Consider the following 72,089-nt stretch of genomic DNA (forward strand, 5'->3'; position numbering starts at 1 on the left):
TTAAATAATAAAAGGTGAAGACAAAAGATAGATTCGACGAACTGAAGACGCAAACGACCAAAAAGCTCAAAAGTACAAAGTACAATCAAAGTAAACGTCTCAAAATTACAAGAGTACAAAAAGCAAAACGCAAAGTACAAGATATTAAATTTTACGCAAGGACGTTCGAAAATCCGGAACCGAGACCAAAGTCAACTCTCAACGCTCGACGCAACGGACCGAAAGTTACAAATTAATTATGTATATAAATATAATATAATATATAATTAATTATATAAATTATATATATATATATATATTATATTTATATAATTAAAACCGTCGGCAGTCAAAAGGATCCAAGAATGTTAGCTGAAACTGGAGGCTCCGCACTCGCGGAGTTTGAAGGCATAAAAACTCCACACTCGCGGAGTTTGTGGGCCTATAAAATGCCATGCACTCTGCTCGAATTCTGAACCTTTTTCTAATTCATTCTCTCTATCTCAACGTATATATATATATATATATATATATATATATATATATATATATATATATATATTTATATTATAATTTTAATTTAATTTTAAATAATAATAATAAGGGTATGTTAGCGAATGTTGTAAGGGTGTAAGTCGAAATTCTGTCCGTGTAACGCTACGCTATTATTAATCATTGTAAGTTATGTTCAACCTTTTTAAATTAATGTCTCGTAGCTAAGTTATTATTATGCTTATTTAAGACGAAGTAATCATGATGTTGGGCTAAAATATTAAAACGGGGTAATTGGGCTTTGTACCATAATTGGGGTTTGGATAAAAGAACGACACTTGTGGAAATTAGACTATGGGCTATTAATGGGCTTTATATGTGTTTAATTAAATGATAGTATGTTAATTTAATATAAAGATTTACAATTAGACGTACCTATAAATAACCACATACACTCGATCGGACACGATGGACGGGATATTTATATGTACGAATAATCGTTCATTTAACCGGACACGGGAATGGATTAATAGTTAATAGACTTATTAAAACAGGGGTGAATTATGTACAAGGACACTTGGCGTAATTGTTAACAAAGTATTAAAACCTTGGGTTACACGCAGTCGATATCCTGGTGTAATTATTAAACAAAGTATTAAGACCTTGTTACAGTTTAAATCCCCAATTAGTTGGAATATTTGACTTCGGATATAAGGATAATTTGACGAGGACACTCGCACTTTATATTTATGACTGATGGACTGTTATGGACAAAACCAGACGGACATATTGAATAATCAAGGACAAAGGACAATTAACCCATGGTAATAAATTAAAATCAACACGTCAAACATCATGATTACGGAAGTTTAAATAAGCATAATTCCTTTATTTTCATATTTAATTGCACTTCTAATTATCGCACTTTTATTTATTGTCATTTTATTTAATTGCACTTTTAATTATCGTACTCTTTAATTATCGCAATTTTATTTTATCGCATTTTTATTTATCGCAATTTCATTATCGTTATTTATTTTACGCTTTAAATTAAGTTATTTTTAATATTTTACATTAGGTTTTAACTGCGACTAAAGTTTTAAAATCGACAAACCGGTCATTAAACGGTAAAAACCCCCTTTTATAATAATAATACTACTTATATATATTTTTGTATTTTTACAATTATAAGTTAAAAATATAGCGTTAAGCTTGGCTAAAGTTCCCTGTGGACGAACCGGACTTACTAAAAACTACACTACTGTACGATTAGGTACACTGCCTATAAGTGTTGTAGCAAGGTTTAGGTATATCCACTCTATAAATAAATAAATAACTTGTGTAAAATTGTATCATATTTAATAGTATTTCCTTGTAAAAATATAAATTATTTTATATACACCTCTACGCACATCAGCCGCCCCCCGGTGGATTTCGAAATTTTAGTGTAAAAATTTTGGATTTTTCGACTTTGCCCCCGGTGGATTTTTTTTATGCCCCAAAACCTATATATTTTGCCCCAAAACCTTCAAATTTTGTCCAAAATTCTCTAAATTTTGCCCCAAAACCTTCAAATTTTACCCACAAATCTTCAAATTTTGCCTAAAAACTTCAATTTTTTGCCTCAAAACCTCCATATTTTACTCAAAAAAATTGCTATGGTTTAAAAAAAAATTTCGCCCCCCGGTGAAAAAAATCCTGGATCCGCCACTGTTTGCCAATAGTCATATCTCAAACGGGTATCAACGGTTGCACTTGGACGAGGGTCAACAACTTAACAGTAGAAGTGAAGTGGGTTTGGCTGAACAGGTTCAGAGGAATAAGAGATTAGGGATGAAGAATTTGTCATCTAGGTATGGTGACTATAGGTTCCAAGTGTCCAATTCTGGTGATGTAACTCGGGTATTTTGAATGTAAAGCACTCATCTCTCAAAATTACTTAGATGAAATGAACGTAACTCTTTTTCCCCAAATCTATCTGTCTCTTTATCTAAAAGAGATCTGAATTTCTATTTCTTATGTGCTTTTAGATCTCATGGTTGTGGTTTATTCCTTTTTAGATGCCCAGAGAAGAATGTTGCTCTTCGTCAATTGGTTTTTACATAAAATATGTGCTAAGCCTTTTTATGTTATTATATCATATTAGATCAACATATGTTTTCAATGCTCAGTTAAATGTTGAAAAATATACTACATCATATGCAGCTACATATGAAAGACTTCATGCTACTTTGTAATTAGTGAAACCAAAATTTCTATATGATGAATTCTGAACTTGTGCATTAAACTATTAAGGGGTCTAATGTATATGCTATTGAACAAAGTTTAGGCATCTTGGGTAAGCACTTCTAATGATATGCAAACAATCTCTAAAAGGAAACTATGCACACAATTTTCAATACATGTTATTTTATCTACATGTCTCTATATAGAAATAACGACAAGTTTCTTAGTTTAAATCTGTGGTAGTGGTTCTACTAGTCATTAAAATAAATGACTTTAGCATTAATATTTACTTAATACCTAAAATATATTATTAAATTGTTTCGTTTAAACAAACTCGTGATTTTACGGGTCATTTCACTAGTCATATATATATATTAGACGTATCAATAAAATCAGTATAACCATTTTCTACCAACTAAGCATATATCCTTTATTGTTATAATTCAGTAGGCTTATAACTACCTTTAGTGGTTCTTGACTGTAGAAGGTATATAGAGATAGAGATACTGTAAAACGGAGAAAACAAAGGTTGAACAAAAGGTATGAGTAATTGGTTTTTTATTTATAGAAAAATGTACAGTGAGAGTTTGGTGGCATTTGAAATCTAGAGAGAGAGAGTGTTTTTGTTAACCAAAAAATACATACAATAAACTCTAACTCAACACACCTATTTATACTCAAAAAAATATACTATGCAATATCTATAATAATAATAAAATTATCATCCAATTATTACTTTTATAACACTCCCCCTTGGATGATAATTTTATTAGTGAATAACTAGTACTGCCTCGTTAAAAACCTTGCTAAAGAAAACCCTTTGGGATAAAACTTTAGCTAAGGAAAAAAGAGTGCAGCATAGAGTTGACTCCCCCTCAAGTAGGCAACGCCTGAGTTGTTACATCTTCTGAACATGCCTCATGCCAATATTATGAACGTGTGTTTTGAAAATAGCAGTTGGAAGTGCTTTGGTGAAAAGGTCAGCAGAATTTTTGCTGGACTGAACATATCTCATTTCAATCTGGTTGTCCTTAATGAGATTTTGAGTGTATGAGAAGAATCTAGGGGGTATGTGTTTTGTTCGGTCACTTTTGATATACCCTTCTTTCATCTGTGTTATGCAAGCTACATTATCTTCATAGATAGTTGTTGAACTTTTATTGCGTTCTAGTCCACAAGAATCAGTAATGAGTTGTGTCATTGATCTCAACCAAAAACATTCCCGACTGGCTTCATGTAATGCAATTACTTCGGCATGATTTGATGATGTTGCAACAAGTGTTTGTTTTTGAGAACGCCATGATATTGCGGTACCTCCATTTAGGAATACATATCCATTTTGAGATTTAGCTTTATGTGGATCAGATAAATAACCTGCATCTGCATAACCAACCAAATCTTGTTTTGATTCGTTAGAATAAAATAATCCTAAATCAGTAGTTCCTCGAAGGTATCGAAATATGTGTTTGATCCCATTCCAGTGTCTTTTGGTAGGAGCTGAGCTGAACCTTGCCAACAAATTAACTGCAAAAGAAATGTCAGGTCTTGTACAATTTGTAAGATACATAAGAGCTCCAATTGCACTAAGATATGGTACTTCTGGTCCCAGGATATCTTCATGATCTTCACAGGGACGAAATGGATCAGTGTCAACATTAAGTGATCTAACAATCATAGGAGTACTTAATGGTTTTGCCTTGTCCATATTAAAACGTTTTAAAATCTTTTCAGTATATGTTGTTTGATGTACAAGTAAACCATTAGGCATATGTTCAATTTGTAAACCAAGGCAATACTTGGTTTTTCCGAGATCTTTCATTTCAAATTCTTTCTTTAGAAGTTGAATGGCTTCATGGATCTCTTTATTTGTACCTATGATATTAAGATCATCAACATAAACAGCTATGATCACATATCCGGATGTTGTTTTCTTAATGAAAACACATGGGCAAATAAGATTATTGGTATACCCTTTGCTTATCAAGTAATCACTTAATCGTTTATACCACATGCGACCCGATTGTTTCAACCCATATAAAGACCTTTGTAACTTGATTGAGTACATTTCTTTGGGTTTTGCATTGGTTGCTTCTGATACCTTAAATCCTTCAGGTATCTTCATATATATATCACTATCAAGTGATCCATAAAGATAAGCAGTCACAACATCCATGAGATGCATTTCTAAATTTTCTGAAACTGCCAGGCTGATTAAGTATCTAAAAGTAATTGCATCCATAACAGGAGAATAAGTTTCCTCATAATCAATTCCCGGTCTTTGAGAAAAACCTTGAGCTACAAGTCTAGCTTTATACCTTGTAACTTCATTTTTCTCATTTCTTTTTCGCACAAAAACCCATCTATATCCCACAGGTTTCACATCTTTAGGTGTGAGAATGATAGATCCGAAAACTTTTCTTTTATTGAGTGATTCAAATTCAGCTCGTATTGCTCCTTTCCAATGATCCCAATCATGTCTATTTTGACATTCCATGACGGATTTTGGTTCTGGATCATCATCATCATTCATGATGTCATATGCAACATTATATGAAAATATCTCATAGAGATTTTAATTTCATTTCGGTTCCATAATATTGCATAATTTATCGCAATTTTAGTATTTACATTTATCAATATCCTCTGCAGAAGGAATATTGATTTGTGGTTCTTCTTGAACACTTTCTTTTACCTCATTATCAGCTGATTTTCTTTTTCGAGGATTTTTATCTTCGGAACCAATTGATCTTCCACGTTTGATGCGTGGCAAAGACTCAACAGTGACATTATTGCCAGCTTTTGGAATTTCAGTTCGAGCTGAAGCATTTATCGCTGGTATATATGATTTAGTCACCTTTTTTTTATATCTGTAAATGCATAAAGTAATTAATTTGCAAGTTCTTGCATATGCATTATTTTTTGAACTTTCGTTTCACATTCTTTTGTGCGAGTTCAATATACCTTAATTGATGTTCACATCATGAAGCATCATTTTATTATTATTTTTTTTTACTTCACCCCCCTAATCTAGGGAACAATATTTTATTAAAATGACAATCAGCAAAACGTGCTGTAAAAACATCACCCATCATAGGTTCAGTATATCTTATGATTGAAGATGTTTTATATCCAAAATATATTACCATCTTTCTTTGAAAAAACATTTTATTGTGTTGTGGTGATACAATTGGAACATACACTGCACAACCAATGTTCTACGGTGGAAAATATTTGGCTCTTGGCCAAAATCAAGTAGTAAGTGAAAATATTTATGACTTCCACATGGTATAATGCGAATTAATGTCGCAGCATGTAAATTTACATGTCCACATATAAATATTGATAGTTTTGTACTCATTATCAATTGTCTAGTTATTAGCTGCAAGCTTTTATCTATTGATTTAGCTAAACCAATTTTGTGTATGCACATGAGCAACTGGATGTTCAACAACAATCCCTGTAGATATATAATGATCATTAAATGCTTGAGATGTTAACTCACCAGCATTATCAAGTCTCATCCTTTTAATGGTGTAATCAGAATAATATGTTCTCAATTTAATAATTTGTGCAAGAAACTTTGCAAATGCCATATTACGGCTTGATAACATACAAATATGAGACCATCCGCTAGATGCGTCTATTAGAACCATGAAATATCAAAATGGTTCACATGATGGATGAATTGGTTCATATATCTTACCTTGAATTCTTTCAAGAAATATTTGTGATTCTTTTTCACAATATACTTTCATTAATCACCATATGTGTTTTCCATTAATCACCATATGTGTTTTTTTTTTATTTTATAAATCACCATATGTGTTTTTTCATCATATATCCTTTTCACCATATACGCTTTTAATCATATGCGCTGTGTTTTTCACCATATGCGCTTTTAATCATATGCGCTGTGTTTTTCACCATATGCGCTTTTAATCATATGCGCTTTTCATCATATGCGCTTTTATAATATGCGCTTTTTATGTGAATAGTAAATTAATTAATTTCGTTTTACTATTCATATGAATTAATTTCGATTTACTATTTTGTTAATTGAGTAATATACATACATCATATACTTGTGACTCCGAAGGCTCAAATGAATTTGACCATATAGTTATATGTTGTACCTTGCACATTAATTTTCAGTAGAAGCTTTAGATGCATATTTTTTTTTTCTTGATGAACTATTTGTTTCATATCTAGCTTAGGCAATTATTGTGAACATTTGGTCCCTATAAGAGCATTTATCTTTTAGACTTTTAGTTGATTCGTACTTGTCACAATTAGGGATATCACCCGCGGATCGTAGATGTGGATCCATTGGATCCATCACCCGTACTCGTGGATTTTTTTTTTTTAAATCAAATAACTGGAAATTTGGAATTTTTTTTTTAAGAGACATCCAATTGAACCCTTGTTCGTTGAAACAATTTGACTATTTTTTTTAACTCCCCATTTATTTAACTTCGTCTCTTGACCTTGCCACATCACCAAAAAGTACATCACTTGCCTTTGATGTCATCGTCACGGTTAGAAACAGTCTAATATAATGCTTATGGCTCTTTGTATACACATAAATAATTTATGTCCATTTTCATTTCCTTACTTATTTTTTCTATTTTTGAAAGACAATTACACCGAGCAATCTTTGTCTCATTCTTTGAAACAATCTTCGCCTCATTTCTACGATTTGAACATTATCTTCAAGGTTAGAAGGTTTGGCTCTGTACCGCCAAATCAGAGCCCCTTTTATTAGACAAGTTAGTGTCCCTTTTATTATTAGACAATTAGGCATTAGAAAATAGTTTTACATTACTATGCTTTGTTTGTGTACCATTTTTATTTGGTTTGTTTATAAGTATATATGCAGTGTTTCTTTTCTTTATACTTCTCTTTCATCTTAATTAACACATATAATCTCTCATCATAAAATAAATAGTGTGAATTCTTTTAAGAAAATGGATTATGTAAATCAAATTTGTTTAGATATTGAACCAAATACCTATTGGAGTATGATACTAATTCAAAGCGAGCGGAAGCATTTTTTTAAAACTTTATAAAATCATACTCTTCCACGGATCATTGTACAAAACTTTAGTAAACAAAACAAATTAACGAAATCGAACGAGAGAAGATTAGAATACAACCTTTGTAGCCTTTTGAAAATCGAATTTGAAAACTCAAAGAAGAGTTCCTCTAAACGGTAGACACCCAAAGTTCCAACCTTGCTTCGATCTATATACCTTCTACTTAACGGATCTTTTCTTCTTCCTTATTTCCACCAAAATCGAACCCAATTATAGATTTCAAGTATTTTGGTTACTTGAAAATGAGAAAGAAAAATAGCATTTTGTGTATGTGTGTTTTGTATCTTTTTCTTTAACTTTTAAGATTTACTTTTAATAAAAATACAAACTACTTTTTTATTTTAACTTTTAAGATTTACTTTTAATAAAAATACAAACTATTTTTTTGTATTTTAACCTTTAAGATTTACTTTTAATAAAAGTACAAACTACTTTTTCTTATTTTAACTTTTAAGATTTACTTTTAATAAAAATACAAACTACTTTTTGTATTTTAACTTTTAAGATTTACTTTTAATAAAAGTACAAACTACTTTTTCTTATTTTAACTTTTAAGATTTACTTTTAATAAAAATACAAACTACCTTTTTTTTTATTTTAACTTTTAAAATTATAGATTTAAGAATAAACATTAGTATGCATGAAATAAATAATGATTAATTGCATAAGTAATCATAAATGTTAGATAACATATAAAGACCCCATCGTATTCGTATTGATCGGAATTAATCTCGACCCATGGTACCGTGTTGTCAAATGACGTGTTGCGTACATAAAGTACCGTGTTGTCAAATGACGTGTTGCGTACAATCATGAGGTCTTATTAACATAAATATAAATGTTAGTGAAGTTAATAAGAGTTAGATTACAGAAAATATAATTCTGGTGGTATAACCGACCATATATAACTTAAATAACATAAATATAAATGTTAGTGAAGTTAATAAGGGTTAGATTACAGAAAATATAATTCAGGTGGTATAACCGACCATATATAACTTAAATAACATAAATATAAATGTTAGTGAACATAACTGTAAATGTTAGTATACATAAATAAATGTTAGATAACATAAATGTAAATATTAGTATACATAAATAAATGTTAGATAACATAAATGTAAATTAGGCGACAGTGTCGACCATATATCATTTAGGTGGTATAACCGACCATATATTAGTTAGGTGGCAGAGCCAACCATATTTAGTATAAATGTTGAGATAATCGTGCTGATAACGTGTTATAATTCAGTAGGCTTATAACTACCTTTAGTGGTTCTTGACTGTAGAAGGTATATAGAGATAGAGATACTGTAAAACGGAGAAAACAAAGGTTGAACAAAAGGTATGAGTAATTGGTTTTTTATTTATAGAAAAATGTACAATGAGAGTTTGGTGGCATTTGAAATCTAGAGAGAGAGAGTGTTTTTGTTAACCAAAAAATACATACAATAAACTCTAACTCAACACACCTATTTATACTCAAAAAAATATACTATGCAATATCTATAATAATAATAAAATTATCATTCAATTATTACTTTTATAACATTTATAATATTATTATAAATGTATAGAAAATCAAATGAGTTTCAAAAAAAGTTAACAACAATAATAATGAATTCTATGTATGCGATACAAATGACAATTATTACAAATATTATATGGTGTACGTATGATACACAAACCATATGATGCTACAAACACGTTTATTTAAAGACGTTTACAAATAACAGACGTTTAAAGTACCAAATAACATTGAAAATCCAAACAGAGTTTTATCAATAATTATCAAGATATAACATAAATCGTAAGCTACAATTTCGATCTGAAGTCTTGAATTCCCTCTAGCTAGTCTTGTTTCCGCAGAATGTGCTAAATTGGGGGAAAGTGTAGGAACCTTGAAATAAACTCTTATAGATGGATCGATACGCTGCTTCGGTCAAGTGTACCCCATCCCAACTAACGTATTTATTCAAATGCGTACAGGCACTTGATGATGGATCACCACATCTCGCTAACGGGTTGAAGTTGTAGGGCCCACCTGCACCACAACAAGCCTTCAATGCGTTCACAAATCCTGTAACAACGTTTTAATTAATACTCATTATACATCAAAAGTTTTGAATTAGTAAATGAAGTCGCGAGTAGTTGACTTTTAAATGAAGTTACCAAATTGTTTTGGGGATTGATATAACTGCAAGGCGGCATTGTAGTAATCAGCGTAGACGATGTTAACATTGTGGTAAATGTTTCTGAGTTTTTGTAATTCAGTTTGGAGTAGCTGGTTGTGTATATCTGCAAACTTATTTAAACCAATGATGCAACCCGATTTATCATACAATTTAGGATCTGAGCTTTTGAACTGTGTCAAATACGATGAAGAACATCCGATAGGAAAGTTTCCAGGCACAACAATCGTTTTTGCACCAACTTTAATTACTTCCTGAATAAAATTTATTTGTAAGCATATAGGTTAGCCCACAATTAGTGATGATTTTAGAATCAAAAATTAAAAGGTCTTATACAAAGCATAGGTTAGTCCACAATCAATGACGATTTTAGAATCAAAACTTAAAATGTCTTGAACATAGCATATAAGTTAGCCCACATACGGGATCTTATCTTTAATTGTAGTAGTGTCCATTCAAATTTTGGTTACAATTTATACATAAAAAAATATAAATAGTGGGGTCGAAAGACCCCATAGCCAACAACGTAGATTTGCCTCTGCCCATAATCAGTTTACGTATCATTATAAATCATAAGATAAGTGAGACAAACTTTTATATATATATATATATATATATATATATATATATATATATATATATATATATATATATATATATATATAGACAGGATCAATGGGGAAGTAACCAATCAGGGGTTAGCGGGGGGAAGCAAATTTTTTTTTTTTCGTTTTCTTTTTATTTTTTTTTCCAGGTATCAAGATTACACGAAAATATGAACATTTAGAAAAGACACTCCGTGATGAATGTTATAATTTAGGCGGGAAAACGATCGACAAAAATAACATTCAAGATAATATTGTTCGTGAAGAATGTTAACGTTTTTTTTTCGTCATGTTTTGTGAAGTAAAATTTAGCCCGATTTAGAGTTTAGGGTTTAAGATTTAGGGTTTGGTGTTTTGAGTTGATTCCATAAACCCAAAACACCAAACCCTAAACCTTAAACCCTAAACTCTAAACTCTAAACCGTTCGTGTTAAAAACTCAATCTAAATCCTAAATCTAAACCCTAAACCCTAAATTTCTAAACCCTAATATCTAAACCCTAATATTTAAAACCTCAACATACGCCCGAAAAACACGATAATTGTTATATATTAGTTTTTCGAGCGTTTTTCCGTCAAAATAAAAACATTTATCACAAAGTGTCTTTATTAAATGTTAATATTTTTCATCCAATCTATAATGTTCGTGAACAAAGTTTTTTCAAAAAACGAAGAAAAAAAAGATTTTGCTTCCCCCCGCTTTCCCCCAATTGGTTACTTCCCTCTTGATCATACCACTATATATATATATATATATATATATATATATATATATATATACTAGGTTTGAGTCCGTGCGTTGCACGGCTGCTTAAAAAATCGTTTTAAAATAAGTTTTACTTTGTACTAAGTAATTACACCAGTCTATATTAATCTTATAGTTTAAAACTTGAGACTACAGTGAGTAAAACCAAATAAAAAATATATTATGAGCATCTCATACATTTTTGTAACATATAATTTAAATGCGTTATAAGAAACATCCAAATGTTTCAATTAATAAGTATATATATGTACTTTAAGAGAAAGCTTGCATTTTGTTATGTGAATAATCGGAATATTAGAAATACTTTAAAATTGTATTTTATTTTATTTTCAAATTAAACATACATATTATTTTATTTATTAATTATTAATAATTAATGAAATTATTCAAACTATAAATATTGTGGATGAGACATGTGGATTTTCCACTTGGCACATTTTTGCTATAATTAAGGTGCTAATGACATGTCCTTATTTTTAAACTTTCTTTTATATATATATATATATATATATATATATATATATATATATATATATATATATATATATATATATATATATATATATATATATATATATATATATATATATCATGTTCTTACTTTGATTGCTTCGATGATGGCTTGAATGACAAGCGGAATGAACGACTCGTTGTCTTTTAACGATTTTCCTGCTCGCAGTTCGTGATTGTAGTCATTACCTCCAATCTCTCCCATTAGAAACAGTGAGTTTTCAAGGATTCGTTTGCAATCTACAAGTACGTGATCATGGTCATAGGTGGTTATATAAAACCAATAAAATCTCATAATATAATGTGAATATAATTGCAATATACTTGTACCATTAATTTTATATATATACCTGTAGGAGTAACACAAATAGAAGATAAAGATTGTTTGAACCATTGGAGTTGAACTCCTAAGGATGCATTTGTGGTTGAATTAACGCCTCTCGCTTCATGAAATGAAGAACTTAATGCAGTTGCACCTGCAACTGCATAGTTCACTCCTTGTCCTAGTTTGGTATTATTGTTAGATCTTTCATTGCCTACATATGGCGGTATGAAAGACAACCCTAGTCCTCGAGCTTCATAAAAAAACAAAAATAATGTTAGCACAATTTTTTTGGGGGGGTTAATTTGGGTTTTCAAGTTTGAGGAAGCCTAGCTCAACAATTAAGGTCTAAATGCAAGTTTGACTTGTCTTGAAAGTGTAGTCATCATTTACACTCACAAGTGATATGAGAAAAAAAGAAAATAACTGAACTCCCATTTTTGCTTTAAAGATTGCCGCTGAAAAAACAGCCTGTCCCTAAACCTATCCCTAAAGATTGAACGACCGTATCGTCTCCATTGTTGAAGACCTTGTATCGAAAGTCTGCTCTTCCTGCGATGTTGAGTTTGTGTGTCCCATGTTTGATTGACGGTATAAAGAAGGTGTTTCGACGTTCTTAGTTGAAATGGTTGGAGTTGGGTTATTGTTTTGACTATCTTCAAGTGGGAGATTGTCATATGTGTCAAGGATTTCAAAACAAAAGGAGAAGACCGGATGCAGATGGATGCGCGTCGCGGCCTATAGCATAAACGAGAGACAAATCTAAGAAAACCTTCTGTTTCGATTTTGTGCGTGGAGGCCCGACGCGCCCCATATGGGCACGTCGCGGGTCGTCTGTCGGTGCCACGACCCTACTTTTTCCGTTATCTTTTCCGTTAGTATTTAACGTCTGTTAATTGATGAACGTGCCACGTCATTTCTATGACTTATATTATTATTTTAATAATAATATATTCTTTATTATGTGTTATATGAATATATGTATTCGTATTTAAAATTGTACGTTTCTACGTATCGTGAATTTCTATCCGGTAAATCATTTCGGTTTTGCAAACTAATATTCAGACTTTTGAGAGTTTCGAATCCAAATTATTTTATTTATGATATTTTTATATCATATGAGACTATAAAATATTTCTATATTTAATCGCGTAGCCGTGTTTTCGCGAATCGGGCTTCGTTCGGACTATCGGGCCAAAATCATGAAATAAATTAATAAAAATAAATGGAGTGGGGCCCACTTCAAAGGCCAATCGGACGAATGGTGAAGGATGATCCACATCCTTATATGTTTTTTGATTAATTTGTAAAAATGGCTCATTTCTCATTTCATTTCAAAACCTAACCCTAGCAAACATCCTCTCTTCCTCCCTCATTTATTTTGGCCGAATTCTTACCATCATCATCAACTAAATCGGCCAACAACATACACAATCAATTGTTCATCATTTCTCAAGATCATCTACATAATCGGATTCACCGTTTCGCGTTCCACATCATCCTTCTTCTTGATTATTGATTTGGGTATAAATACAAACCCTAGATTTCTCATTTTTATGTATTTTTACTGATTATGATCTCATTTTTATATGATAGTACTTGTGTATGATTGTGTTGTTGATTTGATGCTTAGAAATGCTCGATTTCATGTGTTTTCGGTATGATCAAAAGTGGACAGCAGCTATTTATTTAAAATCAGTGCACATAACTCAGTTTTATGATTAAATAAAGTGTATAAATGAGTTCCCCTCATCAAGAGCATAATTTTAGGCTTTGGATTCATGTCATTTCGAGTTACGGATCATAAAATATGCATGATTTAGTGTTTTTATGAAATTGAAATGTGATATCTTGTAAGACCAGGTTTGGTCCGACTTTGTGATCATATTTGGAGTCTTTAGGGTGTATCATTGGGTTAGGATTGATAATTGAATGAACATTCATGTTCGGGTCATCAAAATCCGAGCCACGGATCACCCGGAATGGCTAAAACAAGTTTTGAAACGGATTAAGGAGAAGTTTGGTTCATGGCTGTTCTTCACGACCTATGAACTGATATTAGGGTGTTCTTGAGTGTTCTAAGTTGTCGGGATGGTTGGTTGGACGAGGATATATATAAAATTCGTCAAAAACCGACACCCGAGGCTCAAGTTATGACCCGACGAACTTTTAATTAAACTTATGGTTATGAAATTGAAACTTATGTTATAAATAATGATTTTCATTATAATTAAATTACTTATGTTATAAAAGTAATTATTTTTAATTAATACTTATGATATATATTTATTATATCATTTAATAATTACATTATGATTTAATTATTCTTATAATTAAACTTATGATTAATAATACATTTATTATTAATGGAATACTTATGATAAGTATAAAACTTATGTCATGAGATTATTATATCAACACTTATAATAAAGGTTAATTATTTAGTTATTTATTATAAGACTTAGTTATTAATTATTTATAATACAATTTTATTATTAAATACTTATGGTTTAATATTATATTAAAATACTTATGATATGTGTAACATGTCATAATTAATTCAAGATACTTATATTATGATTAATAATTAATTATTAATTAATAATACTTATGATATGATTAATATTATTTAATTAATTAAATACTTATATTATATCTATTATATCATTTAAACTTATATTAACTTTATAATTCGATTTAATTCAATTAAACTTATGATATGACATGATTATGCAAATACTATTTTAAATAATATTATAACTTATTTTATTAATATAATTTACACTTTAAATTTTAATGTTGACTAAGTTTGACCAAGGTTGACTTTTGAGTTGACTTTCGGTTGACTTTGACTTTCAATTGACTTTTGTTGACTTTTCTAATTAAGGAAACTTTCTAAAAATAGAAACTTTCCTAAAATGGAAACCTTCCTAAAATAGAAACTTTCCAAAAATAGAAACTTTCTAAAAATAGAAAGTACGTGTTATACGTTTTCCTGATCATTCCGAATCATACCGAGTGATGTTCTATGCTTTACTACAACAAGTACTATGGTTATCATACTAAGACTTGACCTAAGTTAGTTATTTATATCGACCTACATTATTTTTTAGGTCGGAGTTGTGGTCATTCTTGATCACTTTACTTTTGCTGTTTGCATTTCTGTTTCATTGCTTCATTTGCTTTAAGGTGAGTTATAGTCCCGCTTTTCATACTATTTTTAAAGTATTTTTGGGATGAGATTACATGCAAATTTTTGTTTTAGTTTAGACATAAGTGGAAATTAATTTAAATTATTCATTATGAGTTGAACGAAAATATTTCCTAGTCTGGTAACTGTAATCACTGGTTTTTACTGGTGAACGCGAATCCTATGGATAGATCTATTGGGTTTGACAGCCCCATTTCGAGCTAGTCGCGCTAGCAAATTAAAATCGAAATGTATTAGTACTTCGTTATTTTTGAAGATACACCTGTTCAGTGTATATTGTTGTTTGGTAAGGGTAAGGAAATGGTTAAGTGGTTACTAGGTGGCTCATGGATTAATGGAATAATATTTTTATGTTTTCTAACATTTGAAATCTTGTGGTCTAAAGTTTATACGATATTTAAACCTATAATTCAGTCAACATTTTTGTTGACAGTTTACTCGCATGTTTTCTCAGGTACTTGATTACTTGGCTTCCGCTGTGCTTAGAGAGTCTGCATGCATTGGCAGCTTTTGATAAACATTAACTTGCATTCTATTTTGATTATATTAAATTGTGGGTGTTTGTTGGCTTTGTTTTGGTCAACTTTTGGTTAAGTACTTATGTTGGATTTTCTAAACTTACATATTTTGGTAGGTTTCCTTTATAGGAAATTATTTTTAAATAAAGAATGCAATGTTATTTATTAAATTCATTTAGAGTTATGATCAAGCTATGGGACCAAGTGACGGAGCCGTTAAGGGTACTTGACGGGCCGTCTCAGTCGGGAAGGAAATTTTCAAAATTTTGTTTACTTGCTCTTTAAGTTGTTGTATGCCTATAAATACATTGTAACCCTAAACCCTATGTACGAAAATATCAATAAAAATTACTCTAGTTGGTCGTGAACTAAAGCAATCACACCGATTGCATATAACCACATAATTCTTGTGTTGTTTTCTTTAATTTTCTTTATTATCGTTCGTTTGTTGTTTGTGGGATCACCAAATCTGAATTGGTGATTGTTGTTTGGGTCCATAGATTCCCAACAAATTTAACATAAATGTAAACCTAAAACATAAACGCAAAATCTAAACCGTAAAACGTAAATCGTAGACGTGAAGGATGGGAAAACACTCGACTTCGTAATCTTCAGCCTTTGATTGATGACCCGGTTAACTACTGCATGTCCACTATTACCCACATAACCCGGGCTTTCCAGCCGGATACCCGTATTGATGCCTTAAGTGATTGCATGCGTGTTCTGCCGCATGTGGACGTGCTTGATGAAGTAAAGCGTGATATGAGTAGGTTCGATAGCTTTAAGAACGGTGTTGAATTCGGGATCCGTAAGCGTGAACGCGAGGTGGATGCGAAGTTTAAGGCGTTGGTGAAGGATAAGTTGAAAAAGTATGAGACTCCCGAAGAGCCTTATGCTGGACCAGCTTATCATACCTGCTCCAAGAAGATGTGATATGATATGATCATTCATGATTTATTTATTTCATAGACCTATCTCCTATTTGCATACATCTCTCTTATAATCTGACTCCGGGAGGAACACGCATTTCGATTAAACGTATTCTCCGACTCATGCGAGTATATTTGTTTATAAAACCACCTCGGTTAGTGAAACCGTGGGATGTCATTGACGACTTCTGAAATTTTCGACATTTCTATGTCATCTATTACGGTTATGTATATAACGTCTATGTTAAATTACCTGGGATGTCATTCATGACTTCTAGAATACTCGACATTTCCAATGTCAGCTATTATATTTATGTATATAACATTCTTGTTCTATTACGTGCCTTTGTGCTTTGGTTTACGAACTGGTAACGTCGTACTTGACTTTTAAAGATTCTCGATACTTCAAAGACATTTTATGCCATCATTATTCATGTTCATTACTCTTGATATTTTTGTCCCTTCGTGCTATCCTTAGCACACTGTTTAAGAAATCGTTACAGAGAAAATTGTGTAGAAAACCGAAGTTGATCACGTATCCTGACCTTATAGAGTGATATTGAAATGGAAGTATGAATTAGTGTAATATAATGACGCCTGGCCAACGAGATTAAATTACGGTAAATCATATAGAATTTTCAATATTATTTCATGAGGAATAGAAAGTGAATCAAAGCAAATTCTAGTAAACACTACTTGTGTATTTGAATGATGGCCTGGTGGAGATATGAGAAAGAATGACCACGTAGCCAAGGACTACACAAGAAGGACTTTTAATGAAGATTCGTTAACCTTGGAAATTTATTATAGATTCGAAAAACCCTAGGCACTTAAGGAACAAGTGCTTAAATAGAATAAACAATGGACTTGCTCGTGATAGGACAATATTTATTTCAACTAGAGAGGCTTACAGGGATCCTGATTTCGATAATAGTGTATTCCTTCTCAAAGATTTTATGATTTCGAAGTTGTTTAGCACTGGTACGGTAGAAGCTGTATATCTGAGGAATTTGGTGTTGCGACATATGATCCACCAACAACCATGGATAAACTGACGAAGGTGCATGAATGATTTGAAGTGGTGCTTTAAATTTAACGGAAAGGTCATTTAAAGATGACCTCATACCAATAAAGCTAAGAAGGTTTGATGTCGTGATTGGTCCGGATTGACAATCGAAGAATAGAGCTGGTACCGTTTGCCTTGGTAACCCCTTCGTACTCCTCAAGTAGACGGAGAATCGTTAATGGTCTTCGGAGATAAGAAATCGAGACAGTTAAATCTTATTAGCTATTTGAAAGTTCATAAATATCTTCGCAAAGGCTGTCATGCTATTCTGGCCGATGTAGTGGTATCTGATAAAGAAGAGAAGAAAATTGATGATATTCATGTCGTTAAAGATTTTCCTGAAGCATTTCCCGAGGATTTACCTGGACTTCCGCTGGATCGCGCGGTAGAATTTTAAATTGATCTTGTACCCGGGGCTGCTTCTGTAGCACATGCTCCTTATAGACTCGCTCCTTTTAACCTTCAAGAATTTTCAAGTCTACTTCATGAGTTGTTAGACAAAGGTTTCATTCATCCCAGTCCATCCCCTTGGGGAGCTCCTGTTTTGTTTGTTAAGAAGAAAGATGATTCATTCCGATTGTATATTGATTATCGCTAGTTGAACAAGCGTACTGTTAAGAATCGTTACCCTCTTTTGAGAATTGATGATCTGTTCGATCAGCTTCAAGGTTCATCTGTTTATCCTAAGATCTATCTTCATTCTAGTTATCATCAATTACGCGTTAAAGAAACTGATATTCCAAAAACCGCTTTCCAAACCTGTTATGGTCATTATGAATTTCTGGTTATGCCGTTCGGATTGACTAATGCACCTGCAGTGTTCATGGACCTCATGAACCATGAGTGTAGTCCTTAATTGGACAAGTTCGTTATCGTTTTCATCGATGATATTATTATCTATTCCAAGAGTGATCAAGAGCACAAAGAGTGTTTGAGATTAGTGCTTGATTTGTTAAGAAAAGAAGAGTTGTATGCTAAGTTTTCAAAGTGTGCGTTCTGGTTGGAAGAAGTTTAATTCTTTGGGCACGTTGTTAGTAAACGGGAAATTCAAGTTGATCCTGCTAAGATATAGGCAATTGAGATGTGGGAAATTCTGAAGACTCCCACTCAGGTTCGTCAGTTCCTAGGTTTGGCAGGCTATTATAGAAGGTTCATTCAAGATTTTTCACGAGTATCGAAACCACTTACTGCTTTAATGCATAAGGGGAAGAAGTACAAGTGGAAGAGTGAACAAGAGTCTGCTTTCCAAACTCTGAAGAAGAAGTTAACTTCCACTTCGATATTATCACTACCTGAGGGTAATGATGATTTTGTTGTCTATTGTGACGATTCGCGTAAGGACTTTGGTTGTGTTTTGATGCAGCGAAAGAAAGACATTGCTTACGTGTCACGTCAGTTGAAGATTCACGAATAGAATTACACGACCCATGATTTAGAATTGGGAGCTGTTGTATTTTCACTCAAGATTTGGAGACATTATTTGTATGGGGTTAAAAGTACAGTGTACACTGATCACAAAAGTCTTCAACATATCCTTGATAAAAAATAGTTGAATATGAGACAGCGAAGATGGGTTGAGTTGTTGAACGATTATGATTGTGAACTCCTTTATCATCTGGGAAAAGCCAATGTTGTAGCTGATGCTTTAAGCCGAAAGGTGAGAGTTGAACCTCGTAGGTTTCGAGCCTTGAACATGACTATCCGAACAAACCTCGCAAGGCAGATTCTTGCGGCACAACAAGAAAGCCTTGAAGGAGGAGAATGTTGTGAACGAAAAGATGAAAGGCTTGAGTAAACAGTTAGAGGTATGAGCAGATGGTACTCGGTATTTTGCGGGACGTCTTTGGGTTCCGAAATTTGGTGATTTGCGACAACTTGTTTTAGATGAAGCTCATAAGTCGAGATACTCTATTCACCCTGGTTCAGGGAAGATGTAGCATGACCTTAAGGAGCTATATTTGTGGCCTAACTTGAAAGCTGATGTGGCTAATTATGTGGCTAAGTATTTGACTTGTGCTAAAGTTAAAGCTGAACATCAGAAATCGTCCGGACTTTTAGTACAACCTGAGATTCTCAAGTGGAAGTGGGAAGGTATTGCCATGGATTTTATTACGAAGTTACCAAGAGTTGTGGGTGGCTATGATACCATTTGGGTGATTGTTGATCGACTCAGAAAGTCAGCTCATTTCTTGTCGATTAAAGAAACATATTCGATGGAGAAACTTACTCCTTTGTATTTGAAGGAGATTGTTTTAAGACATAGAGTTCCCGTATCTATTATTTCAGACCGAGACAGTCGATTCACATCGAGGTTTTGGCAATTTCTACAGGAAGCTTTGGGAATAAAATTGGATATCAGCACCGCTTATCATCCACAAACAGATGGTCAGAGTGAAAGGACCATTCAAACGTTGGATGACATGTTGCGAGTGCGCGTTATTGATTTTAGTAATGGTTGGGATAGATATTTTGTAACGACCTGACTTTTTCAACTTATAATTATATTTATTACTTTCACGAAACTGCGTATTTGTGCGTACTGATTTAGATGATATTCTGGGATCATTAATTATGTTAATTACTTTCACTAATATCTACAACGTGTTATTAAGTGCTTAATCACTTAACATGATCCTTGATTGCATTTACGACCGTTAGTGTCACTTATCGTTTAAAACGAGCTACGTACTTGGTACACGTTAAACTTTTGTCATTATTGAAATATTATGACTACGTAAACTTAATTGTTATTTATTTTATGACAATTACTTGGCTTAACGGCTTATTTAATTACGCTTAGTGTTTACTAATGCGCACTAGTTACCTTAATGGACTTTTACCTTAATGGACTTCCATGGCCCAACCTACTCAACTTAGTGGACTAATTAGTGGACTAACTAGCCCATGTAATTAATAACTAGCCCATGTAAGTATTAAGACAAGTAACTTGCATGCTTATGTACTAATGCTTACACTTTGTTGCATGCCACCCAACATTCCAACATTACTTTGTACCACCACCATGGACCACACCATGCCACCACTACATGAGGCCAAATGGTCCCCCCTTTCCCTCCCCAAAACCGTCGGCCATGCACCACCCACCACCACTTTATCTTTTTTTTAAACTCTCATTTCATTCTCATTTCATTTCATTCAAACACACACACACACACATTTTCTCTCAAGTCTCTCTCTAACTTCTCTCTAAAACTTGAAGAGCTTGTAAGTGTTCTTGATCTTCTTTTCTTCTTTTTCTTCTTCATTTTCGTGAATCATCATCATCATAATCAAAGATTCAAGTTTTGTAACTTGAATCTTCATAACTCTTGTAAGATTCAAACTTTGTTTTGAAAAGTGTTCAAGAACATGAAGGATTCAAGCTTTTTAGCTTTGAATCTTCATAAACTTGTTAGATCTAAGCGATTAACTTAAGATCTCTTTAATTGTATTAAAAGATCAAAACTCATGTTTATAATCTTCATGAAACTTGTAGATCCAACTTTTTACTTTATGGATCTTCAAGAAAGTTTGAAATACAAGCTTACTGGGTTGAGATTTCTACAAAAAGTTAGTTAAGATCAAAGTTTATTAACTTATGATCTTCTTTGATTGGTTGTACTTTAGATTTGTGACTTGTGTTTTCATTAAACAAAAGATACAAGCTTACTAGCTTGAGATCTCATAAGTGTTGTTAGGAATCCTAGCTCTCTAGCTTAGGGTTTCATTTTTGTGTTTGATCTAAGTTGTGTAACTTATGATCTTCTACTTTGTTTAGACAAAAGCTCATTAGCTTATGTTCATTCTACTTTACAAAATCTAAGTTTCATAACTTATGGTTGTGTAAAAGTTGAAAGTCTAAGTGTTATGACTTAGGGTTTCACCAAGAACATGAGATCTAGACTTTTTAGTCTAAGGTCTTTCATACTTAGCTAAGATCTAAGTTCTATAACTTAAGATCTTGCTTATTTAGTTTGATTCAAAGTTTATAGCTTAATAGAATTTGTACTTGTGTTGAAACTAAGAAATTGATGTAACTTTGGTTCATCACCTTGCTCAAACTCTCACATGAGTTGTATATTATTTCTTAGTCTTGACTTTATGTGTTGATGGTTAAGTCTTGCTTAAAGTGATGCTGAAATATCAAGAGTTGTACACTTGAGGCTTATACACATCAAGGATGAGAACCGTGATGAGCATCAAACACCAAGAAACCCACCGGAGCACTTTTTTTCTATTTTTCAGGGTCTGATCTGAATCCTTGGCTTCTGGAAAAGTTGATTTCCAGATATTTCGGTTCGAGTAGATGACTTTTCGTTTAAGACTCGCCTAAATCTGATATACGGTTTAGGATTTATAGCCTCCCGAAAGTCACTACGCCTTTGTAACGACGTGCTAAAAATTCTGACCTACTTGTGCTTGAACCGTCGCCACGGTCAAACGACATCGAGTTAGGTTCTGAAAATTGGACAAAGTTTAGAGGACTCACATATGGAGCCTTGGCCACTAACCGCACATCATTTCAGTTTGTATAGAGGTCGTAGCAGCTGAACGAAGTCAGCCTTTGTTTCGGTCTATATTCTTGATTGAAAACTTACTTTACTTTTTACGTACGATGATGATGATGATGATACTTAGGACTTAACTTATTTACTTTTAAACCTTTGGGAACGATTTACTGACTTAGTAACTTTTAACTTAGGTTGAGGACCTTTCGGACCGACTTACTTGCTTACTTACCTCGTACCGACTTTTACCGCATTTTCACTGTGAGTTATAGCTCCCTTTTTATCTTACTATTTTTGGGACTGAGAATACATGCGCTTTTTATGTTTTACTTACTAGGCACGAGTAGTTAAACTTTATATATGTGTGGGTGATATAACGGCATAAATTTTTCCCTTAGCTCGGTAACGTTTAGTCATTGGTTTATGAACCGGTGAACGCGAATCTTAGATATAGTCGCGCTAGCATTTAACGGGTGTTTAATACTTCGTAAACTTACGCACTGGTCAAGTGTACTTTTAGGGGGTGATATTTACGTTAAGTTAGTTACCAAGTGCCCACGGTTAAGCATATACTTTTCATACTGTTTTGAATACGAAATCTCGTGGCCTACATTACATTGTTGATTATAATTAAACTATAGCTCACCAACATTCGTGTTGACATTTTAAAGCATGTTATTTCTCAGGTGCTTAGACGTATATTGCTTCTGCTGTATTAGTCTCGCTGTTATAGACTTGCTGTGTTAGACTCCCGCTGCTCTGTTTAGAGATGTCTCAAACATGGAACCTTACTTTGCATTCACAACTTATGTTACATTTGAACAATGGCTTTGTATTGACCTTCGTGTCACGTACTTATATTAATGCTTTCTATTCGTAGAAGCACGCTATCTTTTGTAAAACGTTATCTTTTCATGCATGCAAACTTGTTTTAAAACAGCATATAGTGTTGTAACCTTGTAATGGACCTGTTGTTGATGATCCGTACACGTTGATTTTGTACGGGGCGTCATATTTAGTATCAGAGCAATAGTTGTAGGGAATTAGGTTGCATTAGTATGTCTTGACCGAGTCGAGTAGGATTCACTAATAGGACTAATCTACAACTTGCTTGTTTACTTGCTCCTGCGGAACTATTGCATGCTACTGCTTACTTCTACTGTTATGTGAACTTGCTATATGCTATCATTTATTCTCGTTACTGCATGCTACTATCTGCTCTTGATTGCATGTTACTTTTGTTTGATACTGTTACGATTGCCATGCTATGTACCGCTAGGATGCTGTAGTGCCTGATTACGTGCTTGCTATATGTCTTACTGACATGGAAAAGTTATTTTTCCTTGTTCAGATGTCGGACATTCCGCCTATTATCATTGATTTGAAGAATGACTCAAATTCATCTGCTACTTTGCCTACTATTGTTGCTGACTCACAGATCCTGTCACCGCTACCCTCCGACGACTCTGGCGATTCGTCTTCTGGAGATAGTGGACTCATTCTTGACCTAATGGACATCTCAGACGGAGACGAGGATCCCGCGAAGATTCCAGCTCCACCCAGCCCTAGACTCCTGGGGCCACAACACCATTCCAGTGGTACTGTGATTCCTGGGGGAGACGGAGATGGTCCCTTCCATAACAAGCATGGACATTGGGCCAGATGCACCACTGACGGATGTGTCGTACCGATTACACCTGGCAAATATCGACTTATGACCACCGGCCAGACACATCCACCCGTACATGACGTAACTGCACCACCTTCGGATGATTCAGACAGCTCGTCATCGGATGAGACTAGCGATGAGGATCCCGAGGAGGATTCTGAGGAGGACTCCGAGGAGGAGCCCGTGCAGCCACCCTCTACCCCGCCGAAGAAGCGGTACCGCTTCGATGGTACTGTTATTCCAAGGGTTAATGGAGGTAAGCCGTTTGTGAACGCACATGGACTGTTGGTTAGGGTCACCGCCCGTAAGCGGGTTGTGCCGTATCCTGCTGATCCATTCGTGCATAAGGTAGCTCGTTATGCGCCATCTACTTCTGGTGCACCATCTGCACCACCGGCGCCACCCGCACCACCTGCCCCACCGTCATCTCCCACCATCGAGGAGCTGACGAGGGAAGTGCATACCCTCCGTGCTATGGTAACTGAGCTCGAGGACCAGATGACCCACCTGATGGACATCATTTACCCACCATCACCATAGGGCTATTGTATTAGATTCTGTTATGTAATCCCGTTAGTAGTTTCATGTTTTATTCAAGTATTGTACGAACCTTATGAAGTTGTATGCAAACTTTCTTATTAATGAATGGAATTACTGTTGTTTGAATTATTGTACGGCGTTCTATTTATTTTATTACATGATGGTTTTTGTGCTATATATAACTGGTTTGCCATTCTTAGTTAACATGTATTGTGTTGTTTCCATGTTGATTACCTTATACTATAGCATTATGAATTATTGAATAATGGATTTTGACTTAAGTCGAAATTTTTGTTTGGAAGATCAATGGAAAACGGAAGAGTTCCAAGGGAAACGCCCACAGTAGCACAGATTGAGGAGATGATAGCTGCTAGAAGTAGCCACAGCTATGGCGGATGCCAACCCCCAAGCACCACCGGCTAACCAGAATGTTCAGAACGGGTGCACTTATAAGGAATTCCAGAGCTCCAAGCCCCACAATTTCAGTGGTACTAAAGGGCCAGTTGGGCTGATGAGGTGGTTTGAAAAGTTAGAATCTGTGTTCCGTGTAAGTAACTGCTCCGAAGTGAACAAAACTAAGTACGCCTTCAACACGCTGTCGGATGGCGCTTTAACCTAGTGGAACACACTCGCCCAGTCTCAGGGAATTGACGAGGCTTATGCTACACCATGGGAGGAATTTAAAAGGGCTATGATCGAGGAGTACTGCCACAGAACCGAAATTCAGAAGATGGAAGAGGAGTTTTGGGAACTGAAGGTTGTAGGAACTGACCTTGATAGCTATAACCGAAGGTACTTGGAGTTAGCTTTGATGTTCCCCACGATGGTTACTCTTGAATTTAAGCGAATGGAACGGTATTTTTGGGGACTTCCCAAGACCATTCAGGGAAATGTCACCTCTTCGAAACCAGCAAATGTCCCGAAAGCTATGTGCATGGTGCACACCCTGATGAATCAAATTACCTATCAAAGAGATAGAAAAGGTGAAATCGGAATCGGGAGCTAGTAATGGGAAACGTAAGTGGGACGGAAACAAGGGAAAAGTCTTTGATCAAAACCCAGCTAAGAGGTACGAGAATTTCAAGGGAAACAATGACTGGAGGAACCCTAACCCGAACCCTAGCTCGAACCCTAACTACAAAGGTAGCCTTCTGCAGTGCAAGAGATGCTATGAGCATCATACTGGGTACTGCAACGTGATGTGTGAAAAGTGTAAGAGGACTGGACACATCGGCAAAGACTGTAAGATCAACACCTCAGCTTTGAGAACAAATCCGAATGGGCCGAAGAAGTGCTTTGAATGCCGCCAGCAGGGTCACTTCAAGAATGAATGTCCGAACAAGAAGAAGGATGGCGGGCCAACACGTGGAAGAGTCTTCAACATAAATGCCAAAGATGCCCGTGAAGATCCTGACTTGGTCATAGGTACATTCACTATTAATAAACTATTAGCTTCTGTCTTGTTTGATACTGGTGCCGATAGGAGTTATGTAGATAGACACTTTTGCTCTAAGATAGATTGGTTGTTAGTACCTTTGGAGGAGAATATGCTTTTTGAGGTAGCCAATGGAAAACTTGAGAAAGTTGACAAAATTGGCCGAGGAGGTATTATAAACTTAGCTGGAGTGGAATTTGAGATTGATTTGATACCCATTAAGTTGGGAAGCTTTGATGTGATAGTTGGCATGGACTGGTTGTCCAAAGTAAAAGCAGAAGTCATCTGTGGAGAAAAGATTATTCGTATACCTCGCGAAGACGGTGTGCCATTGATTGTATACGGGGAGAGATGTAGCCCAAAGCTGAACCTTATTAGTTGCATGAAGGTACAAAAGGTTATGAAAAAGGGGCGTTTTGCTGTTCTGGCGCACGTAAAGAAGTTAGAAACGGAGGAGAAAAGCGTAGATGATGTACGAATTGTGAACGAATTTCCCGACGTCTTTCCAGAAGAACTGCCAGGATTACCCCCACCAAGATCAGTGGAGTTTCAGATTCAAGTACCAGGAGCCGCACCTGTAGCTCGTGTACCTTATTGACTCGCACCTTCCGAAATGCAAGAGTTGCAGAGTCAACTACAAGAATTGTTAGAACGTGGATTTATCAAACCAAGTTCATCACCTTGGGGCGCACCTGTTTTGTTTGTAAAGAAGAAGGATGGATCTTTCCGTATGTGTATCGACTAACGCAAACTCAACAAGCTAACAATCAAGAACCGATATCCCCTTCCCAGGATTGATGATCTTTTCGATCAACTGCAAGGATCCGGCGTTTACTCTAAGATCGATTTACGATCCGGTTATCACCAGTTGAGGGTGAAGGAGAGCGATGTACTTAAGACTGCGTTCTGAACTCGCTATGGTCATTATGAGTTTCTTGTAATGTCATTCGATTTAACTAACGCACCTGCCATGTTTATGGATCTCATGAATCGTGTATGCAAGCCATACCTGGACAAGTTCGTTATCGTCTTCATACATGATATCCTAATCTATTCCAAAAGCGAAAAGGAACATGAGCAACATCTTCGACTCGTGCTTGAACTCTTAAGACAAGAGCAACTCTATGCCAAATTCTCCAAGTGTGAATTTTGGTTAAAGGAAGTTCAATTTCTTGGGCATATTGTAAGCGATCAGGGTATCAAAGTCGACCCCGCAAAGATTGAAGCCATTAGCAAGTGGGAAACTCCCACTACTCCTACTCATATTCGCCAATTTTTAGGCCTCGCCTGTTATTATCGTAGGTTCATTGAAGGTTTCTATCTGATTGCACGCCCATTAACCGCATTGAATCACAAGGGAAAGAAGTTCATTTTGGCCGCCGAGCAAGAGTCGGCATTCCAGACCCTGAAGCAGAAGTTAACCACCGCACTTATCTTGTCCCTTCCCAAAGGCAGTGATGACTTCATTGTGTATTGCGACGCCTCGAAACCTGGTTTTGGTTGTGTATTGATGCAATGAACAAAGGTTATTGCCTACGCCTCTCGATAACTGAAGATTCACGAGCGAAACTACACGACTCACGATCTCGAACTTTGTGCCGTTGTCTTTGCACTTAAATTATGGAGACACTATCTTTATGGAACCAAGAGTACCATCTTCACTGACCACAAAAGCCTCCAACACATTTTCGATCAGAAACAACTGAACATGAGACAACGACGGTGGATCGAAACATTGAACGACTATGATTGTGAACTACGTTATCATTCCAGAAAGGCAAATGTTGTAGCCGATGCCTTGAGCTGAAAAGAGAGAATGGCACCTCTTCGTGTCCGAGCCTTGAACATCACCATTCACACGAATCTCAATAGCCAGATCCGCGTAGCTCAAGATGAGGCTCTCAAGGAGGAGAATATTTCTCATGAGCACTTAAACATTCTCGTCTCTCGATTCGAAGCCTTATTCTAGACGAAGCCCACAAGTCAAGATATTCGATTCATCCAGGAGCCGGTAAGATGTACCACGATCTCAAGGAACAGTATTGGTGCCCAAATCTTAAGAAAGATGTTGCTACTTATGTTGGGAAGTGTTTGACTTGTCGAAGGTTAAGGCCAAACATCAAAGGCCATCTGGGTTACTTCAGCAGCCAGAAATCCTGCAATGGAAGTGGGAAAGGATAACGATGGACTTCATTACGAAACGACCAAAGATGGTTGGCGGATATGATACCATCTGGGTTATTATTGACCGTCTTACCAAATCTGCTCACTTCCTAGCCATGAAGGAAATTGATACGATGGACAAACTTGCGCAATTATACATAAAGGAAATTGTATCTCGTCATGGTGTGCCCTTATCGATTATTTCAGACCGAGATGCCCGCTTCACCTCTAGATTTTGGCATTCCTTGCAAGAAGCCTAGGGAACACGTCTCGACATGAGTACTGCATATCACCTGCAGACCGACGGACAAAGCGAACGCACGATTTAAACCCTGGAGGACATGTTGCGTGCTTGTGTTATTGATTTCGGAAAAGCTTGGGAAAAACATTTGTCGCTAGCCGAATTTTCTTACAATAATAGTTATCATTCGAGTATTAATGTCGCACCTTTCGAAGCGTTGTATGGCCACAAATACCGTTCTCCTATTTGTTGGGCCGAAGTAGGCGAGAAGCAAATCACCGGACCCGAGCTAATCCATGAAACAACCGAGAAGATTGTCCAAATTCAAGCGAGGTTTAAGACGACCCGTGATCGTCAAAAGAGCTATGCCGACCTTAAACGTAAGGATTTCGAATTCCAAGTGGGTGACCGTGTGATGTTGAAAGTCGCACCTTGGAAAGGTATAATCCGTTTCGAAAAGCGTGGAAAGTTAAATCCACGATATATTGGTCCTTTTGAAATCTTGGAACGTATTGGACCCGTTGCTTACCGTTTGTATTTTCCGACTCAATTGAGCTCCGTTCATCCTACCTACCATGTATCGAATCTAAAGAAGTGTCTTGCTGAACCAGAACTTGTCATACCATTAGAGGAGCTTACGATTGATGACAAACTCCACTTCGTGGAAGAACCTGTTGAAATCATGGACCGCGGGGTTAAGACCTTAAAACACAACAAGATTCCAATTGTCCGAGTCCGTTGGAATGCTAAACGAGGACCTGAGTTTACTTGGGAACGAGAGGATCAAATGATGCAGAAGTATCCTCACCTTTTCCCAACTCCACCATCTACCTCAGCTTAAAATTTCGGGACGAAATTTTCTTTAACAGGTGGGTAATGTAATGACCCGACTTTTACGACTTATAATTATATTTATTACTTTCACGAAACTGCGTATTTGTGCGTACTGATTTAGATGATATTATGGGATCATTAATTATGTTAATTACTTTCATTAATATCTATAACGTGTTATTAAGTGCTTAATCACTTAACATGATCCTTGATTGCATTTACGACCGTTAGTGTCACTTATCGTTTAAAATGAGCTACGTACTTGGTACACGTTAAACTTTTGTCATAATTGGAATATTATGACTACGTAAACTTAATTGTTATTTATTTTATGACAATTACTTGGCTTAATGGCTTATTTAATTACGCTTAGTGTTTACTAATGTGCACTAGTTACCTTAATGGACTTTTACCTTAATGGACTTCCATGGCCCAACCTACTCAACTTAGTGGACTAATTAGTGGACTAACTAGCCCATGTAATTAATAACTAGCCCATGTAAGTATTAAGACAAGTAACTTGCATGCTTATGTACTAATGCTTACACTTTGTTGCATGCCACCCAACATTTCAACATTACTTTGTACCACCACCATGGACCACACCATGCCACCACCACATGAGGACAAATGGTCCCCCCATTCCCTCCCCAAAACCGTCAGCCATGCACCACCCACCACTACTTTATCTTTTTTTTAAACTCTCATTTCATTCTCATTTCATTTTATTCAAACACACACACACACACACACATTTTCTCTCAAGTCTCTCTAACTTCTCTCTAAAACTTGAAGAACTTGTAAGTGTTCTTGATCTTCTTTTCTTCTTTTTCTTCTTCATTTTCGTGAATCATCATCATAATCAAAGATTCAAGTTTTGTAACTTGAATCTTCATAACTCTTGTAAGATTCAAACTTTGTTTTGAAAAGTGTTCAAGAACATGAAGGATTCAAGCTTTTTAGCTTTGAATCTTCATAAACTTGTTAGATCTAAGTGATTAACTTAAGATCTCTTTAATTGTATTAAAAGATCAAAACTCATGTTTATAATCTTCATGAAACTTGTAGATCCAACTTTTTACTTTATGGATCTTCAAGAAAGTTTGAAATACAAGCTTACTAGGTTGAGATTTCTACAAAAAGTTATTTAAGATCAAAGTTTATTAACTTATGATCTTCTTTGATTGGTTGTACTTTAGATTTGTGACTTGTGTTTTCATTAAACAAAAGATACAAGCTTACTAGCTTGAGATCTCATAAGTGTTGTTAGGAATTCAAGCTCTCAAGCTTAGGGTTTCATTTTTGTGTTTGATCTAAGTTGTGTAACTTATGGTCTTCTACTTTGTTTAAACAAAAGCTCATTAGCTTATGTTCATTCTACTTTACAAAATCTAAGTTTCATAACTTATGGTTGTGTAAAAGTTGAAAGTCTAAGTGTTATGACTTAGGGTTTCACCAAGAACATGAGATCTAGACTTTTTAGTCTAAGGTCTTTCATACTTAGCTAAGATCTAAGTTCTATAACTTAAGATCTTGCTTATTTAGGTTGATTCAAAGTTTATAGCTTAATAGAATTTGTACTTGTGTTGAAACTAAGAAATTGATGTAACTTTGGTTCATCACCTTGCTCAAACTCTCACATGAGTTGTATATTATTTCTTAGTCTTGACTTTATGTGTTGATGGTTAATCCTTGGTTAAAGTGATGCTGAAATATCAAGAGTTGTACACTTGAGGCTTATACGCATCAAGGATGAGAACCGTGATGAGCATCAAACACCAAGAAAACTACCGGAGCACTTATTTTCTGTTTTTCAGGGTCTGATCAGACTCCTTGGCTTCTGGAAAAGCTGATTCACATATATTTTGGTTCGAGTAGATGACTTTTCGTTTAAGACTCGCCTAAATCTGATATACGGTTTAGGATTTATAGCCTTCCGAAAGTCACTACGCCTTTGTAACGACGTGCTGAAAAAATTCTGACCTACTTGTGCTTGAACCGTTGCCACGGTCAAACGACATCGAGTTAGGTTCTGAAAATTGGATAACGGTTAGAGTACTCACATATGGAGCCTTGGCTACTAACCGCGCGTCATTTCAGTTTGTATAGAGGTCGTAGCAGCTGAACGAAGTCAGCCTTTGTTTCAGTCTCTATTCTTGATTGAAAACTTACTTTACTTTTTACGTACGATGATGATGATGATGATACTTAGGACTTAACTTATTTACTTTTAAACCTTTGGGAACAATTTAATGACTTAGTAACTTTTAACTTAGGTTGAGGACCTTTCGGACCGACTTACTTGCTTACTTACCTCGTGCCGACTTTTACCTCATTTTCACTGTGAGTTATAGCTCCCTTTTTACCTTACTATTTTTGGGACTGAGAATACATGTGCTTTTTATGTTTTACTTACTAGGCATGAGTAGTTAAACTTTATATATGTGTGGGTGATAATGCTAAAAACGAACATATATTTCATAGCATTATTCCTCAAGAAAGACAAGCTTTTAGTTGCAATTGTTCTATTTACAAGTAATATTCGTTTAAATAATAAAAGGTGAAGACAAAAGACAGATTCGACGAATTGAAGACGCAAACGACCAAAAAGCTCAAAATTACAAAAGACAATCAAAGAGGTTCCAATTATTGATAAGAAACGTCTCGAAATTACAAGAGTACAAGATTCAAAACGCAAAGTACAAGATATTAAATTGTACGCAAGGACGTTCAAAAATCCGGAACCGGGACCAGAGTCAACTCTCAACGCTCGACGCAACGGACTAAAAATTACAAGGCAACTATGCACATAAATATAATATAATATTTAAATAATTCTTATAATTATTTATATATTATATTAATATTTAAAACCGTCGGCAAGAAAGACTCCAAAAGGGACTGAGCTGTAATTTCAATCTCCGCGACTCGCGGAGTTTGAAGGCCAAAAGGGCCGCGAGTATCGGAGCCCCAAGTTTTGAAACTCCCTATAAAGCAAACCGAATTCGGATCATTTTTATCATCTTTTTTCCTTCCTCTCTCAATATATACGTAATATATATATATATATATATTATAATTTTAATTTTAATTTTAATTTTAAATCCTAATAATAAGGGTATGTTAGCGAATGTTGTAAGGGTGTAAGTCGAAATTCTGTCCGTGTAACGCTACTCTATTTTTAATCATTGTAAGTTATGTTCAACCTTTTTAATTTAATGTCTCGTAGCTAAGGTATTATTATGCTTATTTAATCCGAAGTAATCATGATGTTGGGCTAATTACTAAAATTGGGTAATTGGGCTTTGTACCATAATTGGGGTTTGGACAAAAGAACGACACTTGTGGAAATTAGACTATTGGCTATTAATGGGTTTTATATTAACTAAACAATACCTTGTTAATTTAATATACAAACTTATAATTCGACGTATTTATATATAACCACATACGCTTGACTGGGTACGGTGGGCGGGATATCTATAAATACCAATAATTATTCATTTTACCGGATACGGAACTGGATTAATAGTTAATAGACTTGTTGAAACAGGGGTGAATTACATTCAAGGGTAATTGGTGTAATTGTTAACAAAGTAGTAAAACCTTGGTTTACACGCAGTCGATAACCTGGTGTATTCATTAAATAAAGTATTAAAACCTTGTTACAATTCGAATCCCCAATTAGTTGGAATATTTGACTTCGGGAATAAAAATAATTTGACGAAGGCTTTCGCTCTTTATATTTATGACTGATGGACTATTATGGACAAATCCGTATGGACATATTAAATAATCCAGGACAAAGGACAATTAACCCATGGGCATAAAACTAAAATCAACACGTCAAACATCATGATTACGGAAGTTTAAATAAGCATAATTATTTTATTTCATATTTAATTTCCTTTATTTTATATTTAATTGCACTTCTAATTATCGCATTTTTTAATTATCGCAAGTTTATTTTATCGCACTTTTATTATTCGCAATTTCATTATCGTTATTTACTTTACGCTTTAAATTAAGTCTTGTATTTATTTATTATTTTACATTTGGTTTTAACTTCGACTAAAGTTTTAAAATCGACAAACCGGTCATTAAACGGTAAAAACCCCCCTTTATAATAATAATATTACTTATATATATATTTGTATTTTTATAAAAGTAAACTAATATAGCGTTAAGCTTTGTTTAAAGATTTCCCTGTGGAACGAACCGGACTTACTAAAAACTACAATACTGTACGATTAGGTACACTGCCTATAAGTGTTATAGCAAGGTTTAAGTATATCCATTCTCTAAATAAATAAATATCTTGTGTAAAATTGTATCGTATTTAATAGTATTTCCTTGTAAAATTTAATAGTATTTTATACCCCTTAGCTTTGACACCAAGTATTTTTGGCGCCGCTGCCGGGGATCTCTTAAAAGCCAGAAGCGCAACGCTAATATAATATAAAAAAAAAGGATTTTTAGTTTACTTTTATTAAAAGTCGTTTTTATAAAAATACGTTTTAAATATTCGAAAATATAAAAAGAAAAACAAAAATATAAATATTTTTAAGATTTTGTTAAATATTTAAGTTTTATAAAGTTTCTTTATTTTTATTTTAGTATAAGTTTTATTTAAATATCTTTAATTTATATAAAAACAGAAAATTAGAAAACATAAAAAAAAAACGCGTAAAAATTAAAACTGTACCATTGTTGAAATTTGAACCCCGCGACTCTCGGGGTTTGATGCTTTGAATACCGCAAGTCGCGGAGGTACTCTGACACGCGACAGAAGCCCTAATCAGGCATTAATTATGGTGTAATTATTATTATTATTATTATTTAATTAAAAACCCTAAATAGGTTTTATTTATTTATTAATTAGTTTAGTTACTTTTTATTTAATTTGTTTTATTTAGTTAAATTAGTTTAATTAAATTGTAAAATTAATAGTTTTAATAAATAAATAATATAAAAATAATATTTTTATAAAAATTGTATTTTTTTACAACTTTTTGTATATTTTTATATTTTATCCCTTTTTAATCGTTTTAGCGTAACTTTTGTATTTTTAGCTCATATTTAGTTTTAAACTTAGTTTTTGCCATAGTTATTTTTTCTTCTAGATTTTTAGTCTTTGCCGTAGAATTCCTTAAGTGCTTTTTCTTTAGACTAAGATTTAGGTGCTTTAGAATTTTGCGACGCCTTTTTAAGTTTTGTTTCTTTTTAAGTTATTTTGAGATATAGTTTTTCCTGTAAGCTTTAATATTTTTAGACGACTTTTACCTATGTATCAATTATCATTCCAATTAGTAATCTCAATTTGCGATTATAATTTTAAGTTAGTTGTAGTAATAAGGTTAGGTTAGTCAAGTATTTTTAAGTTTTATAAGTTTCTTTTATTTTTCCGTCACCTTTTATTTTTCGACCTTTTTCCGACGAACTCTTTTTCTTTCTTATTTCTCGCTATTCTAGTTTTTAGGATATAGATTTTTATTCTACTTCTTATCTAAATTTCTTAAAATTACGAAAATTTATTTTAAGTGGTTAAATTGATAGACATCAAAATTTTCTGGTTCGTAGTAATAGTTGGATTTGTACGTGGACCGGGTTATTGGAGCCAAACAGTCCTCAATTATATTGAGACCAAACGAATCCTGCCCCTCTGCTGCATCTTTTGGCTATTCGAAACGTGGACAAAATCAGAAAAGTCTATTGATTGGATAACTTATTATAATTTTTCTTTCCTTTTAAAAACTAATAGGATATTCAGTGAATGCACCGAGCAAGACGTTCACCACCTTTTGTACGTTCACCACCTGTAACTAGATCAAGACATTTAGCAAATATTACCACCGTTGATTTTTCTTTAGAATCGTCATCCAGTCGACCAAGTACTCCAGTTCAAATTTCCGATAATCCATTTTTTGAACCCGACCTCACAATTGAGAATCCGGAGAATATTCAGGAACGATTCGTAGATCCTGAACCACTAAACTTTCCTCCGGAACCACCAATCATTCAAACAGAGATTGTTGAGGAACGAACCATTAAATCAGAATCCTCTAGTGATTCCGATTCAACAAATTCAATTATGGAGAATCTGAAACCTTTAAGTATGGAAGACCAAATGAGAGCTAAACGCACTGGCCAAGGTCACGCAATTACTCATCCAGACATTAATGCGCCAGATTATGAAATCAAAGGACAAATTCTACACATGGTGACTAATCAATGCCAATTTAGTGGTGCGCCGAAGGAAGATCCAAATGAACATCTACGTACCTTTAATAGGATCTGCACACTATTTAAAATCCGAGAAGTGGAGGATGAACAGATATATCTCATGTTATTTCCCTGGACTTTAAAGGGAGAAGCCAAAGATTGGTTGGAATCGTTACCTGAAGGGGCGATTGATACATGGGATGTTTTAGTTGAAAATTTTCTTAAACAATTCTTTCCGGCATCTAAAGCCGTAAGACTTCAAGCAGAAATTGTTACGTTCACACAGAAACCAAATGAAACTCTATATGAGGCGTGGACAAGATATGGAAAGTTGTTAAGAGGATGTCCGCAACATGGTTTAGACACCTATCAAATAGTACAAATATTCTACCAAGGATGCAACATCACTACAAGGAAAGACATAGATATAGCAGCTGGTGGTTCTATTATGAAGAAAACCAAAACTGATGCTTACAAAATTATTGATAACACTGCTTCCCACTCACATGAGTGGCACCAAGAAAAAGATATCGTTAGATCATCTAAAGCAGCTAGAGCCGATTCTAGCCATGACTTAGATTCCATTTCCGCAAAGATAGATGCTGTGGAGAGACGAATGGAAAAGATGACTAAAGATATTCACTCAATACGAATTAGTTGTGAGCAGTGTGGATGACCACATTTGACAAAAGATTGTCTCAGTATTGAATTAACAATGGAACAAAGAGAGAATATTTCATACATAAACCAAAGGCCTGGAAATAATTATCAGAATAATTATCAACCGCCAAGACCAATTTACAATCAAAACCAGAATTATAACAGAAATATTCCATACAACAACCAACAAGGTCCTAGCAATCAACAAGTATCCAATAATACTTATAATCAGCAAAGACCTAATTTTCAAAACAAACCACCAAAACAAACCGATGATAAAAAGCCGAATTTAGAAGATATGATGACGAAGCTAGTTGAAACTCAAACGCAGTTTTTCACATCTCAGAAACAAACCAATGAACAAAATGCTCAAGCATTTAGAAATCAACAAGCTTCTATTCAAAATCTGGAATAAGAAGTAAGTAACCTAGCAAGGTTAATAGGTGAAAGAAAACCGGAAAGTCTACCTAGTGATACAAATGCTAACCCCCGGAATGAAACAGCTAAAGCCATTACCACAAGAAGTGGTACAACACTTAAACCACCTGAAATACCTGTAACTTCTGATGAAGCTATTCCTACTCCACAAGAACCACAACCTGATCAAGATAAGGAAAAAGAACCGGTAGTTGAAAAGGTTAATGAAGATAACACAGTTAAGGCTAAACCTTATGTTAAACCATACCAACCACCACTTCCTTACCCGAGTAAAATGAAGAAAGAGAAACTTGAAGCCGAGCAATCCAAATTCTTAGATATGTTTAAACAGATAAATGTAAATCTTCCTTTCATTGATGTGATTTCAGGAATGCCTAGATATGCTAAATTCTTGAAAGATCTAATCTCAAATAGAAAGAAAATGAAAGAACTCTCGGCCGTTACCATGAATGCTAATTGTTCAGCAGTGCTGTTGAATAAGATACCAGAAAAATTATCTGATCCAGGAAGTTTCACAATTCCATGTTTTCTGGGTAGTCTTAGTTCAATAGAAGCATTAGCAGACTTAGGTGCTAGTATAAATTTAATGCCGTATTCACTATACGCTAAACTAGACCTTGAAGAATTGAAACCAACCAGAATAAGTATACAACTAGCCGATAGATCAATAAAATATCCTAGAGGGATAATGGAGAACATGCTAGTTAAAGTTGGTACTTTAGTATTTCCAGTAGATTTTGTTGTTCTGGACATGGAAGAAGATTCTCAAGTTCCTCTCATATTAGGAAGACCATTCTTAAACACGGCTAAAGCAATGATAGACGTGTTCGGTAAGAAATTGACCCTAAGTATAGAGGATGAGAGTGTTACCTTTTCAGTTGATAGAGCAATGCAATAACCACAATCTGCAGATGATACATGTTATTATATTCAAACTATAGATGCACATGCAGAATTGTTAGAAGAATTTCCAGAATTACAAGGAACAGGAGAATGTTCTTTAGGAGAAGGTAATGAACCAATTGATGAAGCTGAAATGTTAGCTACACTTATAGCTAATAGATATGAACCAACAACAGAAGAAATTCAAATGCTAAAAGAAGAAGACAGATATCGATACAAATCATCGATAGAAGAACCTCCGAAATTAGAGTTAAAGCCACTTCCAAACCATTTGGAATACGCTTATTTACATGGTGAATCTGAATTACCTGTAATAATATCGTCTTCTCTTACTGAAAATGAGAAATCACAACTCATTTCTGTGTTGAAAGCTCATAAACCAGCCATTGCATGGAAGATTCATGATATTAAAGGAATAAGTCCTTCGTATTGCACACATAAAATCCTTATGGAAGAAGGTCATAAAACGTATGTGCAACGCCAACGAAGACTAAATCCTAATATGCAAGATGTAGTTAAGAAAGAGATTATTAAACTGCTAGATGCAGGTTTAATTTATCCAATCTCTGATAGTCCATGGGTAAGCCCAGTTCAATGCGTGCCTAAGAAGGGTGGCATGACTGTCATTACAAATGAGAAAAATGAGCTTATTCCTACTAGGACTGTAACAGGATGGCGTGTGTGTATTGATTATAGAAAATTAAATGACGCCACCAGAAAAGATCACTTTCCCTTACCTTTCATTGATCAAATGTTGGAAAGATTAGCCGGAAATAGTTACTATTGTTTTCTAGATGGATTTTCCGGATATTTTCAAATTCCAATAGCACCCGAGGACCAAGAGAAAACCACATTCACGTGCCCTTGTGGTACTTTTGCTTACAAACGCATGCCATTTGGACTTTGTAACGCCCCTGCAACCTTTCAAAGGTGTATGATGGCGATTTTTCACGACATGATAGAAGAATGCATGGAAGTTTTCATGGATGACTTTTCATTCTTCGGTGATACATTTGAATCATGTCTAGTTAATCTTGAACGAATGCTTATTAGATGCGAACAATCAAATCTAGTTCTTAATTGGGAGAAATGCCATTTCATGGTTAAAGAAGGCATCGTTCTTGGTCATAAAATTTCAAAAGAAGGAATTGAAGTGGATAGAGCTAAAGTAGATGTAATTGCTAAACTTCCACATCCCACCAATGTTAGAGGAGTTAGGAGTTTTCTAGGGCATGCCGGTTTTTACCGACGTTTCATAAAAGATTTTTCTAAAATTGCCACTCCTATGAATAAACTCCTAGAAAAGGATGCTCCATTCATCTTTTCAGATGAGTGTATCAAATCTTTTAATATTCTTAAAGAGAAACTTACTAATGCGCCGATCATGATAACACCAAATTGGAATCTACCATTTGAACTAATGTGCGATGCAAGTGATTTTGCAATGGGAGCCGTTTTAGGACAAAGGATTGAAAAACGATTTCAACCTATATATTATGCTAGTAAGACGTTACAAGGAGCACAAACGAACTATACAACTACTGAAAAAGAACTCCTTGCTATTGTCTTTGCTTTTGACAAATTTCGATCATATCTCGTTCTAGCAAAAACGGTGGTCTATACCGACCATTCTGCTCTTAGATACCTATTTTCAAAACAAGATGCTAAACCAAGATTAATCCGTTGGATCTTGCTCTTACAAGAGTTTGATATTGAAATCCGAGATAAAAGAGGAGCAGAAAATCTCGCCGCTGATCATCTTTCTCGTCTTGAAAATCCCGAATTAGAAGTTCTAAATGAATCGGCCATACAAGACAACTTTCCTGATGAATATCTATTGAAGATAGATTATAAAGAAATTCCATGGTTTGCAGACTATGCAAACTACTTAGTATGTGGATTCCTTGAAAAAGGATTATCGTACCAAAGACGAAAGAAATTCTTCAGTGATATAAAACACTATTTTTGGGAAGATTCACATCTGTTTAAAAGTTGTCCCGATGGAATAATAAGGCGATGTGTATTTAGAGATGAAGCTAGTAAAATATTAAACCATTGTCACACAGGACCAACAGGAGGGCATTATGGGCCTCAACTAACAGCAAGAAAAGTTTATGATGCTGGATTCTATTGGCCTACAATTTACAAAGACGCACACCTTCTTTGCAAATCCTGTGATGCTTGTCAAAGGGCCGGAAAAATAAGTCAACGTGATGAAATGCCACAAAATGTCACACAAGTATGTGAAGTATTTGACATTTGGGGTATTGACTTTATGGGTCCATTTACAAAATCTCATAATAATCTATATATACTCGTAGCCATTGATTATGTATCTAAATGGGCGGAAGCACAAGCTCTCCCAACTAACGATGCACGAGTTGTAGTCAACTTTTTAAAACATCTTTTTGCAAGGTTTGGAACACCGAAAGCTTTAATAAGTGATCGGGGTACTCATTTCTATAATAATCAACTTGAGAAAGTTCTTAAAAGATATGGAGTAACTCATAAAATCTCCACCGCATATCATCCACAAACAAGTGGACAAGTTGAAAATACCAACCGAACTTTAAAACGTATTCTAGAGAAAACCGTAGGATCAAATCCGAAGGAATGGTCCATTAAATTGGAGGATGCACTCTGGGCTTTTAGAATAGCCTACAAAACTCCAATTGGAACCACACCTTTTAGACTTGTTTATGGAAAAGCATGTCATCTTCCAGTAGAAATTGAACACAAAGCGTTTTGGGCTTTGAAGACATGTAATCTTGATTTACATGAAGTCGGACGTCTACGATTAAGTCAACTAAACGAATTAGAAGAATTAAGACATGAAGCATACGAAAATTCGTTAATCTATAAAGAAAGAACGAAGAAATGGCATGATAAAAGAATCAGAAGTTCAAAAGAATTTAAGGAAGGAGACAGAGTTCTTCTTTTCAATTCACGATTCAAGCTATTTCCTGGAAAATTGAAATCAAGATGGTCTGGACCATTCATAGTCAAAAGAGTTTTCCCATACGGAACGATAGAATTAATAAATTCAAATGGGATTGAATTTAAAGTTAATGGTCACAGAGTTAAACATTAAATACATGGTCCGATGGAAGTCAACAACGAAGTTAATCACAATTTCGATACCACAGCTGACTAAATGTGGGGAGAATCAAGGGGTTTATGTATTTCTGTTAGAATTAGATTGTCTGTTTTCGTGTAGTTCTCGAAAATGGAACCAGAATGGTCTTTCCCTAGCAGACCCTAAAGAACTAGTCTTCTCCCCCCATTCTGAATTTTTATTTTTTTAGGTTTTTACAAAATGAAGACTGCCTGTGAACTAAACCATGGTCTAATGCTACACGCTTTGATCACTAAACGTAATAATGACACACTACCGAGTGAAATAGTATCAGTAATCAGAGAAAGAATGGACGGAGTTAGAAAAGAATCCAGATGCGAAGATAATAAGTTACAATTTGGTAAAGGAAAATCAAAATCCGCAGCAAAAAGAAGAGCACGACACCTAGAAATATGTTACAAATGCGGAAAATGGTCACATGGAGGTAAATGTTCAAATAATCAAACCTATTCAAATACCGAATTTGTTACTTTATGCAGAGACGGACCGTTCATATGTTTAGAAGAAAAGACACTGAATGCTCGAGGTTACGCCTATGTAGCTATGGAAAACCAATTAAATCGACTATCTTATGAATGGGATAGATCATATAACTAAGAAATCTATTTCACAGGTATGTCTGTACAGTTTTTATTTTTATTTTTTTATTTTTAACCTTTTGATAATAAACGCTAATTTGTTCGCTATAAAGTATTAAATTGGTATTGAATAAAATTAGGTTTGGCGACCGAAATTATTGATATCATTCAAAAATTTATTACATCACTGCGAAATTTAACGTTTATTCTTAAGGTATAAATATCTTTAATCAATCAACCCAAAATATTTCAAAAATTCGTCATGAGTTAAATTAGGTTTTGGAACCGAAATTACTTTACCGAAAAGAGGGGCGCATATTTTTGATAATATTTGATTGATTAAAGTGGGATAAAAAGCCAAAAAGATTTTTAATTTTATTTTTACCATGTTTTTAAAATTAATATATAAATCTTAAATTAATACTGTAAACTTTGTAAAAACAATATATTTAAAATTGTAAATATTTGAAAAATTAATATAAGTTTGGTGTGAATTTATAATATAAATTTTTAAATTAAGTTTGGTGTGAATTGTTAATTTTTAAAATATGAATTTTTAATTTTATGCATTTTAAATTGTAAGTTTGGTGTGAATTTTTAATATTAATTTTGAATTTTATATTTAAATTGTGTGAATTTAAAAAACAAAAATTTACTTTATCTCATTAAGTTAAAAATATGATTTTTAAAATTCGTCGTAAGTTGAAGACTAGGTCTTTGAACCGAAATTGCTTTACCCGAGGGAGGGACGAGAATTTTTATTATCATTATTTTTAATCTTATTGAATTAAAGTATGCCAAAAACATTAAAAAACCCAAAAAAATCTTAGCTTTTAAAACAATCGCTACAAAAAGACAAATTTTAAAATTTTGTCGAAGGACGGACTAGGACATCGATCCGAAACGACCTCGTCCTAAATAACAAGGGAAACAAAATTTTAAAATTAATTACTTAATTGTTTTAATTAGTATAAGATTTAAAAAAAAAAAAAAAAAAAAAAAAAAAAAAAAACCAAACTCCGCGACTCGCGGAGTTTGAAGGCTTAAATGCCGCGAGTCGCGGGAGGATCGAAATACAGAAAAAATAAAATCGAGCTAAACAGCTCAGTCCACACACCACAAGTAAAACACAGCAAAGAACAACCGAAAAAAAAACTGCGAAAAAACCCCAAAAACACCCCCAAAATCACAATTTTTAACCGTTAATCACCAAATCTTTTACTAAAATCATGTTGAGAAGGATGCTATCAAGGAATTACTCAAGAAAAACGGTAAATTTCTACACCTAAACACCATTTAATCCGAAATTAGTGTTCTTGAGCAATTTTTTCCTCAATTTGATTTTGATGCTTTTTAGTGTAATTATGCTTAAATTGTTTATGTATTATGCTTGTATAACCTAGATTGATGCTGTTTAACATGATTAGAAGCCTTAAACTTCAAATTTTGAGTAATCTAGGGTTTGTGTTCTTGAGCAAATTTGGGGCTTTTTGATATAAACAGGTTATGGCCGATTTTTGTCATAAATTGTTGCTAAATTAAGTAGTGTAACATGTTTAGGTAGTTAAATGATCCAAACTTTGAGCCTAAACATGATTTTGAGAATTAAAGTGGACTTTTTCATGTCTAAAATTCATGAACTTGATTTTTGAAAGATAATGCCATTTGAGACTTGTTTAATTGCTAGTAATGATTATTTTGACATGTTATTTGAGTTGAATGCTTATGAACTTGGCGAACATTTTCGTATATGCTTATTTGAAAAAGTGTAGATTTGATAAAAATGTGAAAATGAGCTTAAGTTTGATATAAATTGATCATGTCATTGTAATTATTTTGATTGATGATTTTGCTGACACTAATGCATATTTGGATGCACAAAAATTGTGTTTGATGTGTTTTGCAGACTGAAAGGGGTGAATCTTCATCCCAAGCCCGCAAGATCGTACAGATTAAAGAAAGGTTAAGAACCGCCAAGAGTCGGCAGAAGAGTTATGCCAATGTTAGAAGAAAAGATTTAGAATTTCAAGTTGGTGATCGTGTCATGTTGAAGGTATCACCATGGAAAAGTGTAGTACGTTTTGGTAAGAGTGGAAAGTTAAGTCCTCGATTTTTTGGACCGTTTGAGATTACTGAGAGAATCGGACCCGTGGCTTATCGTTTGAAATTGCCACAAGAACTTAGCGCTGTTCATGACGTTTTTCATGTATCTAATTTGAAGAAGTGTTTGGCCGAGGCCGATGAAACCATTCCTCTTGATAAACTTTATGTTGATAAACAACTCCATTTTGTTGAGGAACCTGTTGAAATTGTGGATCGGGAAGTTAAGAAGCTTAAGCAGAGTAAGATTCCTATCGTCCGAGTTAGATGGAACGCTAGACGTGGACCCGAGTTCACTTGGGAACGTGAAGATCAGATGAGGCAGAAATACCCGCATTTGTTCTCAAATGGCGAGTCAACCCCTGCACCTGCTTAAATTTCGGGACGAAATTTCCATAACCGGAAGGTACTATCACGACCCTACTTTTTTCATTATCTTCTCCGTTAGTATTTAATGTCTGTTAATTGATGAACATGCCACGTCATTTCTATGACTTGTATTATTATTTTAAGAATAATTTATTATTTATTATGTGTTATATGAATATATGTATTCGTATTTAAAATTGTACGTTTCTACGTATCGTGAATTTCTATCCGGTAAATCATTTCAGTTTTGCAAACCAAGATTCAGACTTTTGAGATTTTCGAATCCAAATTATTTTATTTATGATATTTTTATATCATATGAGACTATAAAATATTTCTATATTTTATTTTTCGCGTGTGCGTATTTTTCCTGAATATTTAATCGCGTAGCCGTGTTTTCGCGAATCGGGCTTCGTTCGGACTATCGGGCCAAAATCATGAAATAAATTAATAAAAAGAAATGGAGTGGGGCCCACTTCAAAGGCCAATCGGCCGAATGGTGAAGGATGGCCCACATCCTTATATGTTTTTTGATTAATTTGTAAAAATGGCTCATTTCTCATTTCATTTCAAAACCTAACCCTAGCAAACATCCTCTCTTCCTCCCTCACTTATTTTGGCCGAATTCTTACCATCATCATCAACTAAATTGGCCAACAACATGACACAATCAATTGTTCATCATTTCTCAAGATCATCTACATAATCGGATTCACCGTTTCGCGTTCCACATCATCCTTCTTCTTGATTATTGATTTGGGTATAAATACAAACCCTAGATTTTTCATTTTTATGTATTTTTACTGATTATCATCTCATTTTGATATGATAGTACTTGTGTATGATTGTGTTGTTGATGTGATGCTTAGAAATGCTCGATTTCATGTGTTTTCGGTATGATTAAAAGTGGACAGCAGCTATTTGTTTAAAATCAGTGCACATAACTCAGTTTTATGATTAAATAAAGTGTATAAATGAGTTCCTCTCATCAAGAGCATAATTTTAGGCTTTGGATTCATGTCATTTCGAGTTACGGATCATAAAATATGCATGATTTAGTGTTTTGATGAAATTGAAATGTGATATCTTGTAAAACCAGGTTTGGTCCGACTTTGTGGCCATATTTGGAGTCTTTAGGGTGTATCATTAGGTTAGGATTGATGATTGGATGAACATTCATGTTCGGGTCATCGAAATCCGAGCCACGGATCACCCGGAATGGCTAAAACAAGTTTTGAAATGGATTAAAGAGAAGTTTGGTTCATGGCTGTTCTTCATGACCTATGAACTAATATTAGGGTGTTCTTGATTGTTCTAAGGTGTCGGGATGGTTGGTTGGACGAGGATATATAATATTCGTCAAAAACCGACACCCGAGGCTCAATTTATGACCCGGCAAACTTTTATTTATACTTATGGTTATGAAATTGAAACTTAGGTTATAAATAACGATTTTCATTATAATTAAATTACTTATGATATAAAAGTAATTATTTTAATTAATACTTATGATATATATTTATTATATCATTTAATAATTACATTATGATTTAATTATTCTTATAATTAAACTTATGATTAATAATACATTTATTATTAATGGAATACTTATGATAAGTATAAAACTTATGTTATGAGATTATTATATCAAGACATATAATAAAGTTTAATTATTTAATTATTTATTATAAGACTTAGTTATTAATTATTTATAATACAATTTTATTTGTAAATACTTATGGTTTAATAATTATATTAAAATACTTATGATATATGTAACATATCATAATTAATTCAAGATACTTATATTATGATTAATAATTCATTATTAATTAATAATACCTATAATATGATTAATATTTATTTAATTAATTAAATACTTATGTTATATCTATTATATCATGTAAACTTATATTAACTTTATAATTCGATTTAATTAATTAAACTTATGATATGACATGATTATGAAAATATTATTTTAAATAATATTATAACTTATTTTATTAAAATAATTTACACTTTAAATTTCAATGTTGATTAAGTTTGACCAATGTTGACTTTTGAGTTGACTTTCGGTTGACTTTGACTTTCAGTTGACTTTTCTAATTAAGAAAACTTTCTAAAAATAGAAACTTTCCTAAAATGGAAACCTTCCTAAAATAGAAACTTTTCAAAAATAGAAACTTTCTAAAAATAGAAAGTACGTGTTATACGCTGTCCTGATCATACCGAATTATACCGAGTGATGTTCTATGCTTTACTACCACAAGTACTATGGTTATCATACTAGGACTTGACCTAAGTTAGTTATTTATATCGACCTGCTTTATTTTTAGGTCGGAGTTGTGGTCATTCTTGATCACTTTACTTTTCCTGTTCGCATTTCTGTTTCATTGCTTCATTTGCTTTAAGGTGAGTTATAGTCCCGCTTTTCATACTATTTTTAAAGTATTTTTGGGATGAGATTACATGCAAATTTTTGTTTTATGTTTAGACACAAGTGAAAATTAATTTAAATTATTCATTGTGAGTTGAACGAAAATATTCCCTAGTCTGGTAACTGTAATCACTGATTTCTACTAGTGAACGCGAATACTATGGATAGATCTATCGGGTTTGACAGCCCCATTTCGAGCTAGTCGCGCTAGCAATTTAAAATCGGAATGTATTAGTACTTCGTTATTTTTGATGATACACCTGTTCAATGTATATTGTTGTTTGGTAAGGGTGAGAAAATGGTTAAGTGGTTACCAGATGGCTCATGGATTAATGGAATAATATTTTTATGTTTTATAACATTTGAAATCTTGTGGTCTAAAGTTTATACGGTATTTAAACCTATAATTCAGTCAACATTTTTGTTGATAGTTTACTCGCATGTTTTCTCGGGTACTTGATTACTTAGCTTCTGCTGTGATTAGAGAGTCTGCATGCATTGGCAGCTTTTGATAAACATTAACTTGCATTCTATTTTGATTATATTAAATTGTGGGTGTTTGTTGGCTTTGTTTTGATCAACTTTTGGTTAAGTACTTATGTTGGTTTTTCTGAACTTACATATTTTGGTAGATTTCCTTTAGAGGAAATCATTTTTAAATAAAGAATGCAATGTTATTTATTAAATTCATTTAGAGTTATGATCAAGCTATGGGACCAAGTGACGGAGCCGTTAAGGGTACTTGACGGGCCGTCTCGGTCGGGAAGGAAATTTTCAGAATTTTGTTTACTTTCTCCTTAAGTTGTTATATGCCTATAAATACATTGTAACCCTAAACCCTATGTATGAAAATATCAATAAAAATCACTCTAGTTGGCCGTGGACTAAAGCAATCACACTGATTGCATATAACCACATAATTCTTGTGTTGTTTTCTTTAATTTTCTTTATTATCGTTCGTTTGTTGTTTGTGGGATCACCAAATCTGAATTGGTGATTGTTGTTTGGGTCCATAGATTCCCAACAAATTTAACATAAATGTAAACCTAAAATGTAAACGCAAAATCTAAATCGTAAAACGTAAATCGTAGACGTGAAGGATGGGAAAACTCAAGATTTCTAAATCTCTCACATATAAAAAGGATTTTAATATCTCATATTCGTAGGATTTTAAAATTAATAGTCATTTGAAATCCTTCAACCTAACCTAAAATTTTATGAGTTTTAAAATGTAAACCCTTTGAAATTCTTGACATTTGACGAATCAAACGCACCATATATATTTTTGGTTATTCCACTACCATCAGTGCCAGCCCTACGCATGAGCTAAGTGGACGTCCGCCCAAGGCAACACATATATAGAGCCATAGAGGGCTATCAAATTTTCTTGAAGAGTATGTGTGAATTTAATACTTAAAAAGAATTATTATTAGATTTCAAAGAAAAATGGCTTTATGTATATGGACCAACCTTTGACTTCTTTGGACCAAAACCTATAGTTTTTAGGTCATAATTAGATAATAATTACACTATGATAAAAATAAAACATGAGAAAAATTAATTAAATTATTATATACAATAAAACAATGATAACCTCATAATTACAATGTGAATATAAATAATATTAATTAATAAAATTTATCATTAAAAACAAAGTAACTAAAACAACTTCCAACAAAATTTGTATTGAAGAAAATAAAGTAACTAAAACAACTTCCAACAAAATTTGTATCTTTAGCTTGTGACAAATTTGAAGCCGCTAATATATTTAGGTTTAGATTCTACGTTTTACATTCTCGTTTTACGTTCATGTTTTATGTATTTATTTTACGTTTACGTTTACGTTTACAATAAAATAACAATAGCATCAGCAGTAGTAATAATAATAATAATAATAATAATAATAATAATAATAATAATAATAATAATAATAATAAAAATAAATAAATAAATAAATAAATAAATAATAAAAATAATAAGTGGTAACAGTAAGTAGTCTATAATAATGTATACATAATGAAGACATAAAATGATGTTAAAAAAAACTAAATTTTTTAAGATTATTATTTAAAAATATTACGGAGTATTTATTTAAGTTTATATCAAAATGATGAAATATAGGGTGGACCCCACATCAGTTTTGGACAAGCCTGGTCTAAACGACTTAACCCAAGAAAAATAAACTGGAGTTGTAGAAGTATGTGAAAAGGGGTTCGGCGGAGGCCGGAGATGATTATGTGGACTGTGGTCCCACAAAAGTTTCTTTTACTTTCCATTCTTTTTCTATTCTAGTATTATACATACATTATTATAAATATACATTTTTTTTTTTTTACAAAAAACTTGATATTTAATATAAAGCAAATTTTCACAAAAATTAAAACTTTGCACAATTATCAAGGTTACAAAAGACATGAGACATGGTCGAGACGGTCGGGTCCTAAAAAAGTCGAGACGTTCGAGACGGGGGTCTAGACGGACGTTGACCAAAGTTGACATTTAAATATATAAGTATATAAATGTATATATGTGTACATATTTTTAAGCCAAAAACTTTAATCGACTAATTTGTACTCATAATCGCTATCACCGTTAATATAATACAAAAAATTCAAACTAAAATACGACAAATTTGACCGATTTTACTGACTTTCTGGCTTTTCCGAATTTTGAGAGACTTTGACCCGATTTTTTCAACTTTGACCCGAATTTTGACCGTTGACTGTCATATTAGACAGTTTTCTTCGAGACGGGATGAGCAAGTCACCAAACCGTCGCAACGGGCGTCGCAACGGCTCGAGACGGGGTGTTTAGCAATAGTGAAATTATACACATTCACCGAGTCACAATTTATGGCTCTATTACTCGAGTCAACAGCACACGTCGATTCATTGGAACTTGACGGCGCTTAGAGCCTAAATTAAACTTCAAGCAAGTTAAACCCATGAAAATTTGATTATACTATTTTCATGACGTCTCACACTTTTTTTTATCCTACTTTTTTGGACGAAGGCCCATTTTAGAAACAATCTCTCTATCCATGGAACATTTAGAGAAATAACTTTCTCTACTCTTGGAGTGTTTCAATATGGGTGGAGAAATGACTTCTCTTTATTTTCTAGGATAGGAGGATGATTGTTTACATCTTACCTTCCCCATACTCCATTTATATGGGACTAGATTTTTGTTGTTGTTGTTGTTGTTGTTGTTGTTGTTGTTGTAGTACTCAGTCCCAATTTTATATTCGGAATACCTGACAGAAGGAAACTCACAATACCTATTCGAATCTGGGCAACGTATTTCGAAGTGAGAAAACTCCATGGTTAGATTCGAACCTGAGTCACGTCATTCGAATCTCATGCTTAAAAGATATACTTAAAACTTAATTCATTCATATAATTTTCATTAAATAACACACCATTGAAAATAACACTGTTAGATATAGGGTTGAAAATTGATAATCCTGGATTGATTCTTGAATCGTGAAACACTTTCCTAATTAAGTATTTCGACCCTACTTGCCTCAGGTTACACGAAATCTTAATTGGGATAAGACAAGAACGCAATTTGTCTCTAGGCAAGAAGAGATCAAATTATAGTATTAGTGAGAATGTGATTTTTCTTGTTTGTATAATGAAAGCAAAGTCCCATATATATAGAAAATGGAAAGGTGCAATGAAAGGACACAACCTTTCAATAAAAGTGTGCAACTCTTCATTGACACCTTTTAGAAAATAACATCACTTTTCATGAAATGATGTAACCATTCATGGTTACCTTTTCATCAAATGATGTAATTTTCAAGACCTTATCGAATTAACCCGAACGAGCGTGCACTCCGCACTCTCCAAACTCGTCACTGAGCTTAATATGATAAGCATTTGCTTTCTAGTAAATTCCAATTAATTAAAATGATTGTTGATAACACTAAAATCACCAACAAACACACCATTGAAAATATGTAAAATCAAATTTAGAAAAATAGAAATGACACTTTTAAAAATTTAATAGTGAATATTTATAAAGGGACTTAGAGAGTATAAACACTTCTGCCCATTGATTTATGTGAAAGTTGTCTTTTAGCGACTACAATTTAAAACTGATTTTTATGCAATTTTTAATTATATTTATTCTGTTTTTTCCTCCCTTTTTTCTCACCGGTGAATTTGAAATAAACGATGCAGCCACATGGCTAGGGGTGATTATATACTAAAATAATATAAGAAATATAAGATGTTAATTGTACTCATATACAACAATGTCCTTTTTATAAATTTATAATGAACCTTTATGTTACTAACAGTATTAACTGTATTAATAGTTATACAAAAGCATTCGATCTATATGTGATTATAGATAATACATATTAGGTGCATATAACTTTCTAGTTCTACAAAAATGACTAAATGAGTATATATGAACACTCAAAGTAATCGTTAATTCACATTAGTATGCATCCATAATAAGATCGAGATTGATATTATAAGTTACGTACCTATGAAATCGATAATAAGTCTGCCATTGCTGCAGCGACCGGTTGGTTTATGAAAGAAGGTTTCTCCATAAGGCAGAAACATACAATTACTCGGCTTAGTGTGACCAATAGTGACTAGATTTTTTAGGTTACCCGTATCAGCTAACGAGTCACCAAAGCTTATAATCGAAGTATATTTGCATTTATTACCAAATGCGATGTTAGAGAGTAATAATTGCAAGAAAATTGCATAACAAAAGGAAGGTGATAAAAACGCCATAATATTGGAGAGTTTTGTTGTAAAATAAAGGGAAAGAAAATAGATGGTTAAATATGTGGTGATGGCTCGTGTATCTTCTATTTATAAAGAGAATTAAACTACTTGTTAAATAAGTAGAAACACGTGTTTGAGGATGATTTATAAATAAATAGTTTATAATTTGGATTTGTGAAAATGGATCGAATCACATGGCATTGTTTTTTATAGGCTTAAGTGGTTAACGTATTCAACACAAACATAATTATAATGATTTAGTTTGATGAAATCATGTGTTTTCCAAACAAAAGACTATCGTGTATAATAATGTAAATGGAGTTGGAAATAGAAAGATAAAAAAGAAATGAATATAGATACTCCATTAGAACTTGCATAATTCATGGTTGACTTATAGTACTATTATCTCTACTTGAGATAGTGTTATGGTGTTGTTTAGTTGTAGGACGAAATTTGTGCTGATATGATAGTTTTGTGGAAAATGAGATTTTTATGATAATATTGTGCGCAAGTGTTGTAAGATGTTTTGTATAATGTAGTAAAATATGATTGATAGTTAAGTGAAAAAAACGTAAAACCCTTGGTAATATACTTATTACTTATTACTTATACTTAATTAAAAGAAAAGGTAAACATAATTTGATTCGTTGAGAGAACGTGGTAGAATCCACCACTCGTGCATTGGCTCAGTGATATCCTTGTTATCTAGTATTTGTGAATGCGAAGGGTCGATTGTTGGATCCTAAGGGGGTAACGGGTCTAATGTTGGAGAGTTTTGTTGTGATTTAAAGGGAAAGAAAATAGATGGTTAAATATATATGTGGTGATGACTCGTGTATCTTCTATTTACTGGTTGATCTAGGAATCATAGTGATTGGTAGCACAAATAATAATAATATAATAATAATAATAATAATAATAATAATAATAATAATCCATCACAAATATATTGTAATGTTTTGACTTTAGAGGTCTTTTCTTTTCAATTTTAACTATAAATTACGGAGTATGTTTTATGTGTTATATAATATATGATGAATGTTATACCGTTAAAAGTATATTTAAAAACCAATCCATTAATATAAATTTTATCGAAAAATATATAATACAATATTTGAAATCAAAGTTAAAGGAAAAATACTTTCAAAGTCAAAATAAGAGAATAGATTTAAGACGGAAGATGTAGTAGTAGTATTAATATTAATTAATATTAATAGTAATTACTAATTACTATTACCAATAATAACAAATTAATTTTTCAGTTCCACATATATACGAAGTAAGCACAATTATACAGAGGTTATGGAGTAGTAGATATGAAGTACAACATAAAATTAGATACGAAGTATGAAATAAGGAGTGTAGATAATAATAGGGGTCCTTTGAAATAAAAAGTGTATATTAAAATAGAACACCTTACATGGTTAACATCCCACCTTTTCTTTTTCTCCATTTCCTTTCCACTTTGTTTTAGGCCACTTACAATGGTTCAAGTCTTTGACATTCATTTTTCTGGCACATCAGCACAAACATTTTAACATTTCTTTCACATTCCTTTCACTACACTACTAGAAAAGAGACTTTTTGTGAGAACACTTATTGGGAGGACACTTATGTTCTCACAAAAGGGTAGCTAAAGGACAAAAATTTGGGTCTGAGTTGAATTTCTAATTTGACTAACACTATTGTGAGGACAAGTCCTCACAATATATGTTATTTATTTTATTTTTGATTTTCTTTTTACAGTCAAAGAACAAAAAATAGAGAAACTTTGAATTTTTTTTGACCAGATGTATTGTGAGGACATGTTCTCACAATAAATAATTATTTTTATTTCAATAATTCTATTTTTTATTAAAATGAATTATATTTAAATTTTCAGTTCCCTCTAAAATGAAATAAAAACTCGGGTAACTTATTGAGAGAACATGTCCTCACAATAGGTGATTAATTTTCTTTTTTTAAATAAATCAATTTATATTAAAGCAAATTATATTTAAATTTACAATTCCCTCCAATATAAAACAAAAACCCGGGCAACCTATTGCGAAGACTTGTCCTCACAATAGGTAATTAAATTCTATTTATTAAATAGTGTTTTTGTTAATACCAACCTATTACTAGGACTTGTACGTATCTCTATACAGTAAACATAATATGTATGCACGATAAGCTTTTGGATCCTCCGATAAGCCTTAGGCTCGTCTGATAAGCCATACGCTCGTTTGATATGCCAATATGCCATACACTTGTCCGATAAGCCTTAAGCTCGTGCAATGTGCTGTAAGGTCGTCATATGTGCCTTAAGGTCGTCCGATGTGCTGTAAGGTCGTCAGATGTACCTTAAGGTCGCCCGATGAGCCTTAAGGTCTGCCGATGAGCCTTAAGCACATCGGATGAGCCTAAAGGTCATCCGATGAGCCTTAAGGTCGTCCGATGAGCCTATAGGTCGTCTGATAAGCCCTAAGGTCATCCGATGAGCCTAAAGGTCGTCCGATAACCCCAAGGTCGTCCGATGAGCCTAAAGGTCGCCCGATGAGCCTTAAGATCGTCCGATAAACTATTGAATCCTTCGATAAGCCTTAGGCTTGTCCGATAAGCCTTAGTCTTGTATGATAAGCCTTAGGCTCGTACGATAAGCCATACATTCGTCTATTGAGCCATACGCTCGTTCGATGAGCCATAAGCTCGTCCGATGAGTCTTAAGGTCGTGTGAAGAGCCTTCAGGTCGTTCGATGAGCCTTAAGGTCTTCCTATGATTCTGCAGGTCGTCCGATGAGTCTTAAGGTCGCCCGATCAGCCTTAAGGTCGTCTGATTAGCCTTAAGGTTGTCCGATGAGCCAATATGTCGTTCTATAAGCCTAAAAGTCTTTCAATAAGCCTAAAAGTCGTTCGATAAGCCTTAAGCTCGTACGATAAGCCTTAAGATCATTAGATAAGTGTTATGCTCTTCCGATAAATCATACATTCGTCTATGTGCCTTAAGGTCGTCCGATGTGCTGTAAGGTCGTCAGATGAGCCTTAAGGTCGCTCGATGAGCCTAAAGGTCATTCGATGAGCCTAAAGGTCGTCCGATGAGCCTAAAGGTCGTCCGATGAGCTTTAAGATCGTCCGATAATCTATTGAATCCTTCGATAAGCCTTAGGCTCGTTCGATAAGCCTTAGTCTCGTCTGATAAGCCTTAGGTTCGTACGATAAGCAATACATTCGTCTATTGAGCCATACGCTCGTTCGATGAGCCATAAGCTCATCCGATGAGTCTTAAATTCGTGTGAAGAGCCTTCAGGTCGTATGATGAGTCTTAAGGTCTTCCTATGATTCTGCAGGTCGTCCGATGAGTCTTAAGGTCGCCCGATCAGCGTTAAGGTTGTCCGATTAGCCTTAAGGTTGTTCGATGAGCCAATATGTCGTTCGATAAGTGTTAAGCTCGTCCGATAAACCATAACGTTTATCTGATAAGCCTTAATATCGTTATATACCCATAAGATTTTGGCTCCTCCGATAAGCCTTAAGCTCGTCCAATTAGCCTTCGGCTCGTCCGATCAACCTTAGGCTCATACGATAAGCCTTACGCTTGTCCGATAAGCCATACGCTTGTCTGATATGCCATACACTCGTCCGATATGCCATACGCTTGTCCAATAAGCCTTAAGCTCGTCCGATGTGCCTTAATCTCTTCCTATGTGCCTTAAGCTTTTCTGATGTGCCTTAAGGTCGTCTGATGAGCCTACAGGTCGTCCGATGAGCATAAAGGTTATCCGATAAACCTAAAGGTCGTCTGATAAGTCTAAAGGTCATTCGATAAGCCTCAAACTCGTACGGTAATCCTTAAGCTCTTACGATAAGCCTTATGCTTGTCTGATAAGCTTAACGGCCGTAAGATAAAGCCTTAAGCTCATACGATAAGCCTTAATCTTGTATGAAGAGCATTTAGCTCGTACGATACCCATAAGCTCGTCCGATAAGCCTTAGGTCGTCCGTTAAGTCTTAATCCCATTCGATAAGCATTAGTATCATCTTATTAGCCTTAGGCTTGTCCGATAATTCATACGCTCGTTCGATAAGCCATACGCTCGTTCGATGAGCCATTCGCTCTTCCAAGGAGCCATATGCTCTTTCGAGGAGCCATACGCTCGTCCGAGGAGCCTTAAGGTCGTCTAATGAGCCTTAAGGTCATCTGATGAGCCTAAAGGTCGTCCAATGAGCCTATATGTCGTTCGATAAGCCTAAATCTCGTTCGATAAGCCTTAAGCTCATATGGTAACCCTTAAGGTCGTCCGATAAGCCTTAAGGTCGTCCGATAAGCCTAAAGGTTGTCCGATAATCCTTAAGCTCGTACTATAATCTTTAAGCTCATTTGATATACCCTTAAGTCGTACGTTCATATATGCCATATAGTATGTATTTATATATTTAAATCTAAATAAAATAATTTAAATAGTTTGGATATATATGTTCATATAAAAAGTATGTATTTATAACTAAATCTAATTTAAATATAATTATTAGTATGTATTTATGTATAACTTAGAAATTAAAATTAATAAAATAAACATCTATTGTGAGGACTTGTTCTCACAAATAAAATACCTATTGTAAGAACTCGTCCTCCTAATAAATTACCCGGTCTTTTTTCGTTTTGGTGGGAGTGGAAAATTTTGAACCTAAGTAAGTAAATTAAAAAACCCTTATTGTGAGGACGTGTCCTCACAATAGATGTCCTCACAATATGAAAGGACCCGTTCATATACATTAAAAACGATTCACAATAGTTGATTACATCGCCAGGTATTTGACCTCTATATGATACGTTTTACAAACATTGCATTCATTTTTAAAAGACAAACTTTCTTTACATCAAAAATTGACGTCATGCATACCATTTCATATTACATCCAACTATAATTGACTTAATATTAATCTTGATGAACTCAACGACTCGAATGCAACGTCTTTCAAAGTATGTTATGAATGACTCCAGGTAATATCCTTAAAATGAGCTAATGCACAGCGGAAGATTTCTTTAATACCTGAGAATAAACATGCTTTAAAGTGTCAACCAAAAGGTTGGTGAGTTCATTAGTTTATCATAATCAATCATTTCCGTAATAGTAATAGACCACAAGATTTCAGTTTCCATAAATATCCGTACACTCGCAAGTGTTTAAAAGTATTCTATAAGTTGTAGGCACCCGGTAACAAGCCTTAACGTTCATGTTTTACCCTCTGAAGTACACCAGATCAGGTGTGTTTAAAATAACCTCGAAGTACTAAAGCATCCTATAGTCAGGATGGGGTTTGTCAGGCCCAATAGATCTATCTTTAGGATTCGCGCCTACCGTACATAGACAAGTAGTTTAATGTTACCAAGCTAAGGGTATATTTCTAGTTTAAACCCACATAGAATTAGTTTTAGTACTTGTGCCTACTTCGTAAAACATTTATAAAACAGCGCATGTATTCTCAGCCCAAAAATATATATTGCAAAAGCAATTAAAAAGGGAGTAAATGAAACTCACCATACTGTATTTCGTAGTAAAAATACATATAACGTCATTTAACAAGTGCAAGGTTGGCCTCGGATTCACGAACCTATATTAATTATATATATTTATATGTTGGTCAATATTTGTCTAACATTTTTTGGTCAAGTCATAGTGTACCACAATCCTAATGCTCGAGACTAATACGCAAAAGTCAACAAAAGTCAACTTGACCCAAAATGACTTCTAAAATTTATACGTGTTTATTATATAACTTAACTATAGTCGCTTTATATATTTAAATATATTTATTAGATTTTATAATAATAAAAGTCATTTATTAATAAAAATTTATATTAACCTTTATATATAATATATACTTTTATATATCTTAAGTAGTAAAATTTATAAAGTTCACTTAATATCGTAAAACTATAGTGGTAAGTATTATTAATGTAATTATATTACGCGTGGTGAAAAATATCTATGTATCCCCTATTTATTTGATAAAATAATATTGATCATAATAATAATAAGTAAAAGTTGTATTATTTTGTAATAATAATTATTATTATTCTATAACAATATTTATATTTACTAAAAATAGTATTATGATAAAATGATAATACTAACATAATAGTAATAATGATATATTATAATAACAATGATATTTCTATTAAAATAATAACGACGATAGTAATAATAATCATTTTAACAATAATACTAAAATTCAGTTGACTATAACTTCTAATCCGTTCATCGAAACCATTCGATATCTAAATGAAAAGTTCTTAATTTTTCGCTAGCTTTCCAATGACATGCATATCATATACCATATCTCAGTAGCATATGTATCTAATTCAGGATTCAACAAACCTATCTAAAGACAATATCGAATGTACAAGCATGCATAATCCTATATACTCGAGCACTAGTCAGGGATACACTATTGATATATAAAAGTTAAGTTATGAGTGCTCACGTATCAATATTGAGATTCAATATTGCAGGAAAGTACGTAGACGCAACGGAGATGATAAACACTAGATTGACCTCACGAGCATACCCATGAACCATACCCATCACCTCCATAGCTATAACCCATAATTTCCTTAGCTTCGACTCATTCAAAAAACTATTTTGAAATCACTCGGACATTACTCCGTCGTAATATTTTATGTATACTAATAATATCTTGAAATAATACAGAGCAAATATATATATATATATATATATATATATATATATATATATATATATATATATGTAAATCGATTGAGAGAGTTTAGAGGAATTTATTTTCAAGTTTCTATGAAATAATGAAACCTATTGAATTCTATTTATAATATATTTTTGAATTATTAAAGTGAATTATTAAAGTATGAATTATTAAAGTGAATTATTAAAGTATGAATTATTAAAGTGAATTATTAAAGTATGAATTATTAAAGTGAATTATTAAAGTATGAAGTATTAAAGTGAATTATTAAAGTTAAAGTAAAGTAAAAGTAAAGTAAAGGTAAAGTTAAAGTATAGTAAAAGTATAAAAACTATATATGTATAATACGCGTATAAATATATATAATATTAATTTAAATCGTTATATATTTTTAATGAAATAAAATATAAATATCGTTATATTTATTATACTGGTTAAGTAATGAGTTGTCAAAAGTGATTCTAGATATTTATAAAAGTTATATACGTTTTAATAATAAAGTTCTTTTTAAACTGAAAATGTTTTTGTACGTTTGAAAATAGATTAATAGAATATTATGGAAACCAATTTTCCACTAGCTTTTGTCTAACTTTCGTAAATGACACTTTTTATTTTTATTTAAAAATAGCTTTACAAATTATTCCGAATATCGTTAAGAGGAATAGATTTTCTCAAATCATAGTGGACCTCTCAACAGAGACTTGTAATCATAATTCAATGTTTCTGATAATTCAATCATTTAATATATTTTTTTTTTAATTTCGTCGATAATCATATTGAAACAAATACGTTCATATAAAGCATTATACATTTAAATACTTTGTTGACATTTTTAATTTATAACATATACACATATACATACATATTCATATATGTTCATTTAATGGTTCGTGAATCATTGGAATTTGGTCGAAGTTTAAATGAATGTATAAACATAGTTTAAAATTCTTGAGGTTTAACTTAACAAACATTGCTTATCGTGTCAGAATAATATAAAGATAAAGTTTAAATTTAGTCGGAAATTTCCGGGTCGTCACAGTACCTACCCGTTAAAGAAATTTCGTCCCTGAAATTTGATAGAGGTCGTTATGGCTAACAATGAGAATGTTATTATGACGTAACGATTATGAAATTTTATCATGTCTAAGAAGTATGGATAAAATAATTCGATTACTCGAAGCGTATGAGGGAAGTTATCGTAAATGAAGGAAATAAGATTATAGTGATTTGTCATATCTTTTGACATCATCACAATTGATCTCCGAATTTAAAGAAAATCTTTGTAATCTATGTTGGATTTGATGCTTCGGTGATTAAGGAGATTATGATTCTCTTCGAATTAATACGATAATCCATCTTGATTTCTCTGTCGGGTATTTCATTATAAATTCACCTCCTTCGTTTTCTTACAACTCACACCTTCTATTCTTTCTCCCTCAACTCATATTTTAAAGTATTTGTCAATATGCTTCATCCAGTACTGATTCTCGATATACTCCTCACTTTCATATATGTCGTTTTTCTTTTTCATCTGCCTTCGGAAGAATCTATTTACTTCTACTATACTCTCGGTTTTATAGTGTTTTTAGTTCTTCCGTGTCTTTATATTGCTATATGCATCGATATATACGGTTTATAATTTTTGGGTGGTTGTTGGGTTTTATATCTTCCCTTATATTTTAAAGCCCCTGCTTTTGTCTTCTATAATCATTGACATCCACAGTTAATGCTCCCTTCTATTTGCTACGATTTATACTCCAATTTCTATTTTGGAGTTTTGTCCTTTCGTTTCTTCTTCTTGCGATTAAGCAACGTTTGTAATGGTCCAGTATTCGCAGATATGAATTTCAGAATGAACATAGTTAATGTTCTAAGAAGGAAATGGTAATGGCACGATCTTGATTATTAATTTACCAGAATACCCTGAAAAGACCAAATCATCAAGAAAATATATTCTTGATATTTTTTTAGAGATTAAATAGAATACAAGAGTCGTGTAACATGGAACATGATGACGGCATGGTCTGTGAATCATCATGTCCCATTAGAAACTCAGCATGACTTACTGTAATATAATCACGTTGATCAAGTGTCATTATATTATACTAACTCATGCTTCAGTTCCCAACACTACTTTAAAACATTCATAATTTAAACTCGAAAGTTTATAGAATATAGAAACTAATAGTTTCTTATATGATGTAACACTGATAGCGCAAAGAGATAAATGACTTCGGATAAAGAGTAAGGTATTCGTTAATGACTTTAGCAGGCACTGAATCATTTGGATTCTTTGAAGGCAGATTTAGTCTTTGTGATTTGTCCACAGCCTCCTTCATAGTCTGTTCAATCCGTTTTCCAGTTTCAAACCTTCTCTTTTTCTCAGCTTTACCACCTTACTATTCTTTGTCATCAAACTTTTTTTTACTGTTAAGATCGTTTACAGTTTTTGATGCTTCGTCAGCATTTCAAGAACTAGTTTGCAGTTCAAAATATTTTTCAGAACTTCACATTCAAAGTATGTAAGTCCAGGAGATAGACGTTTTACGTACACATATAACTGTTGGCGTAGACATGCTGCGAGATTTCAAAATACTGGTTACTGTTTTCCGATGATTCGTATGACAATTCTCGTTACAAGATGCGAATGAGTAAATGATGTGATTTCAATAAATATAATAATTATTCAAAAAGTCAAAGATAATTGAAGTTGTTGGTAAGTTTATTGCTAAGGTGGCGAGATATGAAAGGTCCCCAGTAACGATGACAAAAGGGCAACGTATCTATCGAGGTTATAATAAGACTAGTCCGACTGAAAAGTCGAAGTTGACTTGCTGGAGCTGTGACAAAACTGTCTACTTTGAAAAGGAATTGAAAAGTCATTTTAGCTAATAAATGCCAAAGGGTCTGACACGGATACTGATGTTGTAGCGTGAGGGTACGAAATAGTATTAATTTTACTACGAAATACTACAAAATATTACACAAGTTTTAATTATTTTACGGATGGGATATACCTAAACCTTGCTACAACACTATAGGCAGTGTACCTAATCGTAGAGTAGTGTAGTTTTTAGTAAGTCCGGTTCGTTCCACAGGGAGCTAGTGATTACGTACTATATTTTTATAAAACTATATTTATATAAATATATATATATATATATATAAGTAGTAATATTATTATAAAAGGGGGGTTTTTACCGTTTAATGACCGGTTTGTCGATTTTATATTTTTAAGCGTAAAGATAAATGACAATAATTAAAGTGCGTAAAATAAATAAATGACGATAAATAAAATAACAATAAATAAAATTGCGATAGAATATGAAATAAAAGGATTATGCTTATTTAAACTTCCGTAATCATGATGTTCGACGTTTTGATTTTAATTAATTGTTACTCGGGTTAATTGTCCTTTGTCATGGTTTATTTGATACCTATCTGGTTTTTATCCATAATAGTCCATCGGTCATAAATATAAAGTGCGAGTGTCCTCGTCAAATTACCCTTATACCCGAAGTCAAATATTCCAACTAATTAAGGATTTAAACTGTGACGCAGTTATCACTTCTGTCAACAATTACACCAGTTATCACTGTATGTAATCTACCCCTGTTTTGATTAGATATGAATATTAATTTACCCACTTGATCAGTTTGAATAATCAATTACCCAACCCGAATAATTAATTAAATGATTATAATAGATTCCATATGAACGTCACTAAATAGGACAACCATAATCATTATTAATTATTAGGATAATTAATTTGAAGATAGGTTCGACAGACTCCAATGAGTTGTCACTCAATTAGACAATACCCCCCATCTATTAATAGTCAATAGTCCAATTTCCACAAGTGTCGGTCTTTTGCCCAAACCTTAATTATGGTACAAAGCCCAATTACCCAATTTTAGTAATTAGCCCAACATCATGATTACTTCGTTTTAAATAAGCATAATAATAACTTAGCTACGAGACATTAATATAAAAAGGTTGAACATAACTTACAATGATTAAAAATAGCGTAGCGTTACACGGACAGAATTTCGACTTACACACTCAAACGATCTCTATCATAAATCTTATTATTATCATAATTTAAAATTAAAATTAAGATTATTGTTATATCTTATTACATTAACATTATGATAGAGAATTATAAATATAGATATTGATATTTGATATAGAAAAGATAGATGGATCGATATATAGATCCCAATATGATATAAAAAGAGTGTCCTCCAATCTACGAACTACATTGCCTTATATATGCAAAAGTTGAAATTGAATTTTCATTTACGATCCCTGAACTATGCTCAATTAACAACTTTTTATTATTTAATATTATTCTTATTATGAATTATTTAAATATTATATTTTATTCTTGTGCATAGTTGACTCGTAATTTTTACACCGTTGCGTCGAGCGCTGAAAGTTGGTTCATGCCTCGGTTCCGGATTTTCGAACGCCCTTTCGTACAATTTTATATCGTGTACTTTGCATTTTGTAACTTGTACTCTTGTCATTTTTAGACGTTCCTCATCAATAATTTGAACCTTTTTAATTGTATCTTGTACTTTTGAGCTTTTTGGACCTTTTTGTCTTCAATTTGTCGAATCTGCCTTTTGTCTTCGCACTTATTTAATATAAACGAATATCACTTGAAAATGGAACAATTGCAACTAAAATCTTGTCTTTCTTGGGGGATAATGCTATGAAATATATGTTCCTTTTTAGCCTTATCAATATCCCCACACTTGAGCGTTGCTTGTCCTCAAGCAATATAGTCTTGAAATACTAGAATCACTTTTTTATTCTTCACACTTTGTACATCAGTGATTTTGATATGGCGGTATAAACAATGGTAGTAACGATATGGTTTACAGTCCCACATGACTATAAAAATTTAGATCCATTAAGGAAATTGGATCTTTATGAAAACATTTGATCTTTTGAAAATTCATTCTAGCTTTTACCCTAGATAAGTTTTCTGATTTGATCCATCATCGGTGTTGCAAAATATATTTGTGGATCAATATTTTGGCTAAAACTTTTAGGTTCGTGTAATCCACTGCTATCCCGGTATCGGAAAGCACACATCCAGTTTACTTGTTCCGTATATTACCTTTCGGTAAACTACCGTCCGGTTGTAAAGGAAAGCTATGAACAAGAAACTGTTAAGGCAATGTCCCGTGACATGCAGATGATTATGGTCTTATTAACGTGTCGGATGCTAGAACTATCCTTGGTAGGAGCGATAGTAAAGATCATCCTATAATTTTTCGGTCTGGCACAAGGTCCTGTCTCCGACCATGCTATGCAACCACCGTTCTTACGGTTGACACCCGATTTGGTTCAGGTGACCTAATGAATTCCAGGTGAATTTCTTAGGATTTTACGTTCAATGGTAATGAACGCATTGAAAATGGTTTTTCAGAAAACAAATCGGTTTGTATTTTTGATCAAAATATTTTCTCGTTCATGCTCGAGTTTAGATATCATCGAATTCCATGAGTTTGAATTCTCAATCTTTAAGGTCAATCTCTAGGATTGAGTATTATCAGTCTTAAAAGCTGATTTTTAATCTTTAAGGAGATTATCCTTTTCTGGGGATCTGATTCATTAGTCTTATCAAGCTAATTTACACGGTGCCTCCCCATTGTACGAGATAAATCCTTCTCATGGTTAGGATAAATCTGACCACTTGACAACCCTGTTTGATGCTGAGGTCCGTGGATTTCCTGCTGATTTTAGAGATGACTTTTCTAGATTTTTCGTCAACCTACAGCTGGTCTGGACGACAACTTCATGACCAAAATCAAGAAGCGCGTGTCTTTTTCGGAAGACTTTACTTCCTTTTAATGATGGAATTGATTCATCGTGTAGATCCATCTTTCTTTAAAATATATTACAGTAAACCGGGTAAAACTGATTAGTATCGTCCAAAGCAAAAGTACCTGCAATAATCTTGTACAAAAATATGTGATATATGTTTTAAATTGAATAACTTGGTACATTCTTCCCACACTTAGTTTCTTTCTTTGCCTTTTTATTTTCTTCTATTTCATTTTAAATGAATTCAAGCGTTTTAGGGTGTTTCTCAATTTATGTCCTTTTCGAGGTAACGATAATTTCGGTATTATCACCTAGTTTTCATCGTTCATAAATATGTATAAACATGATTTTGAGTTCATTTAATTGAAAATTTTTCAAATTTTCACAAAATTTGGCAAATAAACTAAGTGTAAACCTGAGAGAATTTATAACCCTTCCCCACACTTGAGATCATGCAATGCCCTCATTTGCATGAAATCAGACTATAATTATAAATTCATGAGGGTGATTAGTGTAAAAAAGTGATTAAAAATACCCAGTTTGTAAGCATATTATTTTACATCACATTTGATATTTTGCGCCTTGTCATCAAAATTAGTAGCTTTTTGTTGAACTTAATGACAGTCTTTGAAAGTGCGCTGTTTTACCCTGTTGTGTACATAACATAAAATACAAACATATATACATATTTTTTTGAAGTTTGGTACATAACCCCACGTTCAAAAATTTATAATATATAATATTTTTGGCATCCTTTAGATCAATAAAATTAAAAATAATGATAACAAAATTTGTCGCCCCGCCCTCGGGTAAAGCAATTTCGGTTCAATGACCTAGTGTTCAACTTACGACGAATTTTAAAAATCATATTTTTAACTTAAAGAAATAAAGTAAATTTTGTTTTTTAAAATCACAATAAAACATAAATTAAAATGTATATTAATTTCAAATAAAACCTAAAAAAAATAAAAATTCAGAATGGAGGGAGAAAACTAGTTCTTTAGTGTCTGCTAGCGGAAAAGACCAATCGGATTCCATTCTCGGAACTACACGAGAACAGAATAACTAATTCTAGATAACATCGTCTTCTTTTTAGAACATTTGAATCTCCCCACACTTAGGTAGCTGTGGTGTTGAAATTGTGATTAACTTCATCGTCAATTTCTCTTGGTCCATAATCAACTTGCATATCCGTGACTTTTTCTTTAAGCCATTGACTAGCTTCTCCCGTAATATCCACAATTTCAACTAGTTTCGCCTTTTCTTTAGGCGACAGATTGGATACTAATCGGTTACATAACTTAAAGTTCCCCTTACTTTTAGCATCAATAACCCGTTTAAAAAGTTTCTTTATTGAACTGTTAATAACGGGGTCATCTAATTTCGTATCAACAACGGGGTTCTTTATTATCAAGTCATCATTAGGTGTTACTTCATTTTCCCCACACTTAGGCGTTTCATTATTGCTAAGTATTACCGTTGGAGTTGGTAAAACCACATGGTTCTTACCAATTGTTTTTACTGGTTCAACGGTTTTGGCTGGTGGAGATTTAGACTTTCGAATCATAAAGGTGATCGATTTGTCACCACTTTTAAGTGTCATTCTTCCATTTCCTACATCAAATAACGCCTTGGTGGACGCTAAGAATGGCCGACCTAAAATTAGAGGAATGTTTGGGTCCTCTTCTATGTCAATGACAATAAATTCGACTAGAAAGGTTAAATTGCCTACTTGAACGGGTAGGTTGTCAGCAATTCCAACTGGGTGCTTAATGGTTTGATCAAAGAGTCGAACACTCATATCCGTTGGACTTAACTTACCTACACCTAATCTCTTATATAAGGAAAGAGGCATAACACTTACACTTGCACCTAAATCTGCTAGTGCATCATACATGACACAATCACTAAGTAGACAAGGAACAATAAATTCACCCGGATCACCTACCCTAGGTGGAGGTTTTGGTGGAACTGTCTTCACCGGGTTTATATTTACGGCTTTTGTTTCTTGCACTTTCTTATTCTTTTTCTTCTTCTTCTTTCCAGAGGTATCACAATCTTTATTACCTATCACTTGCTCATACTCAACTCCTTTTCTTGGAAACGGGATGGGTGGTTTGTATGGTGTCACCACTGACTTTACATACTCGGGTGGTGGTGGTGTAACTTCTTCATTGTTACTCTCATCTAAAACCTTCCCATCTTCTGGTGCTGGTTTTTCAGAATTCGTTGAAACCATATTAACATTCTCATTCCGAGGATTTACTTCAGTATTACTCGGTAGCTTTCCTTGTTCCCTCTCACTCATCATGCTAGCAAGAGTACCTACGTGTTTTTCTAGATTCAAAATGGAAGCTTGTTGAGTTCTTAATGACTGATCAAATCTCTCGTTCGTTTGGGTTTGAGTTTCAATAAATTGTGTTTGAGATTCAACTAGCTTGAATACCACGTCTTCCATATTTGACTTTTTCTCTTCGGTTTGTTGTTGTGGTTTATATAAGCCAGGTCTTTGTTGATTGAAAGTGTTGTTTTGAGTTGGTTGGTTATTCGGACCTTGTTGGTTATACCAGTTATTTTCGGGTCCTTTTGGATTGTAAAGAATGTTTTGATTTCGATTGAAGTTTAGCTTTGGCGGTTGATAATTATTTTGATAATTATTTCCAGGCCTTTGGTTCATATAGGAAACATTCTCTCGTTGTTCCAATGTTGGTTCAATGTGACAATCTTTCAATAAGTGTGGTCCACCGCATAGCTCACAACTGATTCGTATTGCGTGAATATCTGTATTCATCTTTTCCATTCGTCTTTCGAAAGCATCTATTTTTGCTGAAACGGAATCAAAGTCATGGCTAGAATCGGCTCTAGCCACTTTAGATGAACGAAAAATATCTTTTTCTTGGTGCCACTCATGCGAGTGGGAGGCTGTGTTATCAATAATTTTGTAAGCTTCAGTTGCGGTTTTCTTCATAATGGAACCACCAGCTGTTATGTCGATGTCTTTTCGTGTAGCAACGTTGACACCTTGGTAGAATATTTGTACTATTTGGTAAGTGTCTAAACCGTGTTGAGGACATCCTCTCAACATCCTTCCGAATCTTGTCCACGCCTCATATAATGTTTCATTTGGCTTTTGCGCGAACGTAACAATTTCTCCTTGAAGTCTCACGGCTTTAGATGCCGGAAAGAATCGTTTAAGAAATTTCTCAACTAAAACATCCCATGTGTCAATCGCCCCTTCAGGTAACGATTCTAACCAATCTTTGGCTTCTCCCTTTAAAGTCCAGGGAAACAACATGAGATAGATCTGCTCATCTTCCACTTCTCGGATTTTGAATAGTGTACAAATTCTTTTAAACGTACGAAGGTGTTCGTTAGGATCTTCATTCGGTGCACCACTGAATTGGCATTGGTTAGTTACCATGTGTAGAATTTGTCCTTTGATTTCATAATCTGGCGCATTAACTTCTGGCTTAATAATGGCGTGACCTTGGCCCGTGCGTGTGGCTCTCATTCGATCTTCCATACTTAGAGGTTCCGTTACTTCCATAATTGAATTTGTTGAATACGAATCACTAGAGGATTCTGATTTAATGGTTTGTGGCTCAGGAGGAATAATTAGTGGTTCAAGATCTTGGAATTGTCCTTGAATATGCTCCGGGTTCTTAATTGTGAAGTCGGGTTCAAAAGATGGATTATCGGAAATTTGAGTTGGAGTTCTTGTTCGACTAGATGACGATTCTAAAGAAAAATCAACGGCGACAATATTTGCTAGATGTCTTGATCGAGTTACAGGTGGTGAACGTATGACCGGCGGCGAACGTCTTGCTCGGTGCATTCACTGAATATCCTATTAGTTTTTAAAAAGGAAAGAAAAATTATAATAAGTTATCCAATTAATAGACTTTTCTGATTTTGCCCACGTTTCGAATAGCCAAAAGATGCAGCAGAGGGGCAGGATTCGTTTGGTCTCAATATAATTGAGTACTGTTTGGCTCCAATAACCCGGTCCACGTACAAATCCAGCTATTACTACGAACCAGAAAATTTTGATGTCTATCAATTTAACCACTTAAAATAAATTTTCGTAATTTTAAGAAATTTAGAGAAGAAGTAGAAAAAATTCTAAGTCCTAAAAACTAGAATGGCGAGAAATAAGAGAGAAAAAGATTGCGCGTCGAAAAGTGTCGAAAAATAAAAAGGTCGAAAAATAGGCGTCGAAAAATAAAAATAAGAAAGTAGCGCGAAAAACGGCGTCGCAAAATTCTAAAGCACCTAAATCTTAGTCTAAGGAATAAGCACTTAAGGGATTTTACGGCAAAGCCTAAAAATTCTAGAAGTAAAAATAACTATGGCAAAACTAAACTTAATACTAAAAGTTGCGACTATAGTCTAAAAATCTAAAGGTAATAAAACTAAAAAAAACATTTTTTTTTATAGACAAAATCTTAAAAAAATATATATATATTTTTTTTTAATATGTTTTTTTTTTTTTTACGTTTTTTTTTTTTTTACGTTTTTGTTTTTTTACGTTTTTGTTTTTTTTTACGTGTTTGTTTTTTTTTTTTTTTTTTTTAAAAACGATTTTTTTTACAAATTAATAATTTTTTTTATAATTATTATTTTTTTTTCAAAACTTTTTTTTTTAAGTCATTTACTATTCATGAATAGTAAATGAAAAGAAATTAATTAATTTACTATTCACATGAAAGCGATATGATAGAAATTATTAATTACAAGTTACATAATATACCCCTGAAGTATTTAATAAATACGACTTTTTAAAATTTTACGTATCATTTTGATTCTAAAATATTATTATATTATTATATTCTATTTCAATATTATTATATTCTATTTCAATATTATTATATTATTATATTTTATTTCAATATTATTATAATTAAAAATATAGCGTTTTAGCGCTCCCCGGCAGCGGCGCCAAAAACTTGATGTTGTAGCGTGAGGGTACGAAATAGTATTAATTTTACTACGAAATACTACAAAATATTACACAAGTTTTAATTATTTTACGGATGGGATATACCTAAACCTTGCTACAACACTATAGGCAGTGTACCTAATCGTAGAGTAGTGTAGTTTTTAGTAAGTCCGGTTCGTTCCACAGGGAGCTAGTGATTACGTACTATATTTTTATAAAACTATATTTATATAAATATATATATATATATATAAGTAGTAATATTATTATAAAAGGGGGGTTTTTACCGTTTAATGACCGGTTTGTCGATTTTATATTTTTAAGCGTAAAGATAAATGACAATAATTAAAGTGCGTAAAATAAATAAATGACGATAAATAAAATAACAATAAATAAAATTGCGATAGAATATGAAATAAAAGGATTATGCTTATTTAAACTTCCGTAATCATGATGTTCGACGTTTTGATTTTAATTAATTGTTACTCGGGTTAATTGTCCTTTGTCATGGTTTATTTGATACCTATCTGGTTTTTATCCATAATAGTCCATCGGTCATAAATATAAAGTGCGAGTGTCCTCGTCAAATTACCCTTATACCCGAAGTCAAATATTCCAACTAATTAAGGATTTAAACTGTGACGCAGTTATCACTTCTGTCAACAATTACACCAGTTATCACTGTATGTAATCTACCCCTGTTTTGATTAGATATGAATATTAATTTACCCACTTGATCAGTTTGAATAATCAATTACCCAACCCGAATAATTAATTAAATGATTATAATAGATTCCATATGAATGTCACTAAATAGGACAACCATAATCATTATTAATTATTAGGATAATTAATTTGAAGATAGGTTCGACAGACTCCAATGAGTTGTCACTCAATTAGACAATACCCCCCATCTATTAATAGTCAATAGTCCAATTTCCACAAGTGTCGGTCTTTTGCCCAAACCTTAATTATGGTACAAAGCCCAATTACCCAATTTTAGTAATTAGCCCAACATCATGATTACTTCGTTTTAAATAAGCTTAATAATAACTTAGCTACGAGACATTAATATAAAAAGGTTGAACATAACTTACAATGATTAAAAATAGCGTAGCGTTACACGGACAGAATTTCGACTTACACACTCAAACGATCTCTATCATAAATCTTATTATTATCATAATTTAAAATTAAAATTAAGATTATTGTTATATCTTATTACATTAACATTATGATAGAGAATTATAAATATAGATATTGATATTTAATATAGAAAAGATAGATGGATCGATATATAGATCCCAATATGATATAACAAGAGTGTCCTCCAATCTACGAACTACATTGCCTTATATATGCAAAAGTTGAAATTGAATTTTCATTTACGATCCCTGAACTATGCTCAATTAACAACTTTTTATTATTTAATATTATTCTTATTATGAATTATTTAAATATTATATTTTATTCTTGTGCATAGTTGACTCGTAATTTTTACACCGTTGCGTCGAGCGCTGAAAGTTGGTTCATGCCTCGGTTCCGGATTTTCGAACGCCCTTTCGTACAATTTTATATCGTGTACTTTGCGTTTTGTAACTTGTACTCTTGTCATTTTTAGACGTTCCTCATCAATAATTTGAACCTTTTTAATTGTATCTTGTACTTTTGAGCTTTTTGGACCTTTTTGTCTTCAATTTGTCGAATCTGCCTTTTGTCTTCGCACTTATTTAATATAAACGAATATCACTTGAAAATGGAACAATTGCAACTAAAATCTTGTCTTTCTTGGGGGATAATGCTATGAAATATATGTTCCTTTTTAGCCTTATCAGATACGCGTCGAACTATGACTTTGGCTTCGAGAGCTTTTTAGGTACATAAATGTGGGTAATATGTGGTTGGATCATCATCTCGATTGTTCATTGTTTGAAGTGTCTTCGAAAACTTCAGAGAGTTTGAACACAGTTTGTAATCGTTAATATACATATGATGTTCTAACACAGTTTTGAAGCCAAAGTATAGCTTTGAAAGATGTAGGAATCTAAGAGTAATGTCTTCTGTTAAATCATGACTTGGATTTTGATTTGTCAAAATCAGAATGCGTAATCAAATTTGGGTGAGAATGGTTGTTTTGATTACTATACAAGAATGTATATTGTTGTGAGATTTTGGGAGTATAGTTGATGATTTGCTTAATCAGATTCGAAAAATGTAACATATTAATTTTGAATTTATATATCTCTCGGGTATTACCTACCCGTTAAAAAAATTTTCACAATTAATATTTTGTACAAAAGAATTTTATTACAGTCCTTATGGAAATATATGTGTATATTTCTTCAGATGTAACATAGATTTAATGAGTTAATATTAAATTAAACTCATTTGATTTACGGTTGAAACTAGAACTGAATAATCCCTAAAGACTTTAGAAATTACATAACTTTTACGGAGTATTTATTCAATAAAATTGAAATTATGAATTAATACTTCGTTATTTGTTGGTGTTTGTAACCCTTGCACCATATTCTCTAAATCCACTACTCGAGCGCGAAGCTAGTTGACTTCTTCTATTACACCGGTGTGATTGTCGGTTCGGACGAGTGGATAAATAAAATCTAGAATTTAATGTAGTATATAATCGTGACGAGATACTCTAGAAATGAGAGAGAAAATGGTGTTTCGGACCGGTTCGCCGGTAAGTGCTTCAGGTTCATCGCCAAGAGGGCAATGTGGTGGATGGAAAGGATCGCCTTCTTCTTGTCTCCAATGATTAAGGAAGCTACGAACCCATCCCCAATTCATCCAGAATAGATGATGGCTAATTGGTTGATCCATTCCAGTCACACTGCTTTCGGAGCTTGAGTGGGATTCCATTTCGGAATCCGAGGAACTTGAACTGATGACGAATTCCATTTCGGACGATTTGATAAAGGATTTTTCGATACGAAATGATTTTCCGGCTATCGGGTGGTATTCTAACTACATAGAATATCTATATATATAGATCAAAAGATTTCATAGATTACGGAGGAATTTACGGAATATGTCAGGCAAAGTTTACCTTAATAGATACGATAAGATATGATTTAGCAGATACGCTAAGATATGAATTTTGTCTATACACTATTCATGCAATCAATGCAGCAAGACGTGTCTAGACTAAGAATGATAAGCAGGTAATTTCCTAAGGATGGTAAGTAGATGATTTCCGACTAAAAATGATAAACAAAACTTTTGACATGCAGACACGGTCGAAGTCCAGACTCACTAATGCATCTTAACAACTATCAGTTAGACACACTAATGCAAGACCTGGTTCGCTAAGACCACCGCTCTGATACCAACTGAAAGGACCCGTTCATATACATTATAAAGATTCACAATAGTTGATTACATCGCCAGGTATTTGACCTCTATATGATACGTTTTACAAACATTGCATTCATTTTTAAAAGACAAACTTTCTTTACATCAAAAATTGACGTCATGCATACCATTTCATATTACATCCAACTATAATTGACTTAATATTAATCTTGATGAACTCAACGACTCGAATGCAACGTCTTTCAAAGTATGTTATGAATGACTCCAGGTAATATCCTTAAAATGAGCTAATGCACATCGGAAGATTTCTTTAATACCTGAGAATAAACATGCTTTAAAGTGTCAACCAAAAGGTTGGTGAGTTCATTAGTTTATCATAATCAATCAT

At 33.3% G+C, this 72,089-nt stretch overlaps 1 protein-coding gene across 1 annotated transcript; it reads right to left on the bottom strand.

Moving 5' to 3' along the window:
* Positions 1-9,469: 9,469 nt before the first annotated feature.
* On the bottom strand, positions 9,470-50,895 carry LOC139877683 (GDSL esterase/lipase At1g28580-like). Its single transcript, XM_071865113.1, has 5 exons — positions 50,637-50,895; positions 12,213-12,437; positions 11,954-12,102; positions 9,963-10,236; positions 9,470-9,870 (listed from the first exon to the last, which is right to left on the bottom strand). Exons 1-5 carry the CDS (start codon positions 50,893-50,895, stop codon positions 9,638-9,640), a joined length of 1,140 nt encoding a protein of 379 aa, XP_071721214.1. The 3' UTR covers positions 9,470-9,637.
* Between the last annotated feature and the right edge of the window lie 21,194 nt (positions 50,896-72,089).

This window comes from Rutidosis leptorrhynchoides, chromosome 11, assembly GCF_046630445.1.
Source record: "Rutidosis leptorrhynchoides isolate AG116_Rl617_1_P2 chromosome 11, CSIRO_AGI_Rlap_v1, whole genome shotgun sequence".
NCBI lineage: Eukaryota > Viridiplantae > Streptophyta > Magnoliopsida > Asterales > Asteraceae > Rutidosis > Rutidosis leptorrhynchoides.

What these genes read in the sequence shown, in the direction of transcription:
- LOC139877683 (XM_071865113.1), bottom strand. Translation starts at nt 50,895, where the DNA reads ATGGCGTTTTTATCACCTTCCTTTTGTTATGCAATTTTCTTGCAATTA. An exon ending in ACTTATTATCGATTTCATAG is followed by an intron (nt 12,438 to 50,636) that starts GTACGTAACTTA and finishes TTTTTTATGAAG; the next exon opens with CTCGAGGACTAGGGTTGTCT. An exon ending in TATTTGTGTTACTCCTACAG is followed by an intron (nt 12,103 to 12,212) that starts GTATATATATAA and finishes ACGTACTTGTAG; the next exon opens with ATTGCAAACGAATCCTTGAA.